Source organism: Salvia splendens, chromosome 9 (assembly GCF_004379255.2).
Source record: "Salvia splendens isolate huo1 chromosome 9, SspV2, whole genome shotgun sequence".
In the NCBI taxonomy this organism is placed as follows: Eukaryota; Viridiplantae; Streptophyta; class Magnoliopsida; order Lamiales; family Lamiaceae; genus Salvia; species Salvia splendens.
Window position 1 is genome coordinate 7,543,513 of NC_056040.1, and position 69,884 is coordinate 7,613,396.

The 69,884-nt window shown below is 40.5% G+C and overlaps 7 protein-coding genes, 1 non-coding gene and 1 pseudogene across 10 annotated transcripts; 3 read left to right on the plus strand and 6 right to left on the minus strand.

Moving 5' to 3' along the window:
- Positions 1–668: 668 nt before the first annotated feature.
- On the minus strand, positions 669–3,275 carry LOC121748522. Of its 3 annotated transcripts, none has more exons than XM_042142938.1 (4): positions 3,114–3,275; positions 2,022–2,127; positions 1,602–1,892; positions 669–1,493 (listed from the first exon to the last, which is right to left on the minus strand). In XM_042142938.1, exons 2-4 carry the CDS (start codon positions 2,106–2,108, stop codon positions 873–875), a joined length of 999 nt encoding a protein of 332 aa, XP_041998872.1. In that variant the 5' UTR covers positions 2,109–2,127; positions 3,114–3,275; the 3' UTR covers positions 669–872. The 3 variants fall into 3 exon arrangements, with proteins under 3 accessions (XP_041998872.1, XP_041998870.1, XP_041998871.1); XM_042142936.1 differs by having other exon boundaries at positions 2,022–2,173; XM_042142937.1 differs by having other exon boundaries at positions 2,022–2,180.
- Positions 3,276–18,455: 15,180 nt separating this feature from the next.
- On the minus strand, positions 18,456–18,527 carry TRNAP-AGG. Its single transcript has one exon. It is a non-coding gene; the product is annotated as a tRNA-Pro (tRNA).
- Positions 18,528–18,579: 52 nt separating this feature from the next.
- LOC121748789 lies at positions 18,580–21,172 on the plus strand. Its single transcript, XM_042143310.1, has 2 exons — positions 18,580–18,696; positions 20,277–21,172. The coding sequence occupies exons 1-2, from the start codon at positions 18,639–18,641 to the stop codon at positions 20,942–20,944; spliced, it is 726 nt and encodes a 241-aa protein (XP_041999244.1). The 5' UTR covers positions 18,580–18,638; the 3' UTR covers positions 20,945–21,172.
- Positions 21,173–26,373: 5,201 nt separating this feature from the next.
- Positions 26,374–31,653, minus strand: LOC121748956 (nucleolar complex protein 2 homolog). The gene is made up of 13 exons (XM_042143547.1): positions 31,421–31,653; positions 31,214–31,277; positions 30,964–31,072; positions 30,823–30,874; positions 30,625–30,716; positions 29,626–29,694; positions 28,722–29,216; positions 28,096–28,398; positions 27,674–27,997; positions 27,356–27,562; positions 27,114–27,203; positions 26,930–27,027; positions 26,374–26,706 (listed from the first exon to the last, which is right to left on the minus strand). The coding sequence occupies exons 1-13, from the start codon at positions 31,524–31,526 to the stop codon at positions 26,601–26,603; spliced, it is 2,115 nt and encodes a 704-aa protein (XP_041999481.1). The 5' UTR covers positions 31,527–31,653; the 3' UTR covers positions 26,374–26,600.
- A 1,027-nt stretch (positions 31,654–32,680) lies between these two features.
- Positions 32,681–35,723, plus strand: LOC121749630. Its single transcript, XM_042144213.1, has 4 exons — positions 32,681–33,977; positions 34,101–34,262; positions 34,353–34,444; positions 34,908–35,723. The coding sequence occupies exons 1-4, from the start codon at positions 32,823–32,825 to the stop codon at positions 35,545–35,547; spliced, it is 2,049 nt and encodes a 682-aa protein (XP_042000147.1). The 5' UTR covers positions 32,681–32,822; the 3' UTR covers positions 35,548–35,723.
- Positions 35,724–39,600: 3,877 nt separating this feature from the next.
- On the plus strand, positions 39,601–43,761 carry LOC121746796 (double-stranded RNA-binding protein 2-like). The gene is made up of 3 exons (XM_042140728.1): positions 39,601–40,132; positions 41,979–42,198; positions 42,662–43,761. The coding sequence occupies exons 1-3, from the start codon at positions 39,887–39,889 to the stop codon at positions 43,552–43,554; spliced, it is 1,359 nt and encodes a 452-aa protein (XP_041996662.1). The 5' UTR covers positions 39,601–39,886; the 3' UTR covers positions 43,555–43,761.
- Positions 43,762–43,936: 175 nt separating this feature from the next.
- LOC121746797 lies at positions 43,937–54,266 on the minus strand (annotated as a pseudogene).
- A 4,119-nt stretch (positions 54,267–58,385) lies between these two features.
- On the minus strand, positions 58,386–61,009 carry LOC121746749 (auxin response factor 18-like). The gene is made up of 3 exons (XM_042140675.1): positions 60,630–61,009; positions 59,395–60,523; positions 58,386–59,209 (listed from the first exon to the last, which is right to left on the minus strand). The coding sequence occupies exons 2-3, from the start codon at positions 60,487–60,489 to the stop codon at positions 58,577–58,579; spliced, it is 1,728 nt and encodes a 575-aa protein (XP_041996609.1). The 5' UTR covers positions 60,490–60,523; positions 60,630–61,009; the 3' UTR covers positions 58,386–58,576.
- A 2,694-nt stretch (positions 61,010–63,703) lies between these two features.
- Positions 63,704–66,604, minus strand: LOC121747112 (GATA transcription factor 8-like). Its single transcript, XM_042141101.1, has 3 exons — positions 66,292–66,604; positions 65,244–65,505; positions 63,704–64,782 (listed from the first exon to the last, which is right to left on the minus strand). The coding sequence occupies exons 2-3, from the start codon at positions 65,469–65,471 to the stop codon at positions 64,075–64,077; spliced, it is 936 nt and encodes a 311-aa protein (XP_041997035.1). The 5' UTR covers positions 65,472–65,505; positions 66,292–66,604; the 3' UTR covers positions 63,704–64,074.
- Between the last annotated feature and the right edge of the window lie 3,280 nt (positions 66,605–69,884).

Genomic DNA, 69,884 nt, shown 5'->3' on the forward strand with positions numbered 1-69,884 from the left:
AACCGTCGATTTTAGAACCATGGTTCGGTTCAGGTTCAAAACTTTTCGAACTGAAACCGTGCCAGAACCGCCGTTCTGGGCGGATCCAACCGGAACAGTGAAAAACCATAAAAAATCGCCGATTCGGAATCGAAACCGGTGGTTTTGGAACCGGAACCGAAATCACGAAACACCATCGAGGTTCGGTTCCGGTTCGGCAATTTCCATAACCGGAAGCGGGTTCCGAACTGTAACCGCCGGTTCCCGAACCGTAACCACCTCTAGTTCATGGCGATGAAGTGGTCGACTTTGTCAACAATTTGCTTTCACAGTTGGGACTACATCAATTTCTCATTTGGGCATTTCTTTGTTTTTAATTACTTTGACTTATTTGGGTGGTTAGATGAGTTTCAACTTGCATGTGTCCCCTTACAATTTAGTGATACAGTTCGACAGCAAACTGCGACCTATTCAAAGCAATTTGGTTTATATGATTAGTACTATATGATTGGTGCATTTCTTGTTTATGATTAATTCCAGATTGATTCAACACTAACCTTTTTCTACACCTCATAAAGAACTAATCAATCAAGGAAGTGGTCTTGCTATTTAACTTCCTTTATTATACAATCTTTACATTTTCAGAATTATTTTATGATTGAACAGGCAAAGAAGAGGGTGCAATAATCTTTTAAACAACACACAATTTTACATAAAATACTTCCTCAGTTATGATATTACTACAAAGGACTCTTATTCTCACATTTATTTCACCAATTTTTTTTTATGGATGTCTTTGGTGGTAAATAAAAACAACAAGAATAGAAGCTCACAGTTGCAGATGACTAGACCTGCAACACAACAGCGACAAACAAGAATAAAATACCACAAGATCAGCAGAAAACCTCAGGTGAGGATGAGGCAACAGGAACTTGAAAAGAATTTGAACTCCAATCAGCATTTTCCCGGCATTTGATCCCAGTAGCCGTCGCCTGGTTTGGCCCGATGATTGAAGTTTCAGTAAATTTCGATACCCTAGCATCAGCAGCTGTCTTGAGCCGGTACCTCTCAGCCCTAGATCCAATCACCTGACCTAGAATAGATGCTGCTATGGTGAATGCCATGGCTGCCTTTGGCATCAGCACAGATTTCCTGAGCATGCCTATGAATGGTACAGCAGCATGGACAGCAACGAACCATGATGGCGAGAATTTTTCAGTGTGTTCCCTCCATATTCCTAGAGGTACATTAGCCGCCATTCCCAGAAGGCCGATAGCGAGCACTTTTGCAGGCAGGGGCTGTGGCCTCAGGTTTTTGGCAAAAGCGGTTTTTGCTAGAGCGCTCCTGGCAGCCACAATTGCAGGAGGGCACCTATACTTCATGCCGGGAGGGGGCTGAAGGGCCTTTGCTACAAGTGGAAGCACACCACTCACGGCTCGATAGGACTTTGCAATGGGGCAGTTCCCTTTTTGCAACCAATCGTCGCTCATTGCTTCATGGTCTGATTTCCCTCCCTGTATTCAAACATAAACATCTTTAACCATTGCTTCATCAAGATTATTAGTATTAATATTGTAATCAGTCGACTATGCATAGCCGGTAGCTTAAGAAGATAATTTTACCTTAGAAGACTCCTTTTTTGAAGGTTTTGGTTTCTTGTTGTCTTTCCCCCACTTTTCAAAGAAAGCATCAAAACCAAAAGGTCCCCCTGCACCAAAACCAGAGAGGCTGATGGTGGCAGCTTTAGCTGCCAAGGGGTTAAATTGAGCTGGTGACTGTTCGGGCTGAGACTTCTGGGTCGGAACAAATGACCTTCCGGAAAGCGGAACAACACCATTTTGCCCATGGAAGAGCCTGAATGCCATGTCAAAATTTGGACCATCCTCAAATATGGGACCCTTCCCATCCCGTGCCTAATATGAGCAAGACATAGGAGACAAGGGAACCTATTAGCTTTGGAGCATAAAATAATGGAGAGCAAGATGATGCTTAGATCATGATATGGGCGAATATGGAAATTGTAAGAGATGTATACGACTTACAGGAATAGGGAAAGCCATTGATGATGTAAAGGAGAAGTTAGTTGGTTCATTGATGTTCCTCAGAAATGGACACTTGAAAATGTCCATGTCAAAATTTGATGATTCCCTGTTTGAGTTTCCAAAGAAAAAATCCATTCTAGAAATGTAATAACCTGCAACTTGAAACAAGCATAACAAAATAAATGTTGAAACAAGATATTGATTGCTACGGAAACTGTCGAAAGCATAGCAGATAGCTTTAAAAAAAACAATTTATGGCTCCAAAGTAAAGATTTCTATTGCAATCTATTTAAACACCTATCCTCAGAGCATCTTTAGAAAATAAAATTTCCGATCATAAAACAATTCTCCATTCGATATCAATCAATAATCAAGTAGGTATCTAGGATGTATCCAAAACTCAGAGAAAACTGAACACCTCATTACTCAACCAAAATGATTACAGATGAATATGTCACCCAAAATGAATATTTCCAGGATAACAAACGAAATTCAGGCAGAACATGAGTAGCGTTCGATGCAGTTCATAAATCCTCTACTGCACCTAGAGCTTGTAAACCCAAATAACATAAATAACTGCTTCTAAACTTCAAATTTCAGCAAAATATGAGCCCATTAATAATTAGGCCATTTTTCCTCATCAATTGTTAAGCCTAACACCCTTCAATTGAACTAGACTCTAACACACTTCAGTTAAATCAGACCTTATTATTATCAACCCAAAAGCTCAACCCAAAAGCTCAACCTAGCCAATTATGCTTTTCTTCTAATTTTCTACAAACCTAACCAATCTACCAAAACAGAAACAAAATACTGATAAAATCACCCCAAAAAAAAACTTAGAATTGTGGCAAACAAATATAAATAAAAGGTCAAATAAGAGAAAACCCATAAAGATAAGATAGAACTTGCATGCTCGTTGACTAGAAAAGTACGCATTATACCCATTCAAGAGTTTCAGAAAATCATCTATCAGAGATTCGATTCTAAACTACCGCCAAAACAACGAAACTGCCACCATCGATTCAGAACTCGATAAAATCGAAGTGTAATTGCAAAGGGAGGCATAAAAACGAAATAGGAGATCATTACCTTCGGAATACCAAGGAGATAACGGATGGACGCTACACAATCAGAATCCCTCGAGCAAAATTGGATCTTGAGAGAGAGAAAAGAGGGGGATTGGGGAATTCGGAGTAGGTGAGGACGGAAGAGAGGAGAAAAATGGCGAAGTCGTACAAAAGTTGGAATTTTTGTCAGAATGAGAGTGAAACGACGTCGTATGGGGCTTAACTACTCCACACGCCAATTGAGAGGGCGCGTGGGAGGCGAATGACTATATTTTATTTTCTCCAAAAACATTTAATATTGATATAAATTCGTATAAATTATTTTGATTGAATTTGAAATTATTAAGTCAATATTGGGTAGCTAATTCATTAATGTTTTTGGTCGCCCACTACCTGGGGTGTTGTCAAATATGGTGTGTAATATGGATAATAGTCGATTTGATATATTTTGTGGGAAATTTGTAAGTATTGATCAAATGCTTTTAGAGCCTCTGCAATGGTGGCGCCGTAACCCGCGTCCGTCCGCGCCGCTGGCACGGACGTGTCTCGCCGCTGCGCTCGCGCCGTGCCAGCGAGCAGGTGACGTGGCGGTACGCGATTGGGCAACGGCCCTTTGAATATTTTTTTTATTTAAAATTCGTTAATTAATTATAAATAATGATAAAAATAAAAAAAATTATTTTCCAAATCCCAAAAATATTGCTGTTTTTTTGCCCATTTTTCTGAATTTTTCTGATTTTTTTTTATTTTTTTCCCCCAAAATCATCTATAAATACACACATTCATCATCCATTTATCACATCAAATCATCTCTCATTCATCTCTCATTCATAATTCTCATACAAACTATCAACACATTCATCCATCACTCAAAACCTCAAATGGATTTCACCCATCTCATGGCGGAAGCGGAGCGCGAAGAACAAGAATACTACAAACAACATCGTGCCGCTTACGAAGCATATGTCGCGGCGAATACCCCCGCTCCTCCTCCTCAACGAACTAGATCAACTCGCCGCTACATCCATCGGGACCGGGAGGGAGCCCACAAAAGGCTCGTTGTTGACTACTTTGCCGACCAGCCGCGGTTTCCGGCAGATTACTTCAGGCGCCGTTTTCGCATGTCAAAGTGCTTGTTTATGCGAATTGTCAACACATTGTCCGCACGTGTTGAATTCTTCCAAACAGGTCCAGATGCAGCCTGCCGGCAAAGTATCACGCCGTTGCAGAAGTGTACGTGTGCCATCCGACAACTCGCTACTGGGCATACGACCGACATCTTCGACGAGTATTTGCATATCGGTGAGTCCACTGGAATCCTTTGTCTAAAGAATTTTTGCGATGGCGTTCGTTCAGCCTTCGGGGATGAATTCCTTCGGGTACCCACCACCGATGATTGCCAACGGTTGCTTCGTCTTCACGAATCAGTCCATGGCTTTCCCGGAATGCTTGGCAGCTTTGACTGCATGCATTGGAGGTGGAAGAATTGCCCGACTGCTTGGAGGGGGCAACACTTAAGCGGTCACAAAGGCGGCGGCCCAACACTTATCCTTGAGGCGGTCGCCGACCACCGCCTATGGATTTGGCATGCATATTTCGGCGTTGCCGGAGCCAACAACGACTTGAACGTGCTCTATTCGTCACCCCTCTTCAATGATGTGATGAATGGTGTAGCACCGGCGATCGACTTCACCGTCAACGGAACTACACACCACATGAGTTACTATCTCGCCGATGGTATCTACCCAAGGTGGTCGACTTTCGTGAAGACGCTCAGCAACCCGCACGACCCGAGACGGGTTCTTTTTGCGCAGCGTCAAGAGTCCGCGCGGAAAGACGTCGAAAGAGCCTTCGGGGTGTTTCAAGCCCGATTCAACATTGTGAAGGCCTCGGCTCGGCTGTGGTACATGAATAATATCGCCGACGTCATGTTCACCTGTATTATCTTACACAACATGATTATAGCCGACGAAGGGCCGAGGGCGACTAGCTTCTACGACGAGGATGAAGCCGGAAGCTCAACAGCGAGGTCTCCCCCACGCCGAGGTGAGCATACAACGGTTGGCCAGAGGATCGAGACAAGGCACACAATGCGCGATACCAGAACCCACATTCAGCTACAAGAAGACCTAATCAAACACATGTGGACGAAATTCGGCAACGAGTAGTGGTTTTTTAAATTTTTAGTATTTTAATTATGTAATTTTTAATTTTTAGGATTTTAATTATGTCATTTTTATTTTATTTGTCATTTGTAATATTATTTAGGTTTTCTTAATGAATTTTAGTATTATGAAAATGTTTTTGTTTAATTGAATTTTAAATTAATTGTGCTCGTCTTTGTGGAAGAACACAGATGTGGGTGTTGTGCTCTTGCCAGAGAACAGGCAGAAAAAGTGGGGCCGGGCCCACAACCGTGCCGCTGGCAAGAGCACGGTTGTGGATGCTCTTAATTTAAATAACAAATGTGACCAAAGGCTGAGAAATTTAAATTCTTAAAACTCATGAATTTATCATGTAGTCCATCTACCAAAATGTTTATTGTGTATTGTCTCAATTCTATTTGGTTAGTTCTATGGAAATACATAATTTAGCTGCAACTTTCTAGATTAAATTAAATAAGTGTTATTCGTTGTTTAATCTGACGTAGAGATGAAAAAGTAAATCATAAAAATGCTATAAAAGTGGGCAACAAACAAGATACGTATAAATAACACAGTACTTACTAAAATACTTCTCCACGCTAATAAAATTAAAACCCATTTGAGTAAAATCAAGTTAAAACCCATGTGGTTTTAAATTTTAATAGTAATTGGGATAAAAATTATAGTAATACTATGTTTTGTTAAACTCAAGTCCTTTGACAAAGCATATTAACATAATAATATTACAATATGAATTGGACATACAAAGTCTTATCACTTATGGGACATATCACATATATATGTGACTGATGATAAATATGGAGTACTACAGTGTATTTTTGTTTTAATTGGATCATATAGTATAAACAAAATGGTTACATAAGTAGTAGTAATAAATAAATATAACTATACAAAACAAGCCATCCAAATTAGAATTTCTATACAATAAAAAATAAAAAATAATTGAAACATTTTCTGGAGTTCACACACAAAATGTCAAAAATAACTCCGTATTCAATCCGTACCAACCAAACGATGACTTCCGTTATCCTGGCGCGACCAACCGCCGACGCCGCATCCCAACGACCTCGCCAACACGCTGGTGAAGTGCGATCTCCCCCTAAAACTTGACTTAAACATCTCCCACTGCCCCTTCCTCCCGCTCTCCCCCGCCGCCGCCTGCTTCCCCTGCCTCTGCTTGATCGCGCTCAGCTCCATCTCCGGCTTGAATTTCACCGGCCCGAACATGAACATCCTCCTCCTCGACTTCGCCGACATCGACGTCAGCGAGCTTATGTTCACCCTCTGCACGTGGTACTCCACGTCGGGGCTCTTCGGCCGCATGATCAGCTCGCCGGAGAATCGAGCCGTCGCGGAGAGGCGGCGCTGGTCGGAGTCAGGGGAGGAGGACTTGTTGCGGAGGGATTTGGATTTGACGGTGGCGAAGTAGTCGCGCTTCTGGTACTCGTTGAGCTCGTCTTCCTCGTCGTCGCCATCTTCGTGGATGATCTTGCCGCAGAAAACGATGTCGTTGTGGTAGGAATGAGGTGGCGCAGGCGTGGGGTCGGAGGAGGAGAATTCGAAGAGGAGGTTGGGGCAGGGAGAGGTGGTGGAGGGATTGTTTAGTGGGGTGGGGAGATTGCTGAAAGAGAGCCTGTGAGGCTCTTCTTCTTCTTTTTCTTGTTGAAGAGAGAGAGAGGCGTAGTTTTCTTCTTCCATGGAGATATCTGTGTATGTGAGAAGCTTGCCAAGGTGAAATGATTGGTTTGAGTGTTGTGGTAACATTGCATTTGCATGAATATATACTGAGTTTTTGGGGGTAGGGTAGGGTAGGGTAGGGTAGGGTGGGGTGGTAAGTTTCTTTGTTGCTACTATTTCAAAATGTTTGTGTGGAATTGGTCCTCCTATGCTAAAATATCTCTAATTACTTAATTAGTACAAGTAGTAGTAGGAGTAGTATATTTTGTTGACTTGTGACGCACGTACAACTTTTAGTAGTAGTATGAGTATTGGATTTGCATATTTCAACGAGTGAAAACTTTGTATTGAAAATATTGTATTTCCTTCTTTTCATAAAAGTGCGCTATGCCTATAAATTTTAATAAAAGTGGAGTAGTAATTAGATAAATATAAGGGTTTAATCATTTTAATTATTACTCTCTTCGTCCCAAGGAAGATGACCCCTTCTTTGGGCGACACGAGATTTTATACTCCCTCTATTCATGATTAAATGTCTCATATTTGATCGGCGCGGGTTTTAAAAAATTATTTGACTTTATATAGGAAAATGGGTAGAAAAATTAGTGGAATGTAAGTATTACTTTTATATATTGGTTATAATAAAATATGAGTGAAATGAGTTAGTGGAATGTAGGATCCACTTACCAAATAGAGTTGGGACATTTAATAGTGGACAGGCGAAAATGAAAAAATTGGGCGTTTAATGGTGGACGGATGAAGTACAACTTTATTTTGTGTGTGGAGTGAATAGAGTAAAGTAGGAAATATGGAATAAAGTAGAAATAAATATGTTTTCATTTTTAGTAATAAATCATCTTGATTGTGACAAACTAAAAAGAAAAATGGATCAACTTCAGTAGGAAGGATGGAGTAATAAAAAATTGGATATATATATATATATATATATATATATATATATATATATATATATATATATACGTTTATGTCTTATTATGAGATATGAGTGAATAAGTTAGTGAAATTTATAATCAATTTATTAAAAATAATAAAAGTAAAATGATAGTGTGTATATTTTATCGTTTACATCCATTTTCGTTAAAATGAGACATTGTATGGTATTAGATTATTAGATGATGGATCCGCGAATTTCTGATGTTAGTAAATGCTGGTAGAGAATGAAGATTACGACACAAAGAATTTACGTGGTTCGATTTACTGAAGTAAATCTACGTCCACGGGAAGAAGGGAGGGCAAGATTGTATTGCTTGATCTGGGATTACAGCTTACAACACAGACTTGCTATATGGTATTTTATCTCTAGAGAGCTTAACCTTTTTCTATCTGATCTAAGTTCTATTTATACATTGAACTAAGATCGTGGTTTGCAGCCCCACTAACAAGATCGTGGGTGAGCAATAACTGCTCAATAACTGCTTCGTACCACTAAATAGATCGTGGGTATAGCGGAGGTCGTGGAGGCCTTTCATGAGTCCACTAACTCCTAGTTCGGTCGAATGCTGAGACCGAACTGCTGGACTTTACCGATCAGCTCTTGCCGATCTGAGAGGAGAGCTTGACTGGTCGGCTTTTACCGAGCTGTAGGCTGAGTCCGAACTCTTTGGTCGTGCCGAACTCTTTGGTGCCGAACAGATACTCTTTCTTGGGCTCTGGGCTGATGGGCCGTCACTGTTATTGGGCTTGCCATTAGGGTTTAGTTCGTACCCCATCACTACCCCCCCGAAAAGCGAAGTGAATCACTTCGGCGAGGTGAGTCACTTCGGCATTCTGGATAATGGTAAGGGGGAGGCTGACGTCAGGGGACGTGCCTTGCGCGTGCCTGCATTAAATGCGACAGTAAAATCCGGCCGTTGAATCCTGAAAAGGTGGGATTCGAAACAGCGCAACGATCTCGAAATCTTTCCCGAATCTGATAAATATGCTCTTTCTTCCTCATTTGAACACCTTTGCTGTTGCGTCTTCTATACTCTCTCTTTCTCGAGAAATTTTCTTCCGCTTTCAAGAGCTTCTTCAGACTTTCTTCACCTTCAAAAAGTAAGAAAAATGTCTTCTTCTTCTTCTTCGGAGTCGGGTAGCAGTAGGAGAGGCGGTAAGGGGTCTTCTGGCCGGAAAGAGTCCGGGGAGAAGACCGTAGAGTATTTCCATAGTATTTTGAGTAAGGATACTGTGATATCCCTACCCGAAAAATACTTTTTTCCTGGGGGGAAGGTGGTGGTACCTGACGGTGATCATAGGGCTGACTCCCCGCCGGAGGGTTACGCCACCGTGTACGAGGCCTGCTTAGAATGCGGGCTTCGTTTCCCCCTCCCTTCTGCCTTTATAGATTTACTAGATTTTTTTCAGCTTCCTTTAGGCCAGGTGACTCCGAACTCTTGGAGGCACTTGTCGGCCTTCGCTGCCGAACTCCGTAGGTTAGGAAGGGATTTGTCTTTGAAGGCGATCCTTAAATTCTTTCAATTTAAGAGGAAGGGGTCTTGGTTTTACTTGATCCCTGTACAGCCCTTTAGGGCCTTTTGTAAAACGAAGTGGCCGAAGTGGCAAAACCGCTTCTTCTATTATGATAGGACCGCGGCTCCTAGTTTTCCTTGGAGAGGGCCGAAGTCTGTTATCCGTCATCCTCGGCCTGAACCGTTGGACGAGCTCGATGGCGAGCTCAACAAGATTCCCATAGTTAGGAAACAATACACGGAGTCTGAGCTCGTCAAGGGCGACGTCGTGTTCGACATCTCGTCTTCGGACGAAGAGGCCGAGGGTGAGGATTTCTCTTTATCTTTATGCTCTACTGCTTTAACGAACAAAATCTGACTTTGCTTTCTTGCTGTTTGGCAGTGTACATGCTGAATAAGGCTATCCGAAAGTCCTCCGAGCTTGTGGAGCCGGAGAGGCAGAGAGCCCCTCGCTCGGCATCTGAAGCCGAGGAGAATCCGAAGAGGCAAAAAACCTCTTCTTCGGATCCGAAAGTGCCGGAGTCGTGTTCGGCTAAAGGGAAGGGGAAATTTCATGAGTCCCCAAGAGTGCCGGGGAAAGACCTGGTCATCTCCGAGGTGGTTGCAGACATCCCGGAACGCGTCCCTGAGCCTTTTCAATGGCCGACAAATTTTGTGGAGGTAAGCTTTCTGACTTGGCTTCTTTTCCACATTTTTTGATGGCCATTCTGTTGAGTTTTTTCCTTGTTCATCTTCAGAGAGCCAAGCTCGTCTCCGTGGAGCTCTCCAAAGCATCCCACGACTACGAGGAGATGCAGAAGAAGTTGCATCTTGCTCGTAGTCTGGCCGAACAGGCTGAGGCCAAATTTGAGAGGGCCCGAGCTGCTAGGATCTCGGCTCAGGATGAAGCCCGGTCAGCCAAAAACCAGCTCATCATCCTGCAAGAGCAGACGAAGCACCGGGAGGCTCAGAAGGAGGCTGCCGCCGTGGCTGCCCAGGGGGAGGCTCTCCGTGTTTACACGGAGACTCTTTTTGAGCAGCCAGTTCTCGGCCTTTGTCGGTAGTCTGGTAAGGCTAATTACCGATAAGGGCGAGCAGGGGGCCGACGTCGTGCTGCCTCTGTACAGCCGTGAGATAGCAGCTCGGCTTCAGAATCTGCCGCTCCTTGAGGAGCTCGCTTCATCCTCGGTCCTGCTTTCTGCAGACCGAGTCCGGAGTTGTCGAGCTGATCGGGACGAGAACCTGGAGGCTATCTTTGCCTCCGTGGGACCCGTTTCACCCGCTTCGACTTACAACGGAGAGGGTGAGGCCGAGTCGCTGGAGCTGGAGGCCGAAGTCGAGCGGGCCGGGCATCCGGAGAAGGAAGCCGATCAGGAGGCGGAGGCGAGGCCGGCAGGATGCGAGGCCGAGGCTGAGGTAGCTCAGGAGAAAGAAGCTGAACCAGACCGAGGATCCGGAGACGAAGCTGGCGGAGTATGATTTCGTCTCCCTTCTCTTAGTCTAGTTTCTTCCTTGTAAAATGGCCTTGAAGCCCTCCTAGTGTAAAAAATTTTCCTTGTGAATGAAAAATTCTCTACACTTGTCTTCGTATAGCTTTTCGTAACTTTGACCGGACTCGTCTTTGGTCTGATGAAATAAACATCTTTGACCGGACTCGTCTTTGGTCTGATGAAATAAACATCTTTGACCGGACTCGTCTTTGGTCTGATGAAATAAACATCTTTGACCGGACTCGTCTTTGGTCTGATGAAATAAACATCTTTGACCGGACTTGGTTTGTGTTCTAATTTGGCGATTTTTGTCGCCGGGATCGAACTTTCCCTTGTCCTAATTCGGCGAGTTTTATCGCGTGGATCGGACTTTCCCAGTTAACCGAAGTGGTCTTATGCAGTAAACCTCTTTGACTAGACATGGTCGTCCCCGGTCTTATGAGGTAAACTTCTTTGACCGAACTTGGTCGTCCTAATTCGGCGAGGTTTATCGCGTGGATCGGACTTTCCCTTATTGCAGTTCGTTTCAGACGAAGTGCTTATTTCTTAAGCCGAATTGTGGTCTTGTATCTTCCTGAGAAGCTTGGACTCACAATCGTTGGCTTATTGCAGTTCGTTTCAGACGAAGTGCTTGTTAAGCTGAATTGCGGTCTTGTATCCTCCTTGGAAGCTTGGACTCACAATCGTTGGCTTATTGCAGTTCGTTTCAGACGGACTGCTTGTTAAGCTGAATTGTGGTCTTATATCCTCCTTAGAAGCTTGGACTCACAATAGTCTTTAATAATCGATCTAAAAAGGGGATCAGTCTTTAAAGAACGATATACCTTGGTACCATTTGTAAGAGACGACAAGCACATAGAGACAAAACACATAGAGAAAAAATGAAAAAGATGAAAGAAAAAAACTTTAAACTTTTTATAAAACGACAAGTAAAAGGTACAAGTAAAAAACAAACAAATAAAAACATATACCCCTACGACCGAACTAGACACGAGACGGACTGACCGGACCTTTGTCTCTTACAAGTGGAACTTCTTGAGGTTGGAGACGTGCCATGTTCGGGGTACTTGTTCTCCTGACATGTGAGTCAATTTATAAGACCCTTTGCCGAGGACTTCTGACACCCGATATGGACCCTCCCATGTGGGTTCGAGTTTGCCCAGCTTTTCTGCTCGGCTTACTTCGTTGTTTCTCAAGACGAGATCTCCCACTTGAAATTGAAGCTTTTTCACCCTTTGGTTATAATACCGGGCTACTTGCTCCTTATACTTGGCTGCTTTTATGCACGCCAATTCTCTTCTTTCTTCGGCGAGATCTAGTTCTGCTCTCAGTCCGTCGTCATTCATTTCTGCGGAGAAATTTAGAGTTCGGGGACTGGGTACGCCGATCTCCACCGGAATTACGGCTTCAGTGCCATACACCAGACTATACGGAGTTTCACCGTTGGAGGTTTTGGGTGTAGTTCGGTAGGACCATAGGACTTGAGGGAGATTTTCTACCCATTGTCCTTTGGCTTGTTCTAACCGAGCTTTTAACCCTTTCACCAGAATCCGGTTCGTTACTTCCGTTTGTCCGTTTGCTTGGGGATGGGAGACCGAAGTGAACCGCTGTTGAATGTTCAGCTCTTGGCACCAATTCTTGAACGTCTTGTCGGTGAACTGAGTCCCATTATCCGAGATGAGGATGTGGGGTATGCCAAATCGGCACACTATGTTCTTCCAGACGAAGTCCAATGCCTTTGAGCTCGTTATCGTAGCTAATGGTTCCGCCTCCACCCACTTCGTGAAGTAGTCCACGGCAACGATAAGGAATTTCATTTGCCGAGGAGCTTGAGGAAGTGGTCCCACTATGTCTATGCCCCATTGCATGAAAGGCCAAGGGCTTTGCATAGTGTATAGATCGGTCTGCGGCATCCTTGGGACATTTGCATGAATTTGGCACTTCGTACACTTCTTGACGAGCTGCACTGCCTCTTGTACCATGGTTGGCCAATAATATCCCCATCTCAGAACTTTTTTAGCTAAAGCTCTGGCTCCGATGTGGCTACCGCACGACCCTTCATGAACTTCTCTGAGGATGTAGTCCGTCTCTTCTGGTCCTACGCACCGCAATAACGGCTGGAGGTAAGACTTTCTAAAGAGGACTCCTTCATGAAGTTCGTACCGAAGTGCTCGGCACGTGATCTTCCGAGCCTCTCTCTTATCCTCGGGCAATTGTCCTTGATCCAGATACTGCAAGATCGGCGTCATCCAGTTCGGCGAGCTGGATACTGAATGTACCTCGGCTTCATCAATGCTTCGATGCATTAATTCTTCCGCCTTTGAGCTCGGATCTGAGGCCAACTTACTTAAGGTATCTGCTCGGCTATTTTCCGCTCTAGGAATGCGGATTATCCGAAAATAGGAGAAACTTCGGCTGATGCTTCGCGCTTTGTCCAAATACTTCTTCATTCTCTCGTCACGAGCTTCACTTGTACCCAACATGTGATTTACTATGACTTGTGAATCACAATGGACTTTGAGAGATTTGACGAGCAGACTTTGCGCTAACTGGAGTCCGGCCAGGAGGGCTTCGTACTCGGCTTCATTATTAGTAGTGGGGAATAGGAACCGAAGTGAGTAGGTTACCTCGTGTCCGTCGGGAGCGACAAGTAGAATACCAGCTCCACTTCCCATCTTGTTTGAAGCTCCATCTACGAATCCGCTCCAGCAGTCCGGCGGCTCTACTTCGGATTCCAAGGGCTGTGCTAGTTCGGCATTGGCAGAATTCTTCTGTTCGGCAATAACAGGAATTGCTTGATCGAACTTTGCTTCCGCAAGAAAATCTGCCAAGGCTTGTCCCTTGATGGCTTTCCGAGGTAGATATTCAATTGTGTGCTCTCCCAACTCTATAGCCCACTTGGCGATTCTGCCTGATGCTTCTGGTTTGGTCAACACTTGCCGAAGTGGCAGATCAGTTAAGACGCATACCTTGTGAGCATAGAAGTATGGCCGCAGTCTCCTTGCTGCATTTACTAATGCCAGAGCAATCTTTTCCAGTGGTTGATACCTGGTTTCTGGACCTCTTAATGCTCGGCTTGTAAAATAGATGGGAAGCTGCTTTAGGCCTTCTTCTCGTACAAGCACCGCGCTGATGGTTTGATCCGATGCCGCTAAGTATAAGAATATTACTTCGGCTTCGGTTGGAGCAGAGAGAATAGGAAGCTCGGCTAGATAACTTTTGAGCTCGTCAAAGGCCTTTTTCTGCTCGGCTCCCCACTCGAACTTTGGTGCCTTTTTCAACACCGTGAAGAACGGCAGTTGCTTTTCGGCTGCTTGAGAAAGGAATCGATTCAGTGCGGCTAGACATCCGGTTAGCCTTTGCACGTCATGTATGGACTTCGGCATCGCCATGTTTTGAACAACTTGAACTTTTGAGGGGTTTGCCTTGAGTCCGTCCTTTGAAACCCAACAACCCAGAAACTTTCCCGAATCTACCAAAAAGGTACACTTTTGGGGATTAAGTTTGAGGTTGGCTTTCTTGAGCACGTTGAGAGTGGACTTGAGGTTGTGCTCGTACTCCGAAGTGCTTTTGCTTTTGACGACTATATCGTCAACATACACTTCGACCTCCTTTCCAATCAGGTGCCGAAAAAGCTTGTCTACCATCCTTTGATAAGTGGCTCCGGCATTCTTTAAACCGAATGGCATCTTTTTATAAGCGAAAATGCCGAAATCAGTAATGAAGGCCGTTTTTGAAGCGTCAATCTCATCCATTAAAACTTGATGGTATCCTTTGTACAGATCAAGAAAACAAAAAATTTCAAAGCCTATCAAAGCTTCTACTTTTTTATCTATGTTCGGAAGGGGATAGCAATCTTTGGGACAGTGCTTATTTAGATCGGTGAAATCTATGCACATCCGCCATCCTCCTTCCTTTTTCTTGATCATGACAGGATTGGCCACCCACGAAGGATACTTCACTTCGAATAACACATCCGCCTTCAATAATTGACGGACTTCGTCATGGATGACTTGACTTCGTTCTGCCGCAAAGAGTCTTTGCTTCTGTTTTATCGGCCGGACTGAAGGATCAATATTTAACCGATGAGTGATTACCTCGGGGGGCACTCCGGTCATGTCCAACGGAGACCATGCAAAGACGTCTTTATACTCCTTGAGGAGCTGGATGGTTTTTTCCCGAAGTAGGGGCGTTCCCGCGAAGCCGATCTTAACCGTTCTGGATGGATCGTCTTCGTACAGCTGAACTGTCATCGAGTTCGGCTCCGGTATGACTTCGGTCATCGCCTCTGACTCCGGCTGCTGTGATTGCTATGCTTGGTGGTGCCGATCTGACTGCTCGGCACTTCTAAGCGCAATTTGCAGACATTCCTTTGCTCTCTTTTGGTCACCTCGGATGACCGCTATCCCTCCTTTAGTAGGGATCTTGATGGTGAGGTGATAGGTGGAGCAAACGGCCCGAACTGTGTTGAGCCAGTCTCTTCCCAGGATGACGTTGTACGGGGACCGAGCTTTCACCACGAAAAACTCAATCATCGTACTGGAGCTAGTAGGCGCTTTCCCCACCGTGATCGGAAGGCTGATAATACCTTCAGGGCGGGTGTCCTCCTGGGTGAAGCTCTTCAGGGGAAGCGGAGCCGGACTGAGCCGAGCTGGGTCCACTTCTAGTTTGTCGAAGCACTCTTTAAAAAGAATGCTAACCGACGCTCCTGTATCCACAAACACCCTGTGGATCAGTTTGTTTGCCACTCCGGCTTGGATGACAATGGCGTCTTGGTGAGGAGAGATGGCCGGGACGGGATCAGCAGCCGAGAACGTAATCACTTCGTCCTGCTTCAGCCTTTTATGCGTTGGCTCCTCTCGATTGGAGCCTCTGCGTTCTGACTTTAGGGACGACTTGGTCTTCCCGGCAGGGAGCGCGTCAATAGTCTGGATTACTCCATCATATTGCGGCTCGTCATCGTCTTCGGGATCCGGCTGCCTTTTCGGATCCTGAGGAGCGCAGTTCGCACCACTCTGCTTTTTATTCTTCTTTGGCTGCTTGCTTCGGTATTTTTTCAATGTCCCTGCCTTCACAAGAACATCGATACCTGCAGCCAAGTTTCTGCACTCCTCAGTATCGTGACCGTGGTCTTGATGGTAGGAGCAGTAGCTATCCTGTGGTCGGCGCGCGGCTGATTTCGTCATCCGCTTTGGCTTTTCGAATAGGTCAGAGTGCAGTTCGAAAATTTCCGCTCTCGGCTTGTTCAGCGGTACGAACTGAGCGGGCGACTTCTCGGGATTGAGACGAGGTCCCAATCTGTCTTGCACCGGAGCCCTTTGAATTCTTTCAAATGGAGTCCGGCGAGGATGCCCCTGATCGCTATGATCGGGCTTCCTTCTGTCTCCTCGGGTCGATGAGCTGTCTAACGACCGTTTGCGACGGTCTGCCTCATCGGCCCGGGAGTACTGGTCCGCAATGTCCCACATTTCCTGAGCTGTCTGCGGACCGCACTCAACGAGCTTCCTGTAGAGAGCTCCGGGCAGGATTCCATTTTGGAATGCCGAGATGACAAGCAGATCGTTGAGATCGTCTACTTGCAGGCATTCCTTGTGGAATCTTGTCATAAAGTCGCTGATTTTTTCGTCGCGACCTTGACGAATGGAAAGCAGCTGAGCCGAAGTGATTCGGGCTTCCGCTTTCTGAAAGAACCTCCTGTGGAAGGCATCCATTAGATCTCGGTAAGATCTGATGCTGCCCTGGGGGAGGCTATCGAACCACCTTCTCGCGTTCCCGATGAGCAGCTCGGGAAACAGCTTGCACATGTGGACCTCGTTGAGACCCTGGTTCGCCATGTTATATTGATAGCGCCCCAAGAAATCGTGAGGGTCCACGAGCCCGTCGTAAGTCATCGACGGAGTTCGGTAGTTCTGTGGTAGGGGAGTTCGGGTGATGTCGTCCGAGAACGGAGTCTTCAGTGCTCCGTACACGGCGAATCCGATATCTCGTCGGTATGGAGGAGATTGAGTTCTCCTGTGATTCCGGTACCGAGGAGGAACTGGAACATGTTGGGGACGGGGATTCTTTCTCCTGGGAGATGCGACACTACTGCGGTAGTGACTTTCTTGTGCGGAGGGAGAAGGAGAATCCGCCGTTTTCGTCTCCGGCTGCTTTTGGCTTTTTTGCAGGAAGGTTAAGAATTCCTCCTGCTTCGCCGCCAAAAACTGCTTGACAGCCTCATTCAAATCGGGCTGCTGGGAAGACTCAGTGGGACGATTTTTGGAGCGGCTTGTTCCTTCGCCATGAGAACTGGTGGTGGATTTATCCCTAGGCTGTTTTCCAGACCTATGGGATGGATTGGCTCCCTCCTGGTTCTCACGGGCAGGAATACGGGTACTCTGCGATCTGGTATGCATTTTTTGGGTGGAAAAAATGGATCAAAAAATTCGCTTTATCACAAATTTTGTTCTTCGTTTCCCACAGATGGCGCCAGTGATGGATCCGCGAATTTCTGATGTTAGTAAATGCTGGTAGAGAATGAAGATTACGACACAAAGAATTTACGTGGTTCGATTTACTGAAGTAAATCTACGTCCACGGGAAGAAGGGAGGGCAAGATTGTATTGCTTGATCTGGGATTACAGCTTACAACACAGACTTGCTATATGGTATTTTATCTCTAGAGAGCTTAACCTTTTTCTATCTGATCTAAGTTCTATTTATACATTGAACTAAGATCGTGGTTTGCAGCCCCACTAACAAGATCGTGGGTGAGCAATAACTGCTCAATAACTGCTTCGTACCACTAAATAGATCGTGGGTATAGCGGAGGTCGTGGAGGCCTTTCATGAGTCCACTAACTCCTAGTTCGGTCGAATGCTGAGACCGAACTGCTGGACTTTACCGATCAGCTCTTGCCGATCTGAGAGGAGAGCTTGACTGGTCGGCTTTTACCGAGCTGTAGGCTGAGTCCGAACTCTTTGGTCGTGCCGAACTCTTTGGTGCCGAACAGATACTCTTTCTTGGGCTCTGGGCTGATGGGCCGTCACTGTTATTGGGCTTGCCATTAGGGTTTAGTTCGTACCCCATCATTAGACAATGGAGTGATATTTTTCTTTGCTAAATGAAAAATAATTATATTTTAATTTCTACACCCCCATTTGTTAATAGTGTTGGCAAGCGAGGTCAACATGGTGACACGTATGTGATTATTGATTAGTTAGAGTCGTCAAAAGACTTCTAGAAGAATAATAAGAAATCCACATGGCATGTCATGTCAATGAGTGGAAAAATAGTGTTAGAAAAATATACTCCACCCTAATAAAGAGGCAATAACGAGGAAATATGTATTTAGGTTTGTTTTCTAGATGAACCATATCCCAAGCACCATGCCTTGTAATACTTGTTCACAGGATTCAATAGGCGTTGAAATTGCAATCACTGAACTTTTATTAACTTAAAAAACACAAAATATAGTATAGTACTTTTTTCAAATAATAAGTGAGACAGAGATAAATTACTATTAATAACTTTAAAAAAAAACCACAGAATGTATACTTTCAAGGAATACATAAAGTGAGAGAGTGAGAAAAAAAATAAAAGAAAAGGGGCATTCCGAGAATTGAACTCGGGACCTCTCGCACCCTAAGCGAGAATCATACCACTAGACCAAATGCCCATTTTGTTTTTCTACATTTTACTTATTTATTTATAAACGTATCTGTAGTGGTAAATCCTTTGTTATTTTTGAAGGGGTGTTTATCATTTTTCGCCCTAAATTAGAATTGCAATGGCGAGGGCAGCTATGCTTCATCTCGTTCGATCTCAATCCAGAGCCTTCCGTTCAGGTTCCTTGGATACCATTCAATCTGTTGCTTGGTTTATCTTTTTTTGAATTTCGGTGTTGGATTGTGTGTTTCGTTTTGTATTTTTAATATTTGTCTGTAGATACTTCGTGTTCAATCAGGCGAAGATTTTTCTGCTCTCATTCATAGCCAGTTTGATTTGAGCTGAAATGAGCCAAGTCAGATCGATGAATTATAATGCGAATGTCCAAAAGCTTATAAAATGCATTCCGACTTTTGGTCTAGCTAAATCAACTCATTTGCGATTCTCTTCAAATTAGAATAAATAGCATCCGCTGAACTTGAATATGATGATCCTAACTTATCAAATACTCTACATGACATCTGTTTTCTGTGAGTTGTAAGCATATTTGAGGATTGAGAGCTAGTGATGTCTCCTACAATGATCTGGGAAATGTTTTGGGTAGTGGTTTGTAAGCCCCGGGGACATTTTTAAAATTGTTTGGTGTTATTTCGAGTATTTGAGATGTAATATGTTATGGGAAAATGTGATTTATTAGTGGGCTTGAAGAATGTATGAAATATCAGGATGTGTTTTGGGAAAAAATATCTCACCAAGGTCTGAAGTAACTGCTGGTAAGGGCTTGAGAGGATTAAAATGTTTGACTCGAGAACATGTTTTCATGGGTGAGAGACTAAGGTCTGAGGGTGAATTTCTTAAATAAGACAAACAAAGGCTTATTTGGAGCATCTTACTATCTTAGTGAGAAAATCCATATTTCTTGACCTTACATGTTACTTAAATTGATGGAGAGATTTTGGCTTATTATAATCCGTGGCAATTGCATGGCGGAGCTCTTAAGAAGTGGTATACTCCATTGTAGGAATCAAGGAAATGCTTGATGTTATAGAATGGAATAAAGAGGGAAGGGAATGGAGATAGGAATGGCTATGCCTACTCTAATGGGAATGGTGATTCTTATGGAATGAAATAAAATAATAGAATGAAATTTATCACCATTCCATTTCCATGTCCATCCTATCATATCAAGCACCTTCTAGCAGTCTCATAGAAGGGTAGCTTAGTAGAGGATGACACAATGTACATATTAGACTTGGTAAAATGTTCCAAATTCAATAAAGAATAGGTTGATATTGTGAATATTTGTCTTTGTTGGTGCTTGCAAATGGGTGATGTTTATGTGGTTGTAACACATTGATGCTTTATAATACTCCTCTTGTAGAACTTTTATATGTTTGTACTTTGTTATGCTTACTTTCCTTTTTTTTGGGCCGGAGATCGAAATGCTTACTTTCCTTGTGTTCTTTCTTTTGATCAATTTATGAAGTTTGACTGACGGGACTTAGTTTCCTCCAATAATAAGATAGAAGTAAAGTTACTTTCATGTATAAATTAGGCATTTTCTGCAGTTTCATCTGAAGGTTCATGTTCAGAATCTTCAGATCTTGATTTCTTGTATTCAACCAAGCCAAGAGGTGTTGAGTTTTTCGTTAATTTGCATTTATGTTGTGGGATCTGTTTATTCCCCTTTCAGGACCTTTTCTTATCAGATATCGAAGAAGTTGCTTCCTTTATAGTAATTGTTTTCTCATCACAACAGGTGATCGTGTTGCTAAGGTCCTGCCCTGGTCTCGTGCATCCGGTGCCAAATTTGATTTTAGTCCTACCACTCGTTATACTTCTGCCCATGTACGCTGGGCATCTCAAGCTGCAGTAGCAGAAGATGAAAGTAAGATTAGTATTGGACCTCGCAAAGGAAGAGAAGATGAAAGTAAGATTAGTATTGGACCTCATAAAGGAAGAGAAGATGGAAATGAAGAAAAGGGGAGGGAGGTTGTTTACAACGGTCCTATATCAGGTACTATCAAGAAAGTGAAGCTTCTCTCGCTTTCCACGTGCTGCCTCTCTGTTTCATTAGGTCCTGTGATCACTTTCATGACATCACAGGACATGAATGTCATCCTTAAGTACGCAGTGGCTTCTACTGTTGTAATTTTAAGTGCTTCCACAACTGCTGCCCTTCATTGGTTCGTGAGTCCTTACATTCACACACTCAGATGGCAGCCTGGCTCTGACACCTTTGAGGTCGAAATGATGTCCTGGTTGGCGAGATTTGTCCCGAAAACCATCAAGTTTGAAGATATCAGACCTCCACAGACCCAGAGGCCTTTCGTGTCTTTCAAGGCGAATGGCAACTTCTATTTTGTCGACACTGAGCACTGCCACAACAAGGCGTTGTTGGCAAAACTAACCCCTCCGAAACAATAGTCCATTGCCACGCTCCATGGTCAAAGTTTTCCTCGCTTCTGTAGGTATGGTGATATACTTACGTTGTTTACCGGGTAAGCTTTTTTTTGTGAAATAAGTATACCCATTAGGTTCACATATGCTTGAATTACAGAATAATATTGAACACATTTTGTCTACAATAGTGAGTTTAACTTCCCTTTTCTTGAGAATATCTACATTTTATGAAATTGTGGCTTCTTTATCTTATTTTTTGTTATATTCAACACACTTAAACTTTTGGATTCTTATTTTGGTGTAGCTGATTGTCTATTATTTTAAATCTATATGTACAAAAAATGTGTATGTTGACTGCATTAGTTTATATTTGCAGCTTGTCATAATGTTGTTAGAATAGTGTTGTTAACTCCACTTGGCTTGTCCTATTGAGTTGTTGGCCTATCTAATAACATATAAAGTTTAGGCATTATTCTCCTTTTAATTTATATCCATAAAAAGAAAAAGAAAAAGAAAAAGAAGAAGAAGTTTTGGATAGCACTTTGCCTAACACATCCATATAAACTCTACTTTAGCTGTATATAAGCGAATATTGACTTATCTTGAATTGTGATATCTCATTAAACTTTTTCATAAATTTGGATATCTTGGAATCAAACGTTCTTCATACTTGCAAAATCAATAAACAAACAAGAATAGAATAGCCATTTGTCAAATCAAGTTGTTTATCACATAAGCGCAAAATTAACTCAAGAAAGTCGTAGAAAATTGTAAGTTCGAAATTAGGCTGAGAACTCACTAGTGTGTAAGGTTAAAATAATTGAAGCCACCATATAAATTTATTGAGTTTTAAGGGGAAAAAAAATAGACAATTTGATTCTCTTAATCTTCATAAAGAATCTAAACTCGTTACCTAATGCTATCAACTACATATTAGAAAAGTAGTTGTTGCGTAGTTTCTTTCAATATAATGTTATCAGCTATGCTTACGCATAATGTGTCAAAAATATCAACTACAAATTTTAAAATTATAAGAATTGCAGCATTAAGATAGTAATAAACAATCACAATGTATAGAAATGGTTGTTGTGTAGCTTCATTCGATCTAATAATTAGCGAAGCTTACACATAATGTGTCAAAAATATCTCTTTTGAAAAATGTCATAAATATCAATGATAGTTTTCAAATTTAAAGAATAAAAAAAAACTAGTTAAAAATTAGTAAATACTTATACATACAAAACCCTTATATGGAGTATTCTATTAAAGAGACCAGACATATACCAACATCGGCATATATTTTTTTCTATAAAAAACATATAGTCACCGCCAAACCGTAAAATTGAACCAAACCTATGTTGAATATAATTAATAAATTTGTATTTTGTAATCCGAATAAACAATACTAGTACTATAAGAAATCGTCATATTTTCTTTTTTAGTTGATTTGGTATTCTAGAATACATGAGTGCTTTTAAGCCTTCAACTACGTTTCAAAAGAATCAAAGTAAAAGTAGTAATTTATTATTATGAGGAAACGTGTAAACAGGAGTCAACTAGAGGAAAATGAGCACTATTTCTCTTTTCCTGCAATTTCCTTTTTCTTTTCCGGTGTGATAACAAAATGCCAAATATTTCTGATATTTCTTATTTGAAATGAATACGTTTTTGAAAATACTACGTAAATAGTAGTAACATCTGCGACCAATTAATATAAAAGTAATTTTTTTCAATGACAATGAAGTCCACGATGCAATCATACAATTACGACGTGAAAAAAATTTAATCTTATTAATTATTTCTTATTCTAGAAGATTTTAATTTGTGGTACGTTAATAAATTTTATGTATGATCTCATGACTTTGTTAATACTTTGATGGAAAGTCATCATATCGTCTTCCTAAATCATGGGATTATGTTAAACCTCCACACCACAACCGTGACTGAAAAATCTTTTGTTTCAGTCAATCATCAATTGCAATTTGTTTTGCTTAGAAAAAAAATATTTTGGTTTTAATATTTTAAACACAAAACACAAATTTTTTTAATTCATTTGTCAAAAAATAACGAAACACTTACAATTGGATAGAGAGGGAGTGCTATTTTGTTTTGCGATTTACTAATATTATCTCACCACTACGAGTCTACGAGCAATTTTATGGTAAAGTCACTTATAATATCTCATGGAAAAAAATCATCATTTCGAGATTTTTTTTTGTCGAAATTAACTATGCCCGTTTTCATTTATATAATTCTTTCATTGAGTGAAGACTGAAATATAATGTCGACAAATTACATAAATTTAATTCTTTATAGTATACTAACCTATTTATTCTGGTAAACTGGGCCCCATTTTCTAGAAGTGAAGACTATATAATCCATGTAACAACGGAAACTTCTATGCATACTATCTAGTTTACTTTTCTTTTATTGAGTTTAATTGCAGCAAAAGGCGATTCCATCGCCTTGGCGGCCCCCACACTCCGGCCCGACATCATGTAAGGCCATGAGGGGGTTCAATCAGGATACGCAGTAGCCCGTTAAGGGGGAGGCCTCAACCCACTGGCTGCCAGAAGCCCATCTCCCAAGGCCTCACACTTGTGCCTTAGCGATGAAAGCAACTACACGACAGCAGTGGAATTCGAACCCAGACTCATTGCAACAAGATCTGCCCTCTCCGTTGCCAACTGCGCTACGCCCCTGCGGGCAATTTATTGAGCTTAATTACTTACGAAAGCCTCAATCTGGAATCATATTCTATAATAGTCTCTCTTTGATCCCAAAACTATGTCTTTTATTAGTTCAACATTACATTGTTTTTATGATTTAGGTAGGAAAGAAAATGAGAAGTAAAAGAAGTTGCTAGAATGTGTTTATCACTTACAGTATTTTATTTTTTTACGAATATAATAATATGATTTTTAAATGTAAGGTAGCATTATAAGTCGATCAAAATATTTACAATTGTATAAATTAATCAAAATAAAAGCTGGTGTAATTGTTGGAAGTGTGCATGTGAACTAGTCGATCCATAACTGTGATTAAACGATTGTTGTTATAATTTTTCCACGTGTCCAAGTCCATGTATATTTTGTCGACAGTCATGTCAATTTTAATCTAAATGGAAATATTAATGTTATAAATCAATTCTAAAAAGTCATTTTTTGTGTCAAAATTCAAAAGTCTTGTTCTAAATTAGAAATGGGAAAAATGTTTTGTTAAATGCTACGTATTACCTTAAACTCAAATATCCAACACATATTAACGAAATAGATTATATTGTACCTATACTGTTTTTATTGAGTTAATTAAACGCATAGGAAACTACCTTATACTCCATTTAAGTGAATAATTAATATGTGTGACCTATATTTGACTCAATTAGATGATAGACTGTTACGTCATTAATTAGCTAGCAATAATTTGTAGGTAACTACATTAAAGAAACATTTATGAAATAATTAACTAAACAATAGAGGGATTTTCTACATCAATCAATGTGGCAAAGAAATTGATCGAGGTGTTAAATTCTGAAATTTGGACTTCAAATCTCTTCTATTGTACTATTGTATTGGAAAAATGAGAGAGAAATTGATTGCAGGCAGTTGTAACAGTTCATTTGTGCTGGCCACTTAATTTTAGTGTGTGTGTGTGTGTGTGTGTGTGTGTGTATTTGCTTCATTCAGGTTAGGTAGACAAGAATAAGTATACACTATAACAAAATCTTAATCACATTTAATTTGAGTGATGCGATGGATAAATATAAAGAAATTCAACCTGTTTTACCATTTACTTGGATGAATTTATTAAGTTTTTATTTGACAATTATATCCTTCAAACATTAAACCCTAAGTATATTTTATCAATTTATTTAATCACTCAAAATAAACACCTCACAACTATAGTTTACTTACTAAAATTTTTCTTGATTTTAACTATTGTGAATTCCAAAACATACAGCATATTCAACAGTCCAATTAAACTATGTACAAGCCTCGACGAAATGCAGTTACAGTTAAAAAAAGAAGTTTTAATCTTATGCTAAATACCCATATTTAGTGTATATTGGCCCTTAATCTGATCTGACATGTCCTGTCTGTCGCCTATGGCATGCCCTTCTAGAAAACCAACTAATATTCAAACTTATTTTATACACTAGAAATCCATTTTTAACTCCTTTATTTGTTGATCTAGAAGAAAGCCAAAAAGCACCCCAAGAGCCATCAACCAATTTCTTCATTATTTTAGTCAAACAAACACCAATCCTTTTCATGTTTCACAATCTTTGTCTCCCACAAAAACCCTTTTCCATATATAAACTCCTCAAACCCTCCCACCATCCTAAGTCATAACATAGATCACCCAAAAAAAGAAGGAAAAAAAACACTCAAAATGTTGGTTCAAGAATCATTCTTGGAGCATCAAGGCATGCATGACACAACAGATGAATTAGATGAGACACTTTCTTTTCGTGATCTCCCATTGTTTGGTGATCAAAGTGTTGAAGAATGGGAAGAAAATCTGTCAGCTGACTCACAAGGCTCAACCTCCATGTCCTCGGACGACCACCACGACTACTTCGAGTTCTTCAGCCACGAGCTCGCTCAACCCACCCCGTGTTTCCCACCCGAGAACATCATCTTCTGTGGGAAGATCATCCCTTACAAACAACCAATAGATGCATCAGGCATCGTTCCACCCAAAGAAGTCGACATCAAACAACCAACGGAAAAGCGCGGTTGGAGCATGTTCAGATGGCGGGTTGGCTCCAAGAGGACAACTCAAGCATCCAAGAAAAAGCACAACGGCAGCAAGCAGGGAAAAGGGTATGATTTCCCACTGCATAAGATGCCTATATTGACATCCTCACCATCTGGGAAAGCAAGATGGTTCTTGTTCTTGACTGGGATTTCAAGAGTTTCAAGTAAAATGGAGCTGAGGGATATTAAGAGCAGGCAGAGCTACCGTCACAGCCCCATCCCGACACCATCTCCAACGTTGAAGTTTCAAAGCCACGAAAAGAAGGTGGTTGGAGATGCGAGCAGAGGCTCATCAGGGCTGTGGGAGGTGGTCAGAGTACTGAGTTGTGGTGGAAACAATGACCCCAACGCCATGGTCGTTGGGTCGATAAGCTGCAATCAGATAGAGGGAAGATGATTCCTTCATTGAAAGCACCTGCATTTGCATACTGTTCATCATGTTTAGGTTCATTTATTAGAGAGGTTAATCAGATTAGACAACAGTTAGTTGAACAAATTACTACTGTAAAGCAAATTGCCTGGTTTTGATTGAACCATGATGCCAATATTTTTACCAATATTCAGAATCAGGCTTGGTTGAGCACATAAAACATATCAGCCATCAACTATAACATCTCATTCCATTGATGAATTATGTTCTCAGCAAATATGAGTTGTACAAAATTCAGAGTATTCAATACTGAAAAATATTGATGATGCTAAGCAAATTCCTCTCTATCAATTTTGATAATAAAAAAAGAGTTATGATCTCCAGATACATTGAACTCAGCGAATAGAATACAACAATGAGAAAAAAAAAAAGAAGGCTATATTGAATTTGAATCTAGTATTCTGATTCCAAAATTGAGTGAATTCCTTGGAAAACCAAGCTTTGATGGGCCATAATTTATAACTGAGATTCAAGGGCTCCCCTTCCTTCTTCATTTACTACTCACCGTTCCATTTTCAGCAGGGTGATCTTCAGCAGCTACTGGTTTTCTTTTGGGTTTTGCAGCATTCTTTTTTGAAGTTTTCAGCTCTGGCAAACTGCAAAAATAGTCCTCGTTCAATAGAAAACAAACAAATAACACTCTTCTCAGATAATTGAAAATGTCATTTTATGGTTTACAAAAACACAAGATCCCAATCTTTTCCCTTATTTCTTCTTTACCAAACACATGATGATTCATCAAGTATTGCATCAAGATTACTCTTTATGTCATTGACAATAGTTAAACCATAAGGGCAGCTAGAGTGTGAGTAACTGTACCTTTTCTTATCAAATTTATGCAACTTTCTTTCACAAGCCTTGTCCAGGACACTTCTGTAATATTGAGTAAATGGAGAGTTCAGACTGGACTTTTCAAGCTGCATGAATGTTCAGCCACGATACTCGATTAAATTATGTCCCAACACACGTAAGAGTATGAACAATTGGATTCAGAGATAGAAACCTGAAGAAAAGAATCTGCTGATTGATGATCAAGAGGGGAGAAAGGCGCATCTTCCCTTTTCTTCTGCACAAGGTCCACATTCTGCTCCACCTGCAGAAGCAAATGTATGAACTAATCACAATGGCTGTTTTGCCAGAAATATCATTTTTGCTTCCGATTTAGAGGACATAGCTTCATTACCAACATCTACATTCTGTCTAAACTCACAAGATAAAAGGGCGAACTAGTAAGCAATACTATACCTGATCAATCATGCGCTTCACAATGCGACGCAAGCTTTCTAGAGTTGTGATATCAAGAATCCTTCTCAGGCGGATTAGTGGAATAGTAGCCAGGTCAGGGAAGGAAATATGGTAGCTCCACTGAGAAAAGTGAAGTGCAAGCTGTTTGACAGCAGACTGAAAGCATTCGTCTTGAAAGCTTTTTGATTTTAGGTAGTGTTTGGGCAGCTGCAAATGTCAGTTCCCAATTACAAGGTAGCAAGGTCCAAATATTGCATTAAATTGAGTAGAAATTGACAACAGACTTTCTGCATGTGATAGAATAAACATGATACCCACCTTCAAGACAGTCGCAGTATCGATTGCGATTTGAGCTTTTCTTCCCTCCCCGACAACCTTATATTCCAAAATATCCAGCACTAATGAAGCAACAGGTATAAAAGTTCCACCCGAACTGGATAGACAATTCAGCCACTCAATGGACTTGAGTCTCAGAGGTAAATATCTTGGACCAGGAAACATGTGAGCTACACCATTAATAAGTTTTACGGTCATAAAGAACAGGGACTGAAGATCAAAGTCGCGTATATTTGCTGATATGAACCTGACCCACATATCAACACAGTTGACATATTCCCAACTGCAAATCTTTCTAACAGCTTCCTGTCTCATAAGAAAAGGGAAATTCATTCCAATCAGAATCTGACATTTACATTTGCGTTTAAAAACGATAGATTAAAAAATTAAATTAGACATCAAACCTTTTTCTTTGTTTGTAACGCCAAGCTAAATATATTGGCACAATGACTTAAAGAAGCAACAGCCTTAACAGATGATTTCTGCACATCTAGACAACACAACTCTACTATGCAATCCCTTAAGAATTGCATATGTTCAATGTCAGTGATCTCTGTTACTCTAGATCGAGAAAGAAATGATATGGAAGTTTTTGCTAGGCAGGTATCAAAGTGATCTGAACCAAACATAGCAGCAACATCCCTTATGACAAGAAAGGAAGCTGATGATAGGACCCTTCCGCTTGTTGCCCACAAATGAACTGTTGCCTGTTTAATAAATGTTGGAATCAGATAATATAAATATATAATGTGGACATTTTCATTTGAAAAGTGGCTGGTTTTATTGATAGATCAAAGGCCATCCATTTTGCCCAAGTTGAACGGACAATTATATAGCAGTAGGAATTATATCTACAGTGCTCTTTCACTTCCTACGCAATAAAATCCAATCATAGCAAGTTGAATCTTTTGCTTTAACAGTGAATAATACAAGAACAGCAAAGATCCAGAGCTCCACCAGAGAACAGATGTGATTAATTAAAAAAAAAGGAATCTAAAAACATTTCAAAACAAGGAAAACTTCAAGTTACCTTAAGGAGTCGTTGAACCAGAGATGGAAATGCAACAAAGAATATCAGAGAAGCTCGAATCCTCATCATTGCAAAAGTCAGAATTTCTGAGTCAGTAATCTGATCCAACAAAAACAACGTACTTCTCACAAAAGATTTGACAAGAGATTTCACGCCTTTCCATTTTGAGTTTTTCTGTAGTTTTTCTACTGTCTCGTTTTTGCTGTTCAAAGATGATGTTTGCAATATGCCTCGAAATACACCATCTGCATTAGAGAGTGTATAAACGAGAATGTTGCAAAATGTTTTACTGCTGTCAATTCGGTGGCCAACTGATTCAACTCCATAGTGACATGCTGTGCGGTAGGCATTTAGTAGGCTAACAAATACTGACTGGCTGTTATCTTCTTTGACCATTTGACACCATGTAACAATGACTTGATTAGAGAGAATTTTTTCTTCATGGTCATCTTCACCCTGCTCCTCATGATCACTTAAGTCACCTTCATCTGAACACTATTACAAGAGAAAATATAGGAAAAAGCTATTAACAATGAGAGTCTGGGACTTTTTTTGCCTCAATGGCCAATGCTGAAACCAATCAAGAAGTATTTCTTAACACACTTTCAGAACCATCAAGATAGATTTAGGTATATCAAATGGTCAGTAAGTCAAGGCTCTGAATCTATATTTTCACTATTATCATGTTTTAACGTATATACAATGGATGATTTAAAGGCTCATATAGCTGGGATGGGGTTAAATAATCCTTCGTTGCTCCAAAAGATGTGAACTGAATCAGGCATGATACTTGGTTTCTTAACATTCCCATATATAAGTCGAGCAGTATTAAAAACCTTCACCATGCCCTAAGAAATAAAGAACAATAACAAGCAAACAGAGCAAAAGTTAGCAAATATCTTACTGAATCTTCATTTTGAATTGTCTCAGCACTACTTTTGAAGCTTTCTAAGAAGTTGTTGAAACCTGGATCCTGTAATGTTTTAAAGTAAGTTGCCAAATTAAACAATAATATAAGAGAACATATTTCTCATAAGCATGTAAAAGACCAAGAGCTTGGCATGAGAGAGATGAAAACAAAATATACACGAGAAGGTGAAGTAAAAGTATCCATGCTAGTTCAGTTCCAAGCAAATAAATCCAACCACATCCACATAGAGAGAATGCACATGACTAAGCAAATTTCCATTATACTTTATGATTCCACGCAGAGCAAAAGACATAAGGAAAACAAAGATAATGAAGAGATGCAAAATTATTTAAAAGTGTGACACCCATATTCATTACAAGTGAAAAGGTCTAGTCTAATTATCAAATATAGCAGACAGAAGAAATGCAATACAAACAGATACAGAGTAACTGGGCTTAGCCTCATTCCTCATTATATTTTACTATTATTCCTTCCTATTGAGAATTTTTGCTATCCTACTTATATTTTAAATTTTTTGGTCAAAAGCACGAAACAATGATAATTTTTTAATAAGCATGTGAAAGGTCCCATAAAGTATAAAAGTAATAAGGAGGAAATAGTTCTCTGGGCATGGAAGATGAAAAGTTCACAGGACAATGTTATAGAGAATCATCAGCACAAAATGCTTCATCCAGTATATTAATAAGTTTAAATATACCTACCAAGTACCACCTAAAGATCTTGGTCAGACAAAAGATGGGGAGATTTTTTCACTACGTAAATAAAGAGAAAACCGCATATTATCTTACATACTTTTATCAGCACAGAAGAGAAGCATGTTAAAGCTATACCAATAAGCATCAGTCATGACACATGCAAGGCGAAGTATCAATCAACTACATAGTTCTCATTTTTAGTTTATCCACATAGTTACTCAACAGAAAGTTCCATGATGCAATTGTTAAACAACAAAACTCGAAAAGGTGAAATTACCTTCTTTCTCAGCCTATCCAGTTTCTTCTTTAGAGCAGAGAGATCAGACTGAATTTTACTGTTCTGAGCTGAATAGACAGTAACAATTGTATCTGCATAAAAGATAAATATTTATTAAGATGTTAGACCATTAACAGCAATTTTAAATAAGTAGAAAGATTGACTAAGAGAGAGAAGTAATGTAGCAAACAATTTGACCTTCTAGTGTTTTCTCCGTTTCACTCTCCACCGAGTATGGGCAGCTTGGATCCTAGACATAGAAAACACAATCATTGGACTGGCGACAAGATAAAATTTATGTGGAGATTGATAAAAAGGAAACGGAATAAAATCAAGAACCTCCGAAAGATAACCATCACTATCTGATGCAAGTGCAATCTCGTCTGTTTCATTTTCAGTGAATGCTGCATCAAGAGAAGTAATTACAGTGCTCTCGGGTTCACTGTTCCTGAAAAAAGGATTGAGAATATGCTTGAGTACACACCGCAGCCTTCATCAACACACAAAAGGCAGTCTATATCGAACAGAATCTCCAACCATGAGTTGAAAATTAAAGCATAAAGAATGCGAATCAAATTCACCTTGTTACCTTCCATTAAAAGTGCCTGCATATTCATCCACTGTCTCCTCCTCGGAGTCATTTAGCCCGTTTTCTGCAGTATACAGAAATTGCACATGTATAAAGGCACACGAATTCAACTCTAAATTCACAAAAACAATGCATACATAATGTTAGTTTCTGCATGAACCAGAACTATCTACACTAAATTATCAACGGGTTACACAGATTACTAACTTGGAGCTTTCCTCTTGAACAAAGCTTTCGTTTTTCGCCGCTGCTTCAGCACAGACTGAAGATGCTTCTTCGCAAATTTTCGCGCCTTCTTTCCTAGCTTACCCATGAAATTCGCACTCTTCGATTATGCGATTGCGCAATAAATTTGTATTTGCTACTCTCCGATTGAGCCCTAATGCAATTTGGGGGTAAAGTGGAGGTTAGTGGAGAAAGGGTTTAACTAGGGTTCAACAAGAGGCGGGCTACTATATCTTATTTGGGCCACCATATTTTAAATATTTCTTGGGCTGCTCTTTTATTTATCTTATCAAAGTTGTCATACTTTACCAACAACTTTTGTAAATATCTACCATTCTAAATTTTTTAAAAACAAATTTATATTTACAGTGCAAAATAGTACTCCCTCCGTCCGCTATTAAATGTCCAATTTTTCCTTTTTTGCTCGTCCACCAATGAATGTCTCATTTCACTTTTATTATATTTGGTAAGTGTATCATACATTCTACTAACTCATTTCACTCACATTTTATTATAAAACCAGTATATAAAAGTAGGCCGCACATTTCACTAACTTTTCTATCCATTTTACTATAAAGTTAAACAATTTTTTAAAACTTATGCCGGTCAAATATGAGACATTTAATCAGAGGGAGTACTCCAGTTGTGTGAATGGTATTTGAAATCAATATGAAGAATATAAGCCAATACTAAATGTATTGATTAAATTTGATGGGAGTTATATTTATTGAGTATTTGAGTAATTGTTGACATTTAATTTTAAAAGATTATAACCAAGTCCAACCATCATCATAGATATTGATTTTGTTATGGCATTTGTCTTGCAATTAGATTTTACAATTCCTTTTTGTAAAATCTCCATGACTGTAAATCGGCTCTATGCTTTGTTAAGATTGCATGTAATTGTACATAAGTACCTTAATATAAGACCATATATGAATACTTGTTACACAAATGATTTTATGCAACAGCATATAGTAGTTTTTGACAAAACTTAATGTACAAATAAAGTGAATGTCGAGTTTATTTAATGAATTTGAAGTAATCAAAATCAAAATCAAAATCAATACAAAAGGGATGTGACAATTATTTACCAAATCGGCTTGCATATAACAATTATTTTTGCTTGAATCCAACTGCTGTGGGCCCTATAGAAGAAGGCACCGTTAGAATAATTTAAGCGGAAAAGCCATTTTTTTGAATTTCAAATCTTTAACGGTCACCATCTTAATCCCTAAAACCCCAATTTCTTCATCTGTCGTCAACCCACAACACAAAGATATGCTCAGGCATCCATCCCACTTTCAATTTCTCATCACTCTAATTCACCTCTCCTAAAGAAGAAAGTAAGAAACCCTCTCTCCCCTCTTCGCCTCTCTCCAAAATGGCCTCTCTAACCCCCGGAATCCTCCTCAAGCTCCTCCAATCGATGAATTCCACCACCAAAGTCACCGGCGACCACCGCAGCCCCCTCCTCCAGGTCATCGGCATCCTCCCCGCTCTCTCCGCCGCCGATTCTCTATGGCCGCACAACGGATTCTACGTCCAGCTCTCCGACTCCCTCAATTCAACCTACGTCTCCCTCTCCGACCGCGACACTGACCTAATCCTCAACAATCGCCTCCAATTAGGTCAATTCGTGCACCTCGATCGCCTCCTCTTCGACTCTGACTCCCCTCCCGTCCCCACGCCCGTCAACCTCCGCCCCGTCGCCGGCCGCCAGCCCTTCATCGGATCCCCCGAGCCCCTAATTGCTCGGATCTCCCCTTCCAAAAACGGATTCGTCATTCAGCCGGTTTCCGACTCCAGCCCCTCCGCCGACCCCTTCGCTGCCTATTTGTCCAGGGCGGGGAAGAAGGAGACGGATGGAAAGGAGAAATTCGGAGAGGGAAAGGGCGCCAGGCATGTAATTGCCCCCAAAAAAGAGAATGTTAATGTGAATGTAGCTGCGAATTGCGGAGATGATAATAGCTCTATTAGCAGTAGAGTTGGATCGGATAAGATCTCGCAAAGGTTTACATCGCCGGGGTCGCAGAAGCAGAGACCATTAGCAGCAGCTGGGAGGAAAGCTGTGGTAGCGGAGAGGGATCCGTCGCCGGCGGCTAAATCAGGGAAGAGGTCTTCCTCGCCTGCTCCATCAAAATGTGTGGTCCCGAGCCTTGTGGTCGCAAAGGAAGAAAATAGGAGGACATCAAAGGAGCCTGCGATAATTGTACCATCTAGGTACCGGCAGCCATCGCCGACTGCTGGGAGGCGGCAGGCGAGCCCGATTGTGGCAAGGAGGATGTCGTTGTCTCCAGCTCGAAGGCTATCTGGCGGGCTTAGGGCATCGCCTGCAGTGGACTCCTCGGGAAGGAAGAAGATGGCTAATATAGCTGCTGGAATTTCAAAGGTTTCTGAAGCGCTTGTTGGGAATGGGAGACCTCCCAGTAGGAAAAATTGGGATGATGGACCAGCATCCGGCGGCAGCTCTTCTGAACATAAAGAAAAGTCCCTGGCTAAGAACAAAATCGATCTCCAGGCTATCCTGAGGACACAGGTCCAGTTCTTGCATTTTAGCCTCATGAAAGTTCTTTCATTTTTGGTTGAATTAGCTTTGTTTTTGGTTGAATTGTATGAACTTGTTTTCATCTTAAAGTGTGGTGGTGTTTTTCCTTTTCAGGCTGCTATATCTAGGCGTCTAAGCGATGTACATGAGAAATCTGAGAGTCCGAATGAGAAACCGAATGGCGCGGCCACAGTGATCACCATACATGAAAAGAAATGGACTGATGGCAGTGTTTCTCTTGATGCGGTTACTTCAGGTCTTGCTAAACTTGGGAAGGTATATAAAGATATGATATTTAGTATTATTTATGTTCCTTTATGTTATTCAGAATTGAAAAATGAATCTGTTTGTGTGTTCTTGGATCAGGATGCTATGCAGAGGAGAAGAATTGCTTCAATAGCTGCTGCTGAAGCTTTAGAGGAAGCCATTGCAACTGAATCTGTTGTCAGAAACTTGAGGTATAGTCTAACTCCAGAAAACTGGATATATTTATAGGTGATTTGTTTCCATGGATCGAGAGGTTCAATGAAGAAGCCATAGTTAGAACATAATTTGTGAACTTGAACATGAGAGATCAGACTGAACACTGAAGTCTTCTTGTCAATTGTCATGTAATTACCTAAACATAGAAGGCATCTTGTCTCGGTTCTATGGATAGACTATTGGGCCTAGACTATCCTAAACTAGTATGGTAAAGTTAACCAATTACAACATTTTCATTTGTCTTATAGTATTAGATTTCACATAATGATTATTTCTTTCAAACATGATTATGTGATATTCATTATAATCATTGTTTAGAATAAAAAAAATTTGAATGCCCAAGTTTTTATACTAAAAGTACGGAAACATAACTGCTGCTTTAGTAAAAAGGCAATCTAGAACATATGTATTGACCTTTTTGAACTGTTCAACTTGCAGCATGTTTTCTGATTTAGTTGCAATGTCAAAGCCTGAGAATCCTCTGCCTACTATCGACCGATTCATGTCCATTTATGAGGATGCCCTGAAATCAACAGCAGACGTTGAGTTGATTTTTGGTAGCCACAGTTCATCAAGAAGTACAGATTCTACATCTACAGAGCTGCCAAAACCCAGCAAGCTATGGGTGGAAGCTGCTTTGGCCACGAACCTTGAGGTTGTCTCCCTCCTCACAAACGAAGAATTTGATGGCTTATCAAAGGTGGAGCAAAGTTCAAAGAAGAGGCTCTCTATCAGTGAACCTGTCAAGAAGTTGTCACCATCAGTGGCTGGAACATGGACTCGATGCATGGGAATGAACGAAACTGTAGATCTTGGAAAGAATTTGCTGTCTGAGATGCAAATGTGGTTCCTGAGGTTTGTTGAGGAGTCCCTTGATGCTGGTTTTCGAGTATTTGGCAAGTCTGCTACAGGCAATGGTGGAGGTCTCGACTGTGGCCCTATGGCCACTATTTTGTCTCAGCTGAAACGAGTCAACGACTGGTTGGATCGTGTTGTCTCTAGAAGGGACGGGGTGCTGATGGACAAGGCGGAGCGCTTGAAGGGAAAGATTTATTCGTTTGTCATGTCATTCCAGTGACCTGCCTCCTCACCTTGCTGACGATGTGTTTGTTGATAATATTAGGGAAATTCTTCTCAATATCAATTTACATGGATTTGATTGAATTGTGATGCCAATATATCAGCCATCAAGTATAACATCTCATTTATTTGATACATTATGTTCTCAGCAAATATGAGTTTTGTTTCGGAATCCTCAACGCTGGAAAATATTGATTATGTCAAGCAAGTTTGATAGAAAAATACAAGGCTATATTGAATTTGTCAAACAATAAGAAAATACAAGGCTATATTGAATTTGATGGTTGTTATAACTGAGACTGAGCTGAGCTTGAAGGGCTCTCTATTATCTCTGTTTCTTTTGGCTGCACAGCGTTAACATGAACATCAGCAGCTACTTGTTTTCTTTTGGCTTTGCAGCATTCTTATTTGAAGTTTTCAGCTCTGGCAAACTGCAAAAAGATTCCCTTATTTCAGCTTTGCTTTAGATTTAGTGGACATAGCTCCATTATCAACATGTACATTCTGTCTAAACTCTCTGCAAGTAATACTAACTAATACCTGATCAGTTATACGCTTCACAGTGTCGACTGGAATGCCGCCAGAGTTTCATACTACTATTTTCTATTCTCCTCCTAAAGTTTACTCAACATTCTCCTCCTAGACAAACTGAGATATTCCCAGTCGGCTGCCCCCCCCCCCCTCTCTCTCTCTCTCTAACATTTAAGACTTTAAAAAGTTTGATCAAATTTCGTAATATTTATCCTGTTTTAAATATTGGTGTGTATTCATTAAAATTAGAAATTAGGCCATAGATAAAAAAAAAATATTAAAGTCGTAATATAAATAATATTAGCAGTTGTTTTTAATTTATGGGACTAACAAGAGTTTGACCAAACTTTGTTTACCTTTATTACATACTGGTATTTTCAGTCGATTTAAGAAATTAGGACATAGAGAAAAAAGATTTGTAATCTTAAAAAGAACTAATAGAGCATCTCCAATGGCTGCGAGCGGGCCGGCTAGCCGATTTTCGGCGCTCGCCGGTCCGCTCGCCGAACTATTGGAACCGGCGAGCGTCATTTCGGCGAAAAAATCGGCGAGCTCTGGCCGATTCGCGAGCGCTCGCTGGTCTGCTCGCCGCCATTGCAGGCTCAGGACCGGCGAACAATCGGCGAGCGAATTTAATGTTTTTTGTTTAAATTTTCGAAACACTATATATACGCGATCTGCACGTCATTTTCATTCGCACCACTTGTTTTAACGAGTACTCTCTCTATCTTAATTTCTGTACAAGATCAACAGCGGGAAATGAGCAACGTTGGTGGTAGTAGTGGTGGTAGTGGTGGGGATGATGAGGAGTACGATCGTCGAATGAACGAAGCGTTAGAGGCCTATACGAACCGTGAGATTGATCGGCTGCTGCAGAGGGCCTTGCAGCCGGCGGTACCTCGACCTCGACCACGACCACGACCAGTTGTCCACCGCCGAACAGTGATTGAACGTGATCACGTAGCTGCACATCAGCGCCTATACGCAGACTACTTCACACAGGAGCCGCGGTTCAACGATAACCATTTCAGACGCCGTTTTAGGATGAGCAGAACCCTGTTTATGCGTATTGTTAACGCCTTGGAGCAGCGATATTTGTATTTCCGCTTCAGGCACGATGCGGCTGGCATACCCGGTCACACGCCTATTCAAAAGTGCACTGCGGCAATCAGGCAGTTGGCCTACGGAGACGCGGGAGACATGTGGGACGAGTACCTCCACATCGGTGAGTCGACTGCCCTTGAATGTATGAAGTATTTCTGTCAGGGCGTGATTGAAATTTTCTGTGATCAGTACCTTCGAAGCCCTACTCGCGAAGACTGCCAGTATCTGATGCAGATGCACGGGGAGAAGCATGAGTTCCCGGGTATGTTAGGCAGCATAGATTGTATGCATTGGGAGTGGAATAACTGCCCCGCTGCCTGGAAGGGGTTCTACATGACCGACTACAAGGGAAAGAATCTCACGATGATCCTGGAGGCCGTTGCTGACTACCGGCTATGGATTTGGCATGCGTATTTTGGGATAGTCGGGTCGAACAACGACCTCAACGTCCTCAACTCGTCGCCCCTTTTCAACGAGCAATGCAGGGCGTCGGTGCGGCCATCAGTTTTGTCGCCAACGGGACCCAACATGGAACATGATATGGGCTACTACTTGGCGGATGGGATATACCATAGGTGGCCGGTCTTTGTGAAGACGATCAGATGCGCATCGGATGAGAGGAAGGGCTACTTTGCGGAACGCCAGGAGTCGGCGCGCAAGGACGTGGAGCGCGCATTTGGTGTGCTCCAGTCTGGATGGGCGGCAATTAGGGGTCCAACGCGTTTGTGGCATATCGACTGCATTGCTGATATAATGTACGCCTGTATTATCATGCACAACATGATTGTCGAAGATGAAGGTGTACGACTGACTAGTTGGGCCAACGACGATAATGAAGCCGGTCCAAGCCATGGCATAGCCGCCCCCAACGTACGAAATGGGGCCCCGCACGATGAAGCCGGCCTCCTCCAAGCACATGCCGACATGCGCCAAACGGATGCTCATATTCGACTCCAAAAGGATTTAATTGAAGAGTTGTGGGCGCGGAGGATTGCACGGCATTAGTTTTTTTTAATTATGTAATTTTTTTAAATGTACTTTTTTTAAAATTTAAATAAGATAATTTGATTTTCCCGTATCTGTGTCGTAAATTTAATTCCGTATTTTGTGTGATTGCCAATTATTTGTTTTATATAATTAGGGGTGATGTGGCTAGGCTATTGCTGAGCTATTTGCTTGTCCTGATGATATGGCATGAGGATTTTTAGTACTAATAATATGGCAGGAGGAGTTTGTGGCTGGGTGCTGGCCACTAGAGATGCCTAATACTATATGGAGATAGCTATTGATAGTTTGATACACTAGTAAAAGTAATGATAACATAGAATATAGGTGAAGGCTAAAAAATTGAATAGTCGAGTAAGTATGATTAGTAAAAGCAGTGATGTAAATAATGTCCCCTATGAGAGGAATCATCAATTAATCCCATTTAAACACAACTTTCCATCCATAAACCTACTCATTAAATTCCCATTCCCCCTATTCCATCTATGACCAAATTATTTTATGCTCGACATATGTGAATAGGACAACTAGGATTAATTAATTTCGTTACGTCGAAATTTTAAATTTATTGAAATTAATAGTGATTAGAAAAAAGGACAAGTATTAGCCAACGGCTTTATAAATCGGTCTCACTAATTTTATTACATTTGTCCTTTTTCATAGTCCGTAATTATTCCTAAATTATCCAGATAATAATTGTTGATTTTTATCGTCGCATTTTAAAAAATATTTAAAGCAATGTTTTAAGGTACTACACATTACATTCATTTCTGTTTTGAAATTTATGCCACAAATTATTTTCTCTAAGAAAGCGACTTCAAGTGCAGTCTTTATAATTAATAAAATCAACTGGGACAAGTTTTAATTAAACAGATTACCAAATTCAAATGTTTTTTTACCTATTTTATAATTTCTGCATTAAACTAAAATATGGTTAATTCAAAACATACTTACTAAAGTACTTGAATTTGATTTAATTTTTCACTCGAATATGTCTTAGTTTAGTCAATGCCATCCAATAAATATACTACATGGGAACAATCCCCACAATCTTTATCGTGAAACCTTGATTTAATTATTGGCACCCACAAATTTATTTCCCTCCTTATCTTTATTTTTCCTTTTTTCCATTTTTAATTTCTCTCATAAATTCCCCTCGTAATTTGCCATGTGCCACTAAAAAAATTTATTTGCACCCATCTTCTATCACGTTGACATCATATCATTAAATGACATAAAAATAATTAAAACTAAATTAAATTATTTTGCCATCTAGTATAAAATAATTCCGACGCATTCATATTTGAAGAAGTGGATTTTTTTTCCACACTGAATCTAACCGTGGAACTGCATGCATCCAAATATTCCCAACTCTCTCCCTCTCACGTTGGTTTTAAAGCGAGCGAAAATGCGAAACAAAAGTCCTCTCTCTCTCTCTCTCTCTCTAAAGCCTTTCTCTCTCTTAAAAGCTCACCGAAAAACTCAGCCTATCTTTTTGAGAAATGCAAGCAAAAACCCTAGTAAAACACCAGCAAAAACCTCAGGAAAGACGCTCCGGATCTCAATTGGAGCCTCGATTGAGGCGATGATCTGATGCATTTCGCTAATAGAGAAGACAGATAGAGAAAGTGTGTGCTGAGACAGCACCGCCGTTTGTTGAATTGATTTTTTTATTTTTTGGGGGATTCGGTGTAGAGATGTATAAGAACCAGCTGCAGGAGCTGGCGCAGCGGAGCTGCTTCAATCTGCCGGCCTACACGTCTATCAGGGAAGGTCCCGATCACGCGCCGCGCTTCAAGGCCGTCGTTAATTTTAACGGGGAGACCTTCGAGAGCCCTACCTACTGCTCCACTCTCCGCCAGGCGGAGCACTCTGCAGCTGAGATGGCGCTTGATGCGCTCGCCAGCCGCGGCCCGTCTAACTCGCTCGCCGCCCGAATTCTTGTGAGTTTCTTTTTTTCTTCTAAGTTTTTTTTACTAATTTACTGTGCTGTTTTCGTTTCCATGGAACTATTCATTGTTTAAAATTATGCTTGGTGTTTGATTTCTTAAATTGTACTCCTGTCGTCTTTGATAGCATAATTTGATTACTGCGAAATTGGGGATTAAACGGAATTCAACAATGTGGCTATGTGATCTCTGAAAGGACGGATTTATCTGAGTAAATTTGAGAATGGTTGTGTAATTATAATACGTTACCCTGTACTTGTGTCATTTCGATGAATTTGTGGCTACTAAACATTTCTATTTTCAAATGCTGCCTTTGTTTTGTGAACAATCAGCTCATGGAAGTTGAAATTTAGATGTTGTTAGCATCTAAGGCCGATTTCACAAGTAAGAAACTCTAATTGATTCAGTTCCTAGAGCTACTAAATTCCTCTTCACTAGATAGGATTTTGGGTATGCCTTTGGTGTAACCTTGATTCTCTAGAGGGGGTTTTTCCTCCAAGTATACTGTATACTTAATCTTTGCCATGCTTTAGTAACTTCTGCATTTTGATACACGAGAAAGAGCTTTTTGAATGGGTAATTTAGTCATTTTGGTCAAGGATTTTGTGCTCTACTATAGAGTCTAGACGACTCATAAGGCTTTAGTGAATCAGATTATACGCATACTTTTAGTAGCATAATAAGCATTTTGAATACTTCATTCGCATTGAAAAAGTTTCCAGATAAGAATTGATTTCTGACTGTTAGCAAAATTAAAATACTCTTGATAGTTTGTTAGAATTTATTTGGACAAGTTTGTTGGTATTCAGGCAATCACGCGATTCACGCCAATGCCATGTTTTAAATTTCATTTGCTATCTACTTGCCATGAAAAACTTGTTTTTTTGACCCACCATTTTGTGAAATCGGCGGAGTATGTCACACAATATATCCGTTACAGTGACAGTCGTGAGCTGTGATGAATATTGTAATTAACTCAGCCTCTTTTGTTTGAATTAGTAGGGTATCACAGAATCCAACTGCCCTTTGATGTCACTTAAAACATTAAATAACATCTCATGTGGCAGGATCGAGTTCATGTTATTTTTCTCAGCCTCCATATTTTCAATAAAGTAGGCTTCGATGTATTTAGCTTAACCATAACGTCGCCTAGAACATTAGATGGGTTATAATCCGGAAAAATTAACCTTTCTAATTATTTAAAACATTAATATAAATTTACCTGTCTGTGTGAAATCTTGTAATCATTTTTATTGAAGAAATGAAATCTTTGAATCTTAGAAAACTCATTATATGTTGTGCTTTGGTCTAGCTAAGGAGGCGAGAAAAGGCTATATATTGGTGTTATGTTGTTTGAGTCGATAACACTTAGCAAAACCATATCTTGACTAGGTCTACCAAAGAGACTCTTTGCTGGATCAGTCTAGAATCTTATACCTTGCTCCTTCCAAATTATAGCCAGTTTGGATTGATATTCAGTCAATAACATAAGAATAAGATTGAGAATTGAGAAATATGCTTTCTACCAGCCTCGTGTGATAGGAAACCAAATTATAGTTCAACATATCATTCGCATGAAAACTCATGACCATTCAGTGGATATAGTATCTTTAACACACTTAATGATTTTCATTGAATATCTCCGATATTCTTCGATGTACGCTTATCTCAAAATGAGGGCCATATACGTGAATTGTTAGAACTTTGCAAACTGTCTTGTTAGTTGTTACCATCTTTTGTGTAAATTATAACATTCATTTGTCAAATAATGTGTTTGGGATTTCTCGAACAGTTCGGTTCCTTGTTCCTTGCTAATACTGTACCATTCTGACCTCTGCAGGACGAGACAGGTGTATATAAGAATCTATTGCAGGAGGTTTCACAAAGAGTAGGAGCAACTTTGCCTGCTTATTCAACTTTCAGGACTGGTCTAGGCCACCTTCCTATTTTTACGTGTACTGTAGAGTTGGCTGGTGTTATATTTACTGGTGTGCCAGCTAAGAACAAGAAGCAAGCAGAAAAGAATGCTGCCATGGCAGCTTGGTTATCTCTTAAATCTTGTAAGTGGCCCTGGCCCATACTCGTTTCAATTTTTTAAACCCATCCACTGCTCTGTCACCAAGCCCTTGATTTTTTTATATCTAGCTAGTTGAAAAGCCAATTAGAGAAAGAAATAAAAGACAAATAGATAATGATTAATGAGTAGGAATCAAGAGTCATACAGCTCACCCAGTAGCCCATTTAAAACTGATTACATGGTCCCTTTGATGCCTTACTTGGTACTGTTGTCCATCAGCCTTTCTTGCCTCTGCACCTAAATTTTTTATTAATCTTTGAATATGGAATTCAAATCATGTGAATAATGCTGAGGCATGGGGATAGCAAATAGTTTATGAGAGAAAACGGAGGATTTATATGGTCTTATTGAGTATCATATGATCCTTATCTATATAAATTTTAAGCATTTTACTATGTGGCAAGAATGTAATAGTTAATATGTTTTGTGCCCCATTGTTTTTTCAGTAGTGCAACAAACCGAGCTTCCTTATGAAAGGTCCCTTAAGGATGAACAGGAGCATGTGACAGTAGCTCGTGCGCTGCAGAAGTATCTAATAAAGGCTAGATTGGCGAGACTATCTTTTCCAATACAATTTCCTACACTAAATCCTAGGCCATCGAGTACACAACCGTCTCTAACTACAACATCAAGAATCCTTCCCTTGATATTCCCGAAAACTGCTCAGCGCAACAGGCCTAATCCTGCCCTGAACAACAACCCCACTCTCCAAAAGAATGTCAGCATAACTGGCCAGCCAATGGTTACAGTTCCGAATGAAAGTCAGTCATCGTTGGCAGACATCTTCAAACCCCGGCCACAGAAATTCCCAGCAGTAGGAGCAGCACCGTATATTCCAGTGCATTGTAAGATCGCACCCCCAGTGACAATTCGGAACACGATTCCAGTGTTCTCTGCACCACCACTTCCTTCGCCGCAGTCATCATTAGTACTGAGGCCTCCTACTTTGCACATGGCACCACCCGTGTCTATCAGACAAGCTGTTCCTGCATTTGCTGCTCCAGTACGGATGGATGAGCTATCGTCTGTGGTGCGTCCATCTGTTAAAGTAGAGGATCCTCGGATTTCCATACCTGCTACACCTCAAGTAGAGGAGCCACCATTCTCCAAATTCTCTCCTGTTCTAGTTGAGGACCCTTTTGGTTATACAAAACCTGCTCCGGTGGCACCAATTTCTGAAGCTCCAACAGTTCAAGTCGACCAACCCACAACTGAAGTTCTCACCGTTGATGTCAGTCCTCCGGCACCATCAGCCAAAGAGACGACGTCTGCTGAACAGAACAAGCTGCAGGAGCCAGCAGAGGTTGAAATCAATGGCCTGAAAGATCTGAAGATATGATATTGGAACAGCCAGCTTCTTTCAGTAAGGGATTATCTAGGTTTTTGCTTTTTTTTAAAAAAATCTCTCTCTCTCCCTCTCTCTCTCTCTCTCTCTCTCTCTTTCTCCTTTTGGTTTACTTATTCTGTTGTTGTGGGAGGAATTCTACTGGTTTCAAGAGTTAAAAACTTCTTATGCTTGCAATGTTAGAGTATATGCTTTAATGTGTCTTGTTGTCTTAGGACTTGATTTAGTAGTATGCAGAAACGAACCCTTTCTTTGTGGCTTCTCAATAATATCATTAGATATATCAGTTTTAGTAAATTGTCCCAATCATCCATGTTCAAGAAACATAGGAAAGTCGAACATGAAGGAAATGAATGTGTTATGTATGATCGAAAAATGGCCCAACAGAAAACACAACAAACGTACTTGTTGTCTGTTGTTATTTCATTCCATTCTTCGTAACACTTTGTAGTGCGGTATTGGATGTATCGTTGTTATCACTCGAGCAAACATGACTGCAGATGCTTCCAGGTTTGTCTATTGGGAGGTATTCGTGATCATGGTAGAGAATCGGAAAGGCATTAGCCGTCAGATCAGCAAGAGTTCTCTGTAAAGTGTGCACAAACCCTAGAAAATATGTACACCAATGTTTCTAGGACTCTGCTCACCGTTCAAGAAGAGAAGGCAGCGTCCACTGCTTGTAAAATTGGGCCAGTATCAAATATGAAGTTTCTGAAGCTCCGGCTAGGACGTGCCTCGTAAGGGTACGCATCAGCCACAGTTGTACTCATCTGGCTGTTGGTTGTTGAGCTGCCTCCCGAGCTGTTTCTTGCCTTCCACACGGTAAGTCAACAACCTGCCTCCCGAGCTGTTTCTTGCCTTCCACACGTTAAGTCCTGCACAAGTGAGATTGAGCAAGATATAAAATTTTAGAATTGCAGCGTCAAGTTTGCCAAGTTTCACATAAGATGGAAGAGAGCATATGAGACGTAACCTTTCGCGAGGTGACACACGAGGTGGATGCACTGAGATCCATGACTTGAGGGATCTGCAAATCGTCCCAACATTTCTTGTAAGACCTAAGGACAACGGAATCAAGAAAATCGATATAAGATACTCACGCTAAAAATGGAGCAACCATGTAGAGCTTAAGGGCAGTGCTCCCACGAGTCAGCATTAGCATGCGGAAGCTCGTTTATCACATGCCACGCTATTTCCTGCAATAACGACAAACAGATTAGATGAAACATTTTGTATGCATTGTCTTGTATAAGATAATCGGAGAAAGAATCAAGCAAAATAAGTCAACAAACAAAGGAATAGTAACTTAGAATTCAAAGGCGCACATTCTTAGAAGAGGAAAAGGACATACACTAATCTCTTTTTTTGTAAGAGGAGCAAATAATGTGCCACTATGTACAATCTCACTCTCTGCTGTCCAAAAATCATCTCGATGTTTGCATCCTTGTTAAGAAGTTTTGATACGTCAAACCCTGTTTCCTCAAGGACCCGCATCTCGCAGAAAATGATATGTTCGAATACGAGGCAAGAAAATATGGGATAGAGGAGTATCATAATTCATAAGCATATATATAAAAGCAGTGTTATTAAGCAACAAAACAAGTTTCAGACCTATCCCGCCCGCTAACACTTCTTCCACTGATAAGTCAAGAAAGCGATGTATGTAAAAGTACAGAGGCAGGAAGAAAGATTTCATACTTCTCTAATGGCACAACTGTGATCTTCTTCATCTTTGTTCTTTTTACCACGGGGAAAGCTCCAACTTGTCCCTTTCCATCCCTTCACTAGTAGACACTGTAGACGAGAACAGGGCTATAAAAACCAGCAAAGACATAGAAAGAAACACAATCTAAATGAATGAAGTATCTTCTATTACAGTGACAAATTATGCTTAGATGGTTGCTCGTCCTCATATATTACGCGATGCCTGAAATGTCTGAAAATTTATTTCCATACATCTAAATCAAGATAATCAATGAGAACAAACATAGTAAGGAAATGAAGCATGATTCTAAAGCACATATCTATAATTGCCAATGAACCAGCTCATGCACACAGAAACAGAAAACAACCCACAACAAACGGGGAGCAGACTCACAATGCCATATCCACTAAATCACCAAATACGTTCATGCAAAGCACTCACCCTCTCATAGGTTTGATCCAATATAATGGCCCCCGTAACAGGAACTCTGACTTTATATGAAGTGAAGTCCTTAAATATATCGTCTATATGAGCAACATATGGCTTTAAGACATTACAGTTGTTGAATACTGCGAGATGTTAAGGATAACTAGGATTGCTCCATAGACAAAAACTGAATCAAATACTACAAGACTGTCTATGAAAGATAAGTCGAACAAAGGTTAAATGAATTCAATCTGGGAGTGGTACTGGTGAAGGATACATAAACAAGTAAATTCCTTCAAAGTTAATGACTTGAGAGATGGATTATTTTCAACCGAGTTGTCTTCATAAAACCAATGAGAAACAAAATCCTCTCGAATGACTGTTGGTCCTCCTTAGGCACATTTAAAACAAAACGACTGCGAAATGGAAATAGGACGCCAGATAACAAAATGAAACCTTATACAATTACAAGCATTCAAAGGTTAGCATGAGCAAAATACAATGTATAATTGAATATCTGTTTCTCTGGGAAAGATGTTTATCTCCAAGATTGATTCACAACAAATGTATTAATCATGATGAATCAACCACATATCAATCAGTCATGACAACAATGTAATAATGTAAACTTCTATTCATCAAGAAAAAATACAATAATAATGCTACATGCATTCCTTAGGAATGGTCTTTGCAATCAACATTCTCAACCGAAATAGCCTAAAACTTTATCAAAATCAAGCATGATGAATCCGCGAATTTCTGATGTTGAAGAATGCAGGAAAAACGCAGATCACGACACAAAGAATTTACGTGGTTCGATTTACTGAAGTAAATCTACGTCCACGGGAAGAAAAGAGGGCAGAGTTGTATTGCTTGATCTGTTCTCTACAGCTTACAAATACAAACTTGCTATATGGTGTTTTATCTCTAGAGAGCTTAACCTTTTTCTATCTGATCTAAGTTCTATTTATACATTGAACTAGGATCGTGGCTTGCATCACCACTAATGATGGTTGTGGATGTCGTGGAGGTCATGGAGGTCTTGCATGTAGCGTAGGTCATGGCCTACGATCGTGGCCTGAGCTGACACCACGTGGTAGTGGATGTGTTGGAAGTTGTGGAAATCCAGTATGGGTCCACTAACTCCTTGTTCGGTCGAAAACTGAGACCGAACTGCTTTGGTTGCCGATCTGAGAGTAGAGCTTGATGCCGACCTGAGAGCAGAGCTTGATGTTCGGTCGAATACTGAGACCGAACTGCTTTGGTTGCCGGTCTGAGAGTAGAGCTTGATGCCGTCCTGAGAGCAGAGCTTGATTGGTTGGCTTTCACCGAGCTGTAGGCTGAGGCCGAACTCTTTGGTAATGCCGAACTCATACTCTTCCTTGGGCTTTGGGCCGAACTCATACTCTTCCTTGGGCTTTGGGCTGATGGGCCGTCATTGCTGTTGGGCTTGTTTAGTACGCACCCCATCACTACCCCCCCCCGAAGGGCGAAGTGAATCACTTCGGCGAAGTGAGTCACTTCGGCATTCTGGATAAAGGCAAGGGGGAGGCTGATGTCAGGGGACGTGCCTTGCACGTGACTGCATTAAATGCGACAGTAAAATCCGGCCGTTGAATCCTGAAAAGGTGGGATTCGAAACGGTGCGACGATTTTAAAATCTTCGCCGAATCTGATAAATACCTCCTTTCTTCATCATTGAAGCACTTTTGCGACTGCTTCTTCTGCACTCTCTCTTTTTAGCGAAAAAATTTCTCTCCGCTTTCAAGAATCTCTTCAGACTTTCTTCACCTTCAAAAAGTAAGAAAAATGTCTTCTTCTTCTTCTTCGGAGTCGGGTAGCGGTAGGAGAGGCGGTAAGGGGTCTTCTGGCCGGAAAGAGTCCGGGGAGAAGACCGTAGAGTATTTCCATAGTATTTTGAGTAAGGATACTGTGATATCCCTACCCGAAAAATACTTTTTTCCTGGGGGGAAGGCGGTGGTACCTGACGGTGATCATAGGGCTGACTCCCCGCCGGAGGGTTACGCCACCGTGTACGAGGCCTGCTTAGAATGCGGGCTTCGTTTCCCTCTTCCCCCTGCCTTTGTAGAGCTGCTAGATTTTTTTCAACTCCCTTTAGGTCAGGTGACTCCGAACTCTTGGAGGCACTTATCGGCTTTTGCTGCCGAACTGCGTAGTCTAGATAAGGATCTGTCTCTGAGGGCAATCCTTAATTTTTTCCAGTTTAAGAGGAAGGGATCTTGGTTTTACTTGGTCCCTTTACAGCCTTTTAGGGCCTTTTGTAAAACCAAATGGCCGAAATGGCAAAATCGCTTCTTTTTTTATAATAGGACCGCGGCTCCTAGTTTTCCCTGGAGAGGGCCGAAGTCCGTTATCCGTCATCCTCGGCCTGAACCGTTGGACGAGCTCGATGGCGAGCTCAACAAGATTCCCATAGTTAGGAAACAATACACGGAGTCTGAGCTCGTCAAGGGCGACGTCGTGTTCGACATCTCGTCTTCGGACGAAGAGGCCGAGGGTGAGGATTTCTCTTTATCTTTATGCTCTACTGCTTTAACGAAGAAAACTAACCTTGTTTTCTTGCTTTTTGGCAGTGTTCATGCTGAATAAGGTTAGCCGCAAATCCTCCGAGCTTAAGGAGCCGGAGAAAGAGAAGGCTACCAGCTCGGCGCCTGATGCCGAGAAGAATCCGAAGAGGCAAAAGACCTCTTCGGGTCCAAAGAAGCCGGAGTCGACTTCGGCAAGTAGGAAGGGGAAGACCCCGAAGCCCCCGAGAGCGCCAGAGAAAGACGTGGTCTTGGCGCCTCCTTCGGAGCATATCTGTGAGCCATTTTTATGGCCCACGGACTTCGCCGAGGTGAATTGTCTTCTTGATTCTTTGGCTTGGCTTCTGTCCTGTATTTTTGGTGCCCTCTGTTGACTTTTTTCCTTATCCATTTTCAGAGGAACGATATGCTCTCCAAGCTCGTCGCCGTCGAACTCTCCAAAGCGTCCAACGACTATGCTGAGATGCAGAGGAAATTGGCGGCTGCTTGTCACCGGGCCGAGCAGGCTGAGGCAAACTTTGAGAAAGCCAGAGCTGCTAGGATTTCGGCCCAGGATGAAGCTCAGTTTGCCAAAAACCAGCTCGTCATCCAGCGAGAGCAGACGAAACGGAGGGATGCTGCCGCCGTGGTTGCCCAAGGAGAGGGTCTCCGTGCCTACACGGAGAAACTCTTTTTGAGCAGCCAGTTCTCGGCCTTTGTCGGTAGTCTGGTAAGGCTAATTACCGATAAGGGCGAGCAGGGGGCCGACGTCGTGCTGCCTCTGTACAGCCGAGAGATAGCAGCTCGGCTTCAGAATCTGCCGCTCCTTGAGGAGCTCGCTTCATCCTCGGTCCTGCTTTCTGCAGACCGAGTCCGGAGTTGTCGAGCTGATCGGGACGAGAACCTGGAGGCTATCTTTGCCTCCGTGGGACCCGTTTCACCCGCTTCGACTTACAACGGAGAGGGTGAGGCCGAGCCGCTGGAGCAGGAGGTCGGCGATAAGCAGGCCGATCAGGAGGCGCAGCAGATCGGCTATGGTGGCGCCGAGCAGGCTGGGGAGAGCAAGGAGGCAGAGGCTGAAGCTGAAGCAGATAAGGAGAAGGAAGCTGAACCTCACCGAGAAGGCGGAGACGAAGCTAGCGAAGTATGATTTCGTCTCCCTTCTCTTAGTTTAGTTTCTTCCTTTATGTAAAATGGCCTTGAAGCCCTCCTTGTATAGAAAAAATTTTTTCTTATGAATGAAAAAATTCTTCTTTCTGCTCTTGTGTCTTCGTATAGCCTTTCGTACTCTCTTACTCCTGTTGTGGTTTACTACCTGCTCGGTAAGCTGAAATGCCGAACTGACGTAGCTGCTTTGTATTCTTAACTCTCAAGGAGCTGGAGGTACTTCACTGGAAGCGGCTGTACTCTTCGGCTTTAGACGAAGCTGAGAAAAGAGCTATAGCTGACCAGATGAAGAATGACGAACTCTTGGCTCGTTCAATGAAGCTGGAGGCCGATAATAGGGACTTAGAGTCCGAAAAGAAGGATCTGGAGGCCGAGCTGAATACCGCCGTGGCTGAGAGGACTGCGTATGAGGATTTCATCAGCAGGCGCGGGGGAATGACCATCTCAGAAGTTCAGGAATGAGTTGACGAACTGTGGGAGGAATATCATGTACTCCGGAGGAACAATGCGCTGGAGAGCTCGGCTTGCCAACAAGTTGTGAAATCATTGCGGCGCTGGGCTTCTCGGTACGACATCGTTCTTTCCCGGCGTCCTCCAATCGAGAGATTCCTTAGGCATTTCCCGCCAACAGATGTTCATACTCCAGCTCAAACCCTTGATTCACTTGCTCAAAACCGTACTCCAAGTCAGCAACGAACTCTGGAACAGCCGGAAACGTCAAGACGAGAACAGGCTGAAGTTCGTAGAGGAGCTGTGATTATGAGTGAGCAAGATCAACAAATGCTTCGTGAAGAGACTCTTCGCCGCCGAGGTGCTAGGGCTTCCCGGGCTCAGAGAAGAGGTGGCAGGTCGATTAGAGCATCTCGTCGACCTGCTTATTCTGCAGCTGCCTGGAACGCCCGAACTCAGCTTCACGAGGATTTTGTGAATAGATGGCTCAACTTTAGCAACCCTGGACAGTAGAATAGTCCTTTGTAATAGCGTAACGCCATCTTGTAGGGTAGCGGAGTTGTGTGCCGAACAAGATTTGAAAATGAAATTTTGTTTCCGCTTCTAACACTGTGTATTTACAGCTTAGCGAAAAAATTTCATCGTACTTGTCCTCGGTCTTATGAAGTAAACTTCTTTGACCGGACTTGTCTTTGGTCTGATGAAATAAACATCTTTGACCGGACTCGTCTTTGGTCTGATGAAATAAACATCTTTGACCGGACTCGTCTTTGGTCTGATGAAATAAACATCTTTGACCGGACTCGTCTTTGGTCTGACGAAATAAACATCTTTGACCGGACTCGTCTTTGGTCTGATGAAATAAACATCTTTGACCGGACTCGTCTTTGGTCTGATGAAATAAACATCTTTGACCGGACTCGTCTTGTGTTCTAATTTGGCGATTTTTGTCGCCGGGATCGAACTTTCCCTTGTCCTAATTCGGCGAGTTTTATCGCGTGGATCGGACTTTCCCAGTTAACCGAAGTGGTCTTATGCAGTAAACCTCTTTGACTGGACATGGTCGTCCTCGGTCTTATGAGGTAAACTTCTTTGACCGAACTTGGTCGTCCTAATTCGGCGAGGTTTATCGCGTGGATCGGACTTTCCCTTATTGCAGTTCGTTTCAGACGAAGTGCTTATTAAGCTGAATTGTGGTCTTGTATCCTCCTTGGAAGCTTGGACTCACAGTCGTTGGCTTGTTGCAGTCCGTTTCAGACGGACTGCTTGTTAAGCTGAATTGTGGTCTTGTATCCTCCTTGGAAGCTTTGACTCACAATCGTTGGCTTGTTGCAGTTCGTTTCAGACGGACTGCTTGTTTCTTAAGCGGAATTGTGGTCTTGTATCCTCTTTAGAAGCTTTGGCTCACAATCGTGGGCTTAATGCAGCTCGTTTTAGACGAACTGCTTGTTTAAGCTGAATTGTGGTCTTGTATCCTCTTTAGAAGCTTTGACTCACAATCGTGGGCTTATATATGTTCTAAGAAGGGGATCAGCCTTCGAAGAACAAGATACCTCAGTAACATTTGTAAGAGACGACACGCACAGAGACAGACAAAACACACAGACAAAACGCACAGAGACAAACAAAGACCAAGCAAACCAAAGAAAGCACATTGACCGAACAGGACTCAAGACTGACTGACCGGACTGTCTCTTACAAATGGAACTTTTTGAGGTTGGAAACGTACCATGTTCGGGGTACTTGTGCTCTTGACACGTGAGTCAATTTGTAAGACCCTTTGCCGAGGACTTCTGACACCCGATATGGACCTTCCCATGTGGGTTCGAGTTCGCCCAGCTTTTCTGCTCGGCTTACTTCGTTGTTTCTCAAGACGAGATCTCCCACTTGGAAATGCAGCTTTTTCACCCTTTGGTTATAATACCGGGCTACTTGCTCCTTGTACTAGGCTGCTTTTATGCAGGCCAATTCTCTTCTTTCTTCGGCCAGATGTAGTTCGGCTCTCAGTCCGTCATCATTCATTTCTGAGGAGAAATTTAGAGTTCGGGGACTGAGTATGCCGATCTCAACCGGAATCACGGCTTCAGTGCCGTACGCCATCGAGTTCGGCTCCGGTGTGACTTCGGTCATTTCGCCTGCCTCTGACTCCGGCTGCTGTGATTGCTATGTTTGATGGTGCCGAGCTGATTGCTCGGCACTTTTAAGCGCAATCTGCAAACTCTTGCTCTTTTTTGATCACCTCGGATGACCGCTATCCCTCCTTTAGGGGGGAAGGTGTTCGGCGAGGATGCCTCTGATCGCTATGATCGGGCTTCTTTTCGTCTCCTCTAGATGAGCTGTCTAAAGACCGTTTTCGACGGTCTGCCTCATCGGCTCGGGAGAACTGATCCGCAATGTCCCACATCTCTTGAGCTGTTTGCGGACTGCATTCCACGAGCTTTCTGTAGAGAGCTCCGGGCAGGATTCCATTTTGGAATGCCGAAAAGACAAGTAGATCATTGAGATTATCTACTTGTAGGCATTCCTTATGGAATCTCGTCAGGAAGTCGCTGATCTTTTCGTCGCGACCTTGACGTATGGAAAGCAGCTGAGCCGAAGTAATCCGGGCTTCCGCTTTCTGAAAGAACCTCCTGTGGAAAGCATCCATTAGATCTCGGTAGGATCTAATGCTGCCTTGAGGAAGGCTGTCGAACCACCTTCTGGCGTTCCCGATGAGCAGCTCGGGGAACAGCTTGCACATATGGACCTCATTGAGACCCTGGTTCGCCAGATTATACTGATAGCGTCCCAGGAAGTCATGAGGATCCACCAACCCGTCATAAGTCATTGACGGAGTTCGGTAGTTCTGTGGCAAGGAAGTTCGGGTGATATCGTCCGAGAACGGAGTCTTCAATGCTCCGTACATGGCGAACCCGACACCTCTTCGGTATGGAGGAGATGGAGTTCTCCTGTGATTCCAGTACCGAGGAGGAACAGGAACATGTCGGGGTTGAGGATTCTTCTTCCTGGAAGACACGGCACTACTGCGGTAGCGACTTTCATGTCTGGATGAGGAAGGAGAATCCACCGTTTTCGTCTTCGGCTCTTGGCTCTTTTGCAGGAAGGCTAAGAACTCATCCTGCTTCTCAGCCAAGAACAGCTTGACAGCCTCATTCAAATCAGGCTGCTGGGAAGACTCGGTGTGTGGACCTTTTGAGCGGCTTGTTCCTTCATCGTGAAAACTGGAAGTAGATGTCTCCCGAGGCTGTTTTCCGGACCTGCGGGCTGGACTAGCTTCCTCATGGTTTTCACGAACGGTATTACGGGTAGTGTGTGATCTGGTATGCATTTTTTTTTTTGGGGTGGAAAAAGGGTCAAAAATTCGCTTTATCACAAATTTGGTTCTCTGCTTCCCACAGACGGCGCCAGTGATGAATCCGCGAATTTCTGATATTGAAGAATGCAGGAAAAACGCAGATCACGACACAAAGAATTTACGTGGTTCGATTTACTGAAGTAAATCTACGTCCACGGGAAGAAAAGAGGGCAGAGTTGTATTGCTTGATCTGTTCTCTACAGCTTACAAATACAAACTTGCTATATGGTGTTTTATCTCTAGAGAGCTTAACCTTTTTCTATCTGATCTAAGTTCTATTTATACATTGAACTAGGATCGTGGCTTGCATCACCACTAATGATGGTTGTGGATGTCGTGGAGGTCATGGAGGTCTTGCATGTAGCGTAGGTCATGGCCTACGATCGTGGCCTGAGCTGACACCACGTGGTAGTGGATGTGTTGGAAGTTGTGGAAATCCAGTATGGGTCCACTAACTCCTTGTTCGGTCGAAAACTGAGACCGAACTGCTTTGGTTGCCGATCTGAGAGTAGAGCTTGATGCCGACCTGAGAGCAGAGCTTGATGTTCGGTCGAATACTGAGACCGAACTGCTTTGGTTGCCGGTCTGAGAGTAGAGCTTGATGCCGTCCTGAGAGCAGAGCTTGATTGGTTGGCTTTCACCGAGCTGTAGGCTGAGGCCGAACTCTTTGGTAATGCCGAACTCATACTCTTCCTTGGGCTTTGGGCCGAACTCATACTCTTCCTTGGGCTTTGGGCTGATGGGCCGTCATTGCTGTTGGGCTTGTTTAGTACGCACCCCATCAAAGCACATAATACATTTCCAGTTTTATACATATATAACTTCACCAAGTGTTTTACCGAAAACAGAAAACCACTAGTGGTTGAACATACAAAGGCGGGTAAGAGAAGAAAAGGAAGATTGAGAAAAATAAAAAATTGAAATTTTTTCCACCAAATCTTAATTTGCCCATAAAATAAACGTAAATCGAGAAAATGAAAGAAATCCCATTTGTAGACCTGCAGAGATCGTCGAGGAGCTCTTGAGGAGGAAGGGCATACTTAGGCGGAGGAATTGCATATCGATTCATGCTCGACATTCTTCCTTCATCAAAGCCTGGCTTGTCAAATATTTTGAGTAAAAAATATATATCAGTCTAAATAAAAATGTTTTTTTTGGATTAATCTCTTTGAAGGCATTTGTTAGTTAAGTTTAAGTTTTGTTTATAATCATATTAATATTAAGGTAACAATGATGACAATTTAATATAGGTGAGTTTGAGATTTTCACTTTATATAATAATATTGTGTATAAAAGTAGAATTTTATCCGTTCAAGATGTTGAGAGTTGGTTACGGATCCAGTAAAAAAATCAGAAGTATTAAGAAGTGATCCAATCAAAAATCAGAAGCTTTTAATAAATTTGATGTTGAAATAAAAGATAAGAAAATGTCGCAGCTGATCACTAGTCAAGCCTAAAAAGACTCGAGAGAACCAAAAATAATGTAAAAGAAAGAAATAATGAGAGATTTCCCGATGAACAAGTGTTTCAAGTGAATGCGAATCATATCTGTTAAAATTCTTAATATCTTGTCCCACATTAACTTGGTAACGATCCTGGCTCACCTATAAAAGTATGGATAACCCTCTCCCTCATAAGGCCTTTTAAGGGGTGAGTGGCTCATTTCTAATAATATCAGTAGGGAGGGGGATCTGTTATGCTAGCTCCGTCGCACCAGTGTCCCCCCCCTTTGCCGACACGCGAGGATGAGCTTGCGACGAGAAATGATGGGTCGGAGGACGCATGTGGAGCGTCGGGAGAGGCACAACCACTCGCTACGCCCGTTGTCGGTGGCGAAGCCACGCCAAGGATGAGCTTGCGACGGGAAATGATGGGTCGGAGGACGCATGTGGAGCGGGGTTGTGTTTATGAATTGGGTTGAGGAGAGATATGATTACAAACGATGGTATGAATTGGCAGCGATGAGTTGGGGCTTTATATAAAGCATAAGACACCGATCCCATTATAAGGAAAGTTACCATATGAAATCAGTTGAAAGAGTTTGATCAGCCATATTTCTTGACCATGTTAGTATTTAAATTGATGGAGAGATATTGGCTTCTTATAATCCGTGGCAATTAGATGGTGGAACCGTGCCGATACCACCGGTTCCGGGCAGTTCCAAATCAGAACCGCGAAAAACACCGGAAAACCGTAAAACCCAATTGGAACTGCAAAAAATCACCAAAAATCGGCAGTTTGAAACAGAACCGAACCGCGAAAAACCGTCGGTTCGAAACCGACAGTTTCGAACCATAACCGTAACCGCAAAATACGCTCTAGGTTCGGTTCCGGAACCTTGGGCATGTCTAATTTTGGGGTTGAGTTATCAGAATTTATATCCCCAATTGAAATCATGTTTCTTATGTCAGCCTTTTTCAAGGAAGACTTTACTATTATTTCAAATGAGATAGTAAGCATATGATATGCACAAGGTTTAATCCTAGAGAAAGGAAGTAGAAGTATTGAGGATATTGGAAGAGGTTAAAAGGGCTCGTGGGTAGAGTTGTCAATTGAGTCGGGCTAGCCCGATCTAGTGAAACAAAACGGGCCTGGACTGGACTCATTGGTTGAAGTGGCCCCCAATTGAGTCATTTTGTAAACCCAGGATCAGCCATGACACAGAACCATCTGAGGCCCGATCCACATGAGGCCCATCAGATACCTTATACAATATGAATCTTCCTATTAAAAATTTGGGAGCTATAAGCCTAATATTCCTATAGGCTATAACAGAATAAAATATGATTAAAATTATTGTAAAACGAATATAGATAAAAGTGGTTTACTATACTGAGCTTAGGCTCAAAATTTAAGTTATTGGCCAAAATATTGCTCCATTAAACAATAGCTTTTCTCAAGCTTGAGGTTTACTTACTTCTTCTACCTTGGGCCGTTTAATCTCTACAAATTCTGAATTTAACTTTTTCCTTTATACATAAAATAATACTATACTCCTACTACTATTGTTTAATGACATGATATAAAAAAGGCCCATAGTCACAATATATGAAATGCATTATAATATGCATAAAGATGCATTTTCAACATGAAAATCTATCTTGATTGTCCATTTAGTCAAAATGTAAGAATTAGTTTAGCGCTTAGAGAAGCTTCCTATTCAAACTCATTTATTATATTCACATATCAAAACCCAAGTTTTGACACTTCTTATAAAGTAACTATACCAAACTAAGTCATGCAATTCGATATTTTAGGGATCAAAACTTTGGATACCTTACATAGGTTGCAAAACATAAAGTTGCTTGGTATAAATTATAATGTGTGTTGACCTAAGAGATTGTATGAACCATGGTTAACTATTCAACCATAACTTTCTGTTCTTATGCAAAACATTAATTTAAGATTTCAACAATCACCAATATAACTGAAGATTTTTAATTGAGAACGAGTGTAAAATTTAAAAAATGAAACTATTTTTCTACTATAAATTAGCTCTTATCACTTCTTTTTTAAGCATAAACAATCATATACTAATAAACATTAATTTGTACGGCCATGAAATTTTGCAACAATAATTAATGTCTCTCATTCAACGTTTTCCCCTCGTGCATCATCAATAACATGCTTCGTGTTTGCAAAATTACCCATTATGAACCCTAAAATTCAAGATCCCAATTAATTTTTCTATAAATATTATTACCTTGATCTCGTGATTGGAGATTCTATTTATCTTTTTAACGCCTCTTGAATGTTGTTCAATAGATAATTCTATTAAATTTCTTTAGACATAGTTAAATTTCAGTTAGTAAATCATTTTGGATCAACTCTACTCCTCTTTCGTTCAAGATTCTAAATAATTTGATCTACTTAATTTATTTATTGGCAAAATATTTATCTTCACAAGTTATATTTTTATCGGTTTACTAATTACTTAACCTAAGAGAGACATTTGCTTTACGAAACAAGCAATCTTATCCAGCTCATTCCAAGGATAGTTGTCTTGTCTTCACACACACACACACACACACACCCATTTTATAGTATGTTCCAATTTTAAATCGAAAACACTATAATTATTAATTAGAGCAAATCGAGTTTGACTTTGTTGATTTAATGTTCAAGAGAGAGAGAGAGAGAGAGTGGCCCAAGCGTCAACACGGCGCAAGCGTCGTTTCTGGGCCTTGAAAGAGGTTGACTATTCGAGGCTTCTCACGTGAGCCCATTTTCTTATGTTTTCTTCTCTTAATTACCCAATTAATTTACACAATAAATGCTTCCTCCCAAATTAACCATTTTTTATTACTAACATTATTGTCACCCACAAACTTGTTTATATGAAGTGATCTATTGTAGAACAGAACCCCCTCCATTTTTATAAAGTACATGTATATATTTTCTAACCCTTTTTTTTATCAATACTGTATTCTCAGTATAAAATATTCACATGAGTATTCGATTTGATGGACTAGATAAAATTTAGTCTTACAATTACAAATATTGTATAAATTCGGTCAAATTACTTCGTTTGGAGACAGTGATGCATTAGACTTGATCTCTCCTTATGACAAATTATAATATTGAGCGATTTTGGGCCAATTCAATTTTTCAATAAGCTTGGGACAATGGACTTTTTACTCAAAGACATCTGTAACAAGCAATTGGGATTAGAGCCATTGGCCCTACTTACTCCTTAATTCATTATTAATAACATCATTAATTAAAAAAAATCAGGCTCAAATCCCAATTTGATCTCGCCCTACTCATGCGGCTTCAGAATTGGAAATTGAATTCTTGCCTATTCTTGGGATCTTATAAATGACAGTAGAGATCGTTTAACTCCGATATCATATTTTATGCAATCACTATTATTAAATGTTGTGTGAAATCGAAATAGTACAATATTTGAAAATCTAGTGCATGGTGATTTGATCATTTGAGAACATAAATTTGGACCGAAAAAGATTCGTTAGGTCTAAAATAAATGACACATGTTAGAAGAGCCTTTACATCATTTGAAGTTTGATAATTGTTTAATAACTTTATTTATGTGTTTTGATTAATTAGGGTTTCTCCCATCACACGTCTAATTTGCAAAAGTGGTGTATGATTGAATAAATGAATTTAGGATTTTTTTGGTTCAAATGACTCAGCTTCATTTTATAGCAATGGTTGGAGACTAAAACAGAGAGTAGAATAACTAACGAAATAATTATAAGTCATAATGAAAAATGTTTATAGTAAAAAGTGAGTTCATGCATAAACAAATACTCCAGTACTATAGTTTTGCTCCAAATTAAGGGATTGATTTTTCCCACTACTTCAAAATTGTAAACCTACAACTACAACAATAGTTTGATCAAACTGTACAACTGAAATAATAAACCATCAAAAATCGGGCGTTTGGTCGTCGAATCCCGGGAACTCTCCATCCGATGAGGCCTCCGGTGGAAAATTCTGAATGACAGCCGAACCCGAGGCGTTGGATGCATTTGCTGTGTTTTCTTGATTTCCATCTGAGATGTTGCCTTCTGTGTCTGCAGAGTGGCTCTGGGAGATTTGCTCTGCAGTCAGAATCGGATGACCAAACAGAAGAAACATTGGTGTCTTGGCCTCGTTGCTTTTCTTCACCTCATATGGAGAACTACCCATTTTCAGTGAGGCATCACAGTTGGGATTTTGGAGAGGGTAGCTGGCGAGCAGTCTAGGAAATTGAGCAGTGTAGTCGAGCAGCTTGAAATCAAACGGCTGCAGTTTCTCGGATCGAGCATGCCTGGCTCCCTGTACGCCTGCAGGAATGTGGTCCGGTAGACAACACAAGGGGCTGCTAGGGCTAAAGGGGTTGGTAACGAGTGTCCCCATCGGGAGTTGGAACTCCGTTGGCAGAGGCAGCCGCGGCCTCTTCCTTGGTGGAGAGAACCGGGAGAAGCCGTGGCCTGCTGCCATATTCGACACCAATTCAACCAACCAAGGATTCACTCTCTTCACATTTTGTAGTAAATCAGGTTCATCCCAAACCACCTACAAATGCAATTGGCCTAAACAGTTTAAGAAGCCATATTTCTAATCCAAGAATATCTCAAAACTCATTATTCTACACTAATCTCTAGATGCAAATCAATATTATAAACATAACATCATATAGCATGAAATGTGATCAACAACTAAACATGGATCATTCAATACAAGATGTGATCATAGGTTACCTGAAGAAGTCTCCAAGGAGAATGAGGCCAATGAATTGGATCATCAACTTGAACAGAGGAAATGGTTCCCATGAACCAGCTGATCCTAGACGAATCCTCCGTCTCAAAGGCCATCTTAAACCTCATCCCCGAGCACCACTGCACCCTCATTGCAGCCCTAACAGCCGACTCCCTAACCACAAACTCCGGTGAGCCAGCACGAGGATAGTAAACAACCTCAAAAGGCTGGCCATTAGCAGCAACACTAGCTGCCTCAACAACAACCTCAGCCTTCACATTACCCCTATCCTTCAACACCAACTCACCCCCACCCCTTCTCCTGCATAAACCCACGCTCTCACCAAGAAAACCCGAGAATCCCCCTTGCAAGGCCGGGATCCCCGTGTTCCATCCACTCGAGACCTCAGCTCCACCACCGATGCCCCTTTTGGCCCTGCGGATCCCAACACATAACTCCCCATTATCAGCCCTCAAGAACACGATTGAATCCCCGGCCACGAGCTTCTTATGGTTCACAAAATTGCTCCAACCGGTGGTGAGAAGGTGGCGCCGGGGAGTCCCCCTATAGATGTGCCTAAACTTCCAAACAGCCCCGTGAACATCCTTAACCAAGATTGTCTGAACAGGGGGCTCAGCAGAGTAATCCAACCTAGGAAATATGGTCTCAGCACAATACCTAGGAACAGAGAAACCACCCCCATTGTTTGCATCAGACTGAGTCAATGTCTTTGCAAATGAATTGGTTTTCTCTCTCTCCTCATTCCCATCAACCCTTCCCACATCATCACACACACCAGATTCATTCCCTAACAGAGGCACTAATCTGATTTTAGCAAAAACCTCATCACTCTCAGAATCAGCCAAGTACTTAATAGATTCTACTCTACACAGCATAAGAGGTGCAATTCTTGGGCATTTCAGAAAATCAACATTCTCATTGGCGTGTTCGGCGTGCCCTTGAGGGAAATAATTGACCTTGGAATTCGGTGGAGGGATTTGAGCCATCCCACCGGCACAGGCATGCCATAGCTGAGGATCCAAGCAACTTTCCATTTGATTCATGGGCTTGCTCAATGAATGCATCACGTTAATCATTTCTTTAAATTACTCAATCCCACCTCACGAATTTCTGCAGGGAAAAAGAATTTCAGTTAAAAATTGAATCTTTCATTCAAGAAAACAGCAAAAAAGTACGAAATTGGGATGTAATGAAGTCACAAAGCAATATCTTGCACCTTTTTAGCTTGGAAATCTTGAAAAGGCAAGAACTTTGTAATTTTGTGAGGGGCCCTTCAAATTTATAGAGGCGTGACAAGGATGGAAGAGAGGGAAGAGAAATGGGATCTTTTACTTGAAGAAAGAGCAAAAAGGTGGAGGAGGAGTGATGGTTGAGGGAGAGGAGAGTGGGAATTTATGCAGAGTTTCGTGAAAACATAGGCACAGGCAGAGACACCAGATAAAACTCACAAACTGTGAGTTTTAGAGAGAGAGAGATGAAATGAGGAGACAAGTGAAGTTGAGCTTTGGTTTGTGACTTGCCGACCAGAAGGTGGCAGAGGGAAATGATATTGACAAATACTAATGCAGAAATATAAAGCGTCCCTATTTATTCATAGTGGGATTTTCCGATTTTGTTGTGGTTGAGTGCTTTTTTTGCCTTCAAACTTCTACAATAGTGTATAAAAACATTTCTTGCATATGCCTTTGAATTAATTCTTACACTTCCTCGATTTGTTCGAAATTTATAGTTCAAAGTTCAAACTAATTACAGAGTCGTTCAAAATCTGCGGCATGTAAATTAATTATATAAATCATCAAACGCACAAACATTATTGAAAATTGGTACTCCCACCGTCCGCTAGGACAAGTCCCAGTTTACCATTTTAGTCCGTCCGGCATTAGAGCATCCACAATGGAGAATATCCCGCGGGACGTCGGACCGGCGTGCCGAACATCCGCGCAGGAAGTTCGCCATTAGGCGTGGGAGGGGCGGACGCGGACATCGGCTGCGGACACGGCACATCCGCAGGTTTCCGGGACGTCCGTCATGACGTCCGCCATTGCGGTGCCCCGACGGATGTCCCGATTTTTTATTTTTTTGTGGATGTCCTCCGGGATGTCCTTGGAGATGGCCGTCATTGTGCAGTGAGATGTCCTTATGACGTGACAGTGCAGTTGGAGGTTCTTATGACGTGGCAGGAGGTGTTTTTGGGAAATCCACCGGGACATCCGCACCATTGCGGATGCTCTTAGGAGTCCCGGTTCACTTTTACTATATATGATAGGTACACATCACTTTCCACTAACTCATTCCACTCACATTCTAATATAAAATTAATATATAAAAATATACATTATATTCCACTATCTTTTCTCACTCACTTTCCTCTATATTTCTTAAAACCCGTGTCAAACTCAAATGAGACTCATAATGGCGGACGGAGGGAGTAATGATTAATTTCTAATGAAAATTCTTGAAATAGTGTAGAATAAATAATAAATTGTCTTTCTCGAAAAGTTTTAAATTATGGGAGGTGGTATATATTTTCGATTTTCAAATGTAACAAAATAGAGTTTAAGCTGTGATTAATGTTTTCTTTAAATAGTGTCGAAATTAGTGGTAAGGGGAAAAGCCCAGTATTAAAATCACACATATATTGATATTTATTTCTATTTTGTCCTTATTTATTTCTTCATACATCATTTTCATGAGTATTAAATAAGATTATTTTGATGAAGAAATGTAGTTCAATTTCATTAGTGAACTAAATTAATTCAAAACGAGGGCGTAATTATGATTTTCAGTTAAATGTCCACATATTTGAAAATCAGAAGGTAGACCGGTGGGAAACTAAAGCAACACTGGAAACAAGAATACATGTACATCATAACATTAGAATTAGAATCTATTACGATTTTAAATAAATAATAATCATAGCCTTTTCTAATGCATACTTTAAACTCAATGTATGATCAAATTTAATGAGATATTACCTAGAGTTTATAGGGAGTAAAAAAAAAAAGTGGCAACCAAAGGCGTAATCAAAATGTAAAATGTCTACTTTTCGTCTAATTAAAATTATTCTACAAAATATTGTATGCCCAATTAAAAGTATAGTACTATCATATTTCCAACAATATTATAAAAATTGAAAATTGTGAGAGTTGAGCAATGGACACTAGTATAGAGGTACAAGATAAGCCAAAAGTGATCGGCGACTAAGGGAACAATTGTAATTAGTGCTAATCTTCGAGGAAGCAACACTAAATTAGTGTTACTAATGCAAGCCGGTTGGTAGTTGAAGGGTCACTATTAACACTGTTGGTGTAGTAATTTGGTTTTATAGCATAATGACACCATTAGCGCTACTTAGTCAACTCATTTCTGAGTTATATATTTATGTATGAACTCTTATAAGGGATGAATTAATAAAAATATGAAAATAGCAGATGTCTAGAGTTAGGCATTCAGTCACCATTTCATATATAAAATGAATTTTTCACATATCATTGAAATTTAGAATAGAGCATTGAATTGAGATAATGACTTCAAAACCATCTTATTTATCTTCTAAGGTCAATATGTTTTTCATTATTCTAGTTGGTGTGTATTTTTATAATCAAGTTACCGTATTAGTATTGTCTTTTTTTCTTTTTTTTTTTAAATTTTGTAACACGTGATGAAGAGAATCAAAATATGTCTGTCATATGAAGGTGGCGTTTAGGTTACACATTACTCATGTAATAATAATGATGATCAAATTGTACATGAAATATAAATTGCATTTCCTCACTAAAAAATAGACATCATGATGTGCATAATAGAAAGACGTAAATAAGAAGCCCATCAAAATAGAAGGCCAAATCAATACATTTGACTTTCAATGGACCCTTCATTTATTTGGAATTGGAGTCCAAACATATGTAAATGGCTTTGTCGAAATCAATGTAATAGAATTAGATTCAACATCCCATCAAAATCCAACAACTTACATTTTGTGTTGGTCTCATTTTCAACCATGCTACCAAGAAAAACATTTTAGCAGCAATCTAATGTGATTGGTTTCATGGTAAATGTAAAACATATGTATACAATATGTAATTGGATTATTGTTAAGCATACACGGTAAACGATTATAGTCATACAATTATAAACAAGTTTATACCTGATATGTAGTTTATCAAGTACAATCCTAATCATTCCCACAATTCGACATTTTTTTATTTCAACCAACTTATAGAGATTGGATAAAATAAAAACTCACTTTAAAATAAAAGGTAGGAAGTAGGAAGATTGCAAGACACAAAATGTGCAAAAAGCAGACATGAACTTAACTCCAACTCCATCACCAGTTCAAGATCAACACTACAAGCAAATCAACTGCAAAAAGAATTCCCACCAAAACTTGCTGGAAATGCTATAAATTTCAAGGACCTATCCAAGATTAGGGCAAAGCCTTCCCTCAGTCCCCTCATTGCTAAACTTCATAGACTCTCTTCTTCTTCTTCTTCTTCGTCCTCTTCTTCTTCCTCGCCCCGAACTAGCTAAAATATGATGAATTATAAAGCTCCTATCCCCTCCTTACATCAATGTACAAAGAACTAAAGAACAAACAAATGGCATAACCTGCATGACTGACTAGCAATGGAGAAGGGAAACCACCAACTGATACGCCTCGTCTACACTGAAGTGTCGGGTGCAGCTGCTGCGCTTCTGGTCTCAGCCTTGCATCTCATCTCGGTCACCTTCTTGTGCGAGTTTGAGTGCAGAGACAGGACGAAGGTTGGACTAGCAGCAGGGCGGTATTCAGGGAACAGCCTCCCAGACTTGTAACGAACGCCACAAGCATTGCACAGCGTCTTTGGGCCCATGGGCCCCGCCCTCCACTGCGGAGTCTTTGTTATCTCGCAATGCAAGCATTTCCGGACTGGAGGAGGGTCTTGATTCCTTGCTGTCGGATTTGCAGGAGGCGTTATCTTGATTTTCTTGCTCTTCTTCACAGGCCACGACTCAGCAAAGTTGTTTGATTCCGATGAAACCCCGCCGTGGAGGGCAGAAGCAACGGGGGGGTTTTCCTGATAAGAGGATGCGGGGGAGATGAGCTGAATTGCTGGTCGAGGGTTGAAAGTTGCTGGCCGAGGTCGCTTGCTGCGTGCACGTTGGGGCCCGCGATGGCAGGGGCTGAGAGGCATCACCTTCCCCCCGGAGGAGGAACTGCTGCTGCAGCTGCTGCTCTCGACTACTGAAACTGGACTCAAGCTTTGGAATTGGCTATGTGGTGAGTCGTTGCTGGCACGCAGATTCTCTTTGCTGACTGTCAGCCCCCCGCCTGAAAACGAATCCTCCACAAAGGTCGAAAGCCACTCCAGTTGTACTATATCCTCATACTGCAACAACAAACAGTTCAAGAATCAGTTCAAAGTTAAACAAATGAAGGTAGAATAAATGTACAATGCAAACATAAACATAAGAAATCATGTTGGTTTAGTATAGCAAAAAACTTAAACATAACAAGACATTCATTGGATGAATCATATTAACTCACAAAATCGATATTCTTCAAAAGCATTGGATGAAATAATCAAGACATTCATAAATTTAGATGAAAAAGCAGGTAAAGTTCATTTATTATTCATTTCATTTTTTCATAATCATTTTACATGCTGAATGGCAACAAACAACCTCAATCAAACTCACACACAATAACACTTATTCTACCAAAAGACAACATGATCAAATTCAAAACTAATGAGAATTTAGAATCTCTAGCAATCACATGCTGCTGCACAAATACCACTTAAATTCATTAAACACAATAGACATTAAGAGCTATGTAGAAGATGCTGACCGGAACAGAGAGCTCAGCAGCAAGGTCGGAGGCAGAGCTGTCATGGCTGCCGGAGAAGAGGGTGTCGCAGCCATGCAACGCCTCTTCCCACGAGGGGAAATCCTTGCAGTCACTGGAGCTAACTAAGTTAGCATCACCACACTCACTGTCCGGGGGAAAGTCAATCAAATCATCCATTTGGTCAAAGAAGTTTCCACAATCGATTTCGTCTATCAACTCTGGCTCCATCACCTCTCTTTCTCTACTACACCAATGCCAATAACTGCAACAAAACAAGAAACATGTGATGTTATAACAAGAACTTGGACTAGTTTGCCTACGTAGATAAAAACAAAAACAGAGCAAATCCAAAACGTTAGAGAATACAAGTTCAAAAATATGGGACGGTAAGAATTCGAGAAGGGATTATCAGAAGATTGTGCTTGACAGCTTATACAGAGCTGGGACCAAAATGGTGAAAAATCTTATTTCAAATTCAAGCATTTTTTGAATTCTTGCAAGTTGCAAACAAGAACCTCCAAAACCTTATCATAGTTCTTTTTGCAATTTACACACAATCAGTAACAAACAAAAGTAGATATGAACATATGACTTTATTCAACAACTCAACCGACATAAAATTTTGCCAAGTTCAACACAAAAAAGTGAGAGTAAGAGAGAATCTTATGGCCCAAGTGCAGAACAATGAAACCAACCTCTCAAAATCTAGAAAAAAAACAGAGAATTGTAGGAATGAAATAATGAGCAATGGAATTTCTTAAAAGCAATTTTTAGCATTTCTCAAAAATGGAAAATTGCAGAAATCGAAATAAGTATTCAAATCCCATTTTCAATAACTCAAATGGTTCATGAAATAGTGCAATATACTGATACATCGAATTCAAAACTTTCCCATTTGATTTGATTTTTTTTTCTTCACCAATAAGGGAAAATACCATAAAATTCCTTTTAGAAACAAACCCCATTTCGTTAATTTTGCACGAGAAGAAAAACGTGAGGAAAGCATATAAATGAAGAAGACACAGAAAAGGAAAATGCAGAGGCATACCCCCAAATACAATGAAACAGGTAATGAGGGATTCTTCTTTAAACAACACTGCTAGAACCACTATCACTCCCTACTTTAAACTAGGCTACAGCCTAATTATGTATGTATATGTGCATGTATATATATGTGTTTGTGTTTTTCTTGTATAGCATACAGAAGGTTGAATATGAGAGGAAGGAATTGAGAGAGGGAAGGCTAAAAATAGTGAGTGAGAGAGAGAGAGAGGGAAGAATAGAATAGGTGGGTGAAATTGTTGCTTGAATGCAAGCTGTCAATTACAGTCTCATGCTTCACTGTCGTGATGTTTAAGGCTTGCTTGAGCACGGGTCCCACTCCCTCCCACATCACTCCTACCGCGCTTCCCCTTCCCTCTTATCTCAATTGACGCGCAATCACATGCACAGCGCCATCGGATTTGTAAATGAGTATGGTATTGTCCCGGATAGCTTCGTCACGTCTCATGTTAATCCATTCATACTCTTTTAAATGGCTTATTTCCTTTTTTTTTTTACAAAATTAATCCTTTTAATTTGTTTTCTGTTTTAATTATTGAGGTGTCGTACGATTGTTTTGACTCATTATCATTATTCATTTAGTCCGATTGTTTTTTAGGTGTCGTACTAATGTTTTGACTTATTATCATTATCCACTTAGTCCGATTGTTTTTGAGGTGTCGTATGAATGTTTTGACTCATCATCCCTTTAGTATTAATCAATCTGATGAACTAAACATAATAATATTACATATTCAATCGTGAGATATAATCCTTTAAATCAAACTGCTATTGAATATAAATTTTTAAATCTCATCAATTGCCCCTTTTTTTGAAGAAATTTACTACACAAATCGATCGTATCTTTTGATTCTTATTTTATTTCATGGAACATGCTAGTTTAATCAATAATGATACACACCCTAAATAATAAGTTAGTAATGTTCATTTATATCTTGAGACGTGATGCTTAACAAAAAATTACTCTGCGATTTTTTTACACTATCTTTTGATTTAATTCCGTTTTTAGCTTTTAGAAAGGTTTAATTAAAGCAAACATGTACATATCTTATCTTAATATATCCCTATAATAAAAGCATGATTTAATAATTTCAAATTCTAGTATGGTATCAAATTTTTAAAAAGTATGATGTAAAACAAACTTAATGTGTATATCTAGTTCGTGGTTTCACTCCCACTTTTTCTTTCAAAGTGGGATTTTAATGGCTTTTTCTTTTGATTTTCAGTCTACAGTTTAACGAAACAGCCGGAGTTTATTTATGTTAAACTAATTCAAAAAAGTTAATGATTTCATTATATATTTATAGAATTGTGTGACCTTTGGAGGAATTGAACTTTAGTTCGTAATATTTTGAAATTGTTGGAATAAAATCGATGTAAAGCGCGCGAAAGGGGGTTTAAAGTGGATATTAATGTTTCATTTCATAATTGCTTTCTATGATTAATGTAATAGCAACTGATTTCATTTCATGTAGCTACAAGTACATGACATTTAATCATTATAATTACTATTACCATGCATTATTGCAATTATTATTATTTTATACTTATCAACAGACGTTACATCCTCAGCAATAATACTTTTCTTTGATATACTTATTTACTTATTTTTTTTATAAAATGGGCATGGAATCACTTACTCCACCTATTAGAATTTTCAAGACAGCATTATTGCAATTAATCACACTGGTCAATGTATACTAATTAAAATTAAAATTATACAACTGGTTGTAATTTGATTTTGCAGCATTTTTTTTAATATCGAAACTTATTGTTGAAATGTTTTTTCCCTCGAAATAAAGGGAGTGCTTTTGGTGAGTTTATAAGTATAAATTATCAACTAATTAATTTGACTGGCTGTTGTGAACCTTTTTTTTTCATAGCTCATAAGTCATAACCATATGAAATATAAAGGTAATAAAGTGAATTCGCATAATTTTATTCAAACAGACACGAAGGAAGATTCCACACTTTAACAATCTTTTTTCCCAACTAATCTTAAGGTGTACTCTTGGAATCATTACTTTTTGCCCCAATAAATTTGTAAACAATGTTGGAAAATATAGTAATCTTTATTTTTCGTGACTTACTTGAAATTGGGATCTAATAATGTAAATGTCCCCACAAAACTACCACACTAAACACCATGAATTAATTAATAACAATGAAACGAGCCCTGTTTTATTTTGTGTCATAATTTAATACTAGTATATTCTATTCTGTGAAATGCACTGGGTCTTATATAAACACAGAAAAATACGTTTAAAATAGAGTCACATAATTATGGTTGTTCACACAAAACTTAACTTCAAAGTCAATGAAATTACATGATGCAGTAGCTCAAATGTTCCTCAACAATAAGCTAATGATGATGAGCAAAACTTCAATGATTATCTGAAACTTTTTAGAGCCAATATTATTACAACCATCTTGATACAAATATTTTACAATACGCTTGGTAATTGTTACTATACGTTATTTTGTAGTTCCACAAGCACAGAATTACACGTATTGATATGTGTGTAATTCTGGATTAAATTTATAAGCCACACACAGCCATTAAATCTTTTTCGAATCTCATATTGTTCTTTAGGAATGTTTATTGTTTTTTTTATCAAGTATCTATCATTAAATATCACATTTCATTTATATTTTACTATAAAATATATATAGAATATAAGTCATATTTCACTAAGTTTATTCAGTGATGTAGTATAATTAGTTGTACAAGTAAACACTTGTACTCAGGTTAATATGCTAATTATATGGACTATTCTAAACAACATGCTTCAGTATGTCTGCTGCACAAGATTTGGGACAGGTTTTATTTAAATGTTTCATTATTAATATTTCATACTACTCCATGTTAATTATTGCATTAGATCCAATCTAGATCATGGGATTAACTATAACTAACTCAATTCATAATATTTTATGTAAATAAAAAAACTAATTACCAGAATGTTGAACCTATATATAACACCTAGCTAGAAACTAAGCAGAAACCATTTTTAAAAACCGTTAAAAAAATAGAAATCATTTTTAGCTACTGTTGACTAAAAACGATCAAATTATCAATCTGAGGACTCAAGAACTTAAATTTCATCCGTACTTTCCAAATATTATGAGATTTTAATTTCTCCAAACTCAAATATTGTGATTTGTGAATAGTTGTATTATATTAGTTACTATGTACTGTAGAATTTATTTATTAAGCTGCAATTTGACAAAATCATTTTAAAATAACCGAGAAAGAATCCATTTATTTTCTAAATATGCACACGCAATTTTATTGTTGGGAAGTGGTTGATTACTGTGGGGCATTGGATATATTTGGAATTATCCCAATTTACGAAGTGATAAATATATAAATATTTTACGAGTGGGACATAGTTGCATGTGTTATAGTCCAGATATCACACTACCAAATTCAGAAAATTATTGCTTGATTTACTCACTAAAAATCATTCTTTTCTCACTTCAATAATAAATTATGCACACCAAACTCACATGCCCATACTGAAAAACCACATGATCCAATCACACTTTTTCACTAATTTTATAGAGTGAACGAAGAAA

Excerpts from the sequence above, each read along its gene's own strand:
- LOC121748956 (XM_042143547.1), bottom strand. The coding sequence starts at position 31,526 with ATGGGTAAGCTAGGAAAGAAGGCGCGAAAATTTGCGAAGAAGCATCTT. Across the intron at positions 31,278-31,420 it reads GTTCAAGAGGAAAGCTCCAA|AAAACGGGCTAAATGACTCC; the intron begins GTTAGTAATCTG and ends TGTATACTGCAG. Across the intron at positions 27,998-28,095 it reads CGTTACAAACAAAGAAAAAG|GAAGCTGTTAGAAAGATTTG; the intron begins GTTTGATGTCTA and ends CTTATGAGACAG.
- LOC121748522 (XM_042142936.1), bottom strand. The coding sequence starts at position 2,156 with ATGGATTTTTTCTTTGGAAACTCAAACAGGGAATCATCAAATTTTGAC. Across the intron at positions 1,893-2,021 it reads CAATGGCTTTCCCTATTCCT|GCACGGGATGGGAAGGGTCC; the intron begins GTAAGTCGTATA and ends TGCTCATATTAG. Across the intron at positions 1,494-1,601 it reads CAAAAAAGGAGTCTTCTAAG|GGAGGGAAATCAGACCATGA; the intron begins GTAAAATTATCT and ends GTTTGAATACAG.
- LOC121746749 (XM_042140675.1), bottom strand. The coding sequence starts at position 60,489 with ATGATTAACGTGATGCATTCATTGAGCAAGCCCATGAATCAAATGGAA. Across the intron at positions 59,210-59,394 it reads CTCCTTGGAGACTTCTTCAG|GTGGTTTGGGATGAACCTGA; the intron begins GTAACCTATGAT and ends TTGCATTTGTAG.
- LOC121748789 (XM_042143310.1), top strand. The coding sequence starts at position 18,639 with ATGGCGAGGGCAGCTATGCTTCATCTCGTTCGATCTCAATCCAGAGCC. Across the intron at positions 18,697-20,276 it reads ATCCAGAGCCTTCCGTTCAG|GTGATCGTGTTGCTAAGGTC; the intron begins GTTCCTTGGATA and ends TCATCACAACAG.
- LOC121747112 (XM_042141101.1), bottom strand. The coding sequence starts at position 65,471 with ATGGAGCCAGAGTTGATAGACGAAATCGATTGTGGAAACTTCTTTGAC. Across the intron at positions 64,783-65,243 it reads CTGCTGAGCTCTCTGTTCCG|TATGAGGATATAGTACAACT; the intron begins GTCAGCATCTTC and ends TTGTTGTTGCAG.
- LOC121746796 (XM_042140728.1), top strand. The coding sequence starts at position 39,887 with ATGTATAAGAACCAGCTGCAGGAGCTGGCGCAGCGGAGCTGCTTCAAT. Across the intron at positions 40,133-41,978 it reads CGCTCGCCGCCCGAATTCTT|GACGAGACAGGTGTATATAA; the intron begins GTGAGTTTCTTT and ends TGACCTCTGCAG. Across the intron at positions 42,199-42,661 it reads TTGGTTATCTCTTAAATCTT|TAGTGCAACAAACCGAGCTT; the intron begins GTAAGTGGCCCT and ends TTGTTTTTTCAG.
- LOC121749630 (XM_042144213.1), top strand. The coding sequence starts at position 32,823 with ATGGCCTCTCTAACCCCCGGAATCCTCCTCAAGCTCCTCCAATCGATG. Across the intron at positions 33,978-34,100 it reads AGGCTATCCTGAGGACACAG|GCTGCTATATCTAGGCGTCT; the intron begins GTCCAGTTCTTG and ends TTTCCTTTTCAG. Across the intron at positions 34,263-34,352 it reads GTCTTGCTAAACTTGGGAAG|GATGCTATGCAGAGGAGAAG; the intron begins GTATATAAAGAT and ends TTCTTGGATCAG.